This window comes from Strix aluco, chromosome 8, assembly GCF_031877795.1.
Source record: "Strix aluco isolate bStrAlu1 chromosome 8, bStrAlu1.hap1, whole genome shotgun sequence".
NCBI classification, from domain to species: Eukaryota; Metazoa; Chordata; class Aves; order Strigiformes; family Strigidae; genus Strix; species Strix aluco.
Genome location: NC_133938.1, coordinates 25,501,582 through 25,562,529, shown reverse-complemented (window position 1 = coordinate 25,562,529; position 60,948 = coordinate 25,501,582). Strand labels below are relative to the sequence as shown.

Below are 60,948 nucleotides of genomic sequence, written 5' to 3'. Positions count from 1 at the left end.
TATTTTTAGCAGCCTCTCAGTCCTCGCCTTTTTTTAATTTCCTAATATGTTCTTTGCTTTATTAGTTTTATTTACAACCAGCTCCCCATTAACACCTCACCTGATTACTGAGGAGCTGAGACAGCTAATCAAGAAAATCCAGCAAACCAGCCAAAACTGAGAGGTGGGATTTATTTTTGCTTTCATTCATTCTTCTTATTTATTTATTTATTTTGTTTTGGAAAATATTTCGAAACAAACAGAAAATAAAACGCAGGTATAACTGTACGTTGGTGAGAGGTCAGAGGTTAGAAATTCACGTCAATTCTATATTAGAGGCTATGTACGAGGGGGGGGGGGGCGAGAGAGAGGGGGGGAAAAAATCTTTCCACCAAGCAGCTTGTTTATTTTAATTAACATAGGGATCCTCTGCTAGGAACAAGGAACAACCTCCATCTACTGGCTAGATCATTGCGTCTCTTCTCCATCCAAAACCCATCCCTCATCACTCATTAAGGAGGGTACAATTTTGGAAGAAGCTTCTAAGGTCTCAAGGTAAGCTCCTGCATGAGTCTTTGCTAGCAATGCAGCTATTTAGACCTCACGGATGTCATTTGCGGGGTGTTTCTTTTTTTAAACAACACAGAATGGTCGTTTCCCCAGGTGTATTCGCAGACAACATTTGGTGCATCTGTGTTTTAATCTAGAAAAATAGCAGCCTGGGAAGACTGAGCCATTCAGCTCAATAAAAAAAAAAAAAAAAAAAAAAAAAAAAGCCTGTGGGTTTTTTTTCTTTCTTTTTTTAATTATTTTTTTTTTTTTAAATGGAATGGTTTCTTTCACCTGTCTGTGAATCTAGCCTGTAAGGGAGTCCTTTTCAAAAGCAGCAAAATATGATCATTTCCAACGGCTTAATTACAACCGGAGTGCCAAAACGATTAGCGGTTAATATCAGACAAGTAAGAAGCTAACAATGTTGAGGTCCTTGGCGGTGAACAGTTCCGTGTTAGACAATAATCCGCCTCTCCTGCTTTCTTCTGGCTGTGTGATCACTTGTTCGTGGTCATCCCGGCGCTTGGCTATGGAGATGTGTGTCTGGGATTACTATGCAAAGCACCTAATTGCTTATTATTTAAATATCATCTCTTTAAGCGAATGGCTACGTGGTTTAATTTCCATGTTTTCAGATTACCGGGAGGTACAAGCACGTCGGAGGTTTGGGTGTTTCAATTCGGTGATGTTTGCGGTGAAAGACCCCCCGCGCTGGTGTTAGGCGCAGGCTGGCGGGGAGCAGAGGGGCTGGGCTCCGGGCCCCGGCTTTCCCCAGCTCTCTAACGCCATAACCCGAAAGTTGCTCTACGCTACACTCGAGAGGACTCGAGGCAGGAGAAAGATGGGGATGGTAAAATATGTTGTTTCTGACACCGAAGTGGAATTTTAAGCAATGGGCTTTTTCAAAAACGCAACCCATTTAGATGCTGAAACGACATTAGCTACATTTGATGCCACTGCCGAGAGATGTAACTCTATTCAGATTGTCCTCCTTTGTGTCTCGCTTGCTTTTACTAAGCCGCGGACTTCACAAAGAGATGAGGTTGATCGTTAATAGCGCTGTACTCCACCACAAGCTCGTAGAGCAGAAAATAGTGTTAAGATTTAAAAATAGACCTGGCTTTAACCACCCGACTCGCAGGCAACAGGATCGTAATCCTGTTGCTGTTATTACTACGCGCTTTAAATTTCTGGAAATGATTAAACTGGAAGTGTCTTGGGAAGTTCAAGGTACCTGCCGGGGCCGGTGTGAAGTGTCGCTGCCCTTGCGCGGCGGCGGCGGCTGACCCGGCGCCCGCAGCCCGGGACACGCAGTGGCCTCATCTAGGACAGACCAGTTCTGCTCACAGCGCTCCCCCTCCTCCCCACCCCCACCCCCCCGCCTGAATACCCTCCCCTTTCTTCTAATTATTGTTGGTCAATTATTAATTTGCATGTAGAGCTTCTCCTAACGCCTCAGAACTAAACACAAGATCGTTCACGCTGTAATAGGCTTTAGAGCGTAGCCCGTGGCCAGGAAGAAGGAGGGCTCTGTAGCCAAGCGGATCCCAGTGACCGCATGCTGGAATCTGTCCCGGGCACGGGCTGGTTGGGAAGGGGGGACCGGCCGCGGGAGCTCCGGGCAGGGCTGCGGCCGGGGCGCGGGACAGGGTTTCACCGCCGGGACCCCACTAGCGACGTGTGCCCCTCATCCTCCTTAGCCTGGGGAGTCTGGGTGCAGCCTTACAGAAAGGGAAAAACCTGCGAGCGCCTGCCATGTTACTAAAATATCCCGACCAGTGCACATCAGACATCCTTCCCAAAACGCTGCGGCGGGAGATCAGAGCACCCTGCGATGAGAAGCTCCGTTCAGAGGCGAAGTGCTAATGCGGATGGATTCGCGAGGGATAAACTGGTAGATTTGGATTTTAGATTCCCTGTCGTGTTCTCTGTGGGCTTTTCTTTCCCCCACCCCCCACCCCCACCCCAAGCAAACCAGCAAAACTGTAGCGAGCCCCCCGTGTGACGATGGCAACCTCCCGCTCCCAGCCTGCCTTGGAGCAGCGGAGTTGCGGTTTGCAGCGAGGAAGGAGATCGCAGGAACATTGAAATAGATTTACCTTGATCTCCTACAGGCCGCCTGGAAACGGAGAAGTCACGTTTGATGCTAGCAACAAACTTTTAGTGTCCCTTTAGGTAAGAAGTGGTCTGCCAACGTTAGGACGTTAATCAGAAAACGCCTTGGAAAGCCCTGGCCTCCTTTACCGGAGCGGCAGTAGCCAGCAGCGTATCCTTAACCGTACCTGATGGAGCAGAAAGAAAGGACCCTCTAATTAATTAAGTGTGCCCAACCGGAGGATGTTCAGTCATTTCTGAGTTTTGTTATGAGTCTGCCCAATTATTCCTAACGGCGCCGCCGAGCCAAGGTAGAGATGGGAATTTAAGGAGAGGTATTTCTGGTGGCTCTGGCTGGGACACCTGCAGGCAGTGCTCCGCTGAACTCGCGACAGCACGTCTGGGTCAAGCGGGAGGAGAGGGCAGCGGCGCCCGCACCCGGAGCACCCGAAGCGGGGGCCCAGCCCGCTCGGGGGGAGCAGCATCCCCCCTTTAGCCTCCTGGAGGGAGCTGGGCCCAGCGCCCCCCTGGGTGCTCCCTCCAAACCCCTCCTCTCCCCGCTCCCGGCGGGCGCGATGAGTTTGAGCGTCCTCAGCCCGGCCGGGCGGCGGCGGTTCCGAGGGGGCCGGCCCGGCGGGCGGGCGGCTGTCGGCGGGTGGCTCTGCCCGGCACAGGCGGGGGGCTTTGGCAAGGCGGGCGCCGCGGGAAGTGCGGACCATTTCCAAGAGGGCAGATGCAACCCGAAACTGAGTTACCCCTGACAAAACATCCGGACGGGAATAAAGGAACGCTGCATTCAAAGGGAAAAAAAACAAAACAAAACAAACAACAAGCCCTGAACGTGCCGGCAGAGTGGAACGATCACATTGCAACTATTAGCAATAAAGGCGTTTCCAGGTGAGATTTTTTCACCTCCGTCGCCAGCAGCCACCGCACTCACCCACGCCAGGCAGGCGCACGCCGGTGACCCCCGAGAGCGCAGAGCGTGCAGGCAGCACCCCCGCCCCTGCCCCGAGCGCGGCCGCCTGCCCCCCCCAGGCGCTCCGCGAAGCCGCCGGACCCGCCACGGGGGTCGCCCGGGCCGCGCAGCCCCCCCTGGGCTACCGGCTGCGCTCCCGCTGCCCCGCGGGACCGGGTCGAGAGGGACGCAACCTCGCCCCTCTCCCGGCACAGCCGGGGCACGGCGGAGGGACGACGGGGAGGAGGGGGATCCCCAGCAAACAGCTCCCTTATCCCGGATTGAATCACCTTGTTTATTTTTTCCTGATGGCTTGTTGTGCTAATTGACTTGTTTTCTCCAAGGAAAGCCTATGTCTCCCTCCTCCTTCCCCACACACAGATTTTTTTTTTCTTCTTTTTATTTTCTTTCTTTTTTTTTTTTATTCTTTTTTTCTTTTTTTTTCCCCCCAGACCGGGAATGCTCTGCAGGAGACTACGGCTTGTGGAGGGATCTACCCGTTTGAAGGGAGATTCCCTTACCCCTTTGAGTCTCGTCGGTTTTATAGCTATTACTCTCTTATTAAAACACACACACACATACAACACATTGATTTCCATCCAAAAGGGCTAATTACATTACTTACAGTAAATAGCAGCCCTGCTGTCCAGGGTCTAGTGTGCCAACAGTGAAAAAAAATCCCGGCTTATTTCACTTGATTGACTTCATCTTTGTGTGAAATTTTGTTTTATGAGCTGTATTCTGGCACTCGGAGGAATGTAGCAACATTCAATCTGCAAATAACATTAATTTTAGCTACTTAGGGGGAAAGAGAAGGGAGGAAACTGGCTGCCTGAATCTTGGGTTACATGGAAGAGGTGACTCGAGGAGCCCCTGAGGATGTCTCTGGGATGCTTTGGAAAGGAAGTGGGGGCTGGGGTACTTCTTTCACTAGTGGCGCTCGGGTTTGGTGTGGAGCGTCCCCCAGGGAGCGGGGAGCGCAGAACTGCCGCCAGGAAGATCCTTCAGTAGGGATCGAGGTGTCAGGAAACAGCCGGCAGCTGTTCCAGGGAAAGGCGAGGAAGAGTGGTGTGAAAAGTAAGTAAGAAAAAGGGAAAAGGAGGGGAGTGGGAGCAGAGAGAGAGATTAGCCGGGAAGGAATGCATCGCCCCGTCCCCTGCACACCGTGACCCCTCGCAGCCCGCGGCCGGGGAGAGGGCGAGGGGAGAGCCCCGCCAGGGTGTCCCCGCTCCGCGCCGCTCCGCTCCCTCCGCCCCGTCGGCGGCCGGGGCTGGCCCCGCAGGCTGCCCGCGGAGAGTGCCGGGGGTCCTACTGCGGTACGGGCGGGGGTCCCGCGGGGGGATGCTCCCCGGCGGCAGCAGGGCGGGTAGACCCCCGGGAAGCGCTCGATCCGCCCGGCACCCGGACGGGAGACGCCGTCCCCTCCTGCCGCCGCCCGCCGTCCCGCCCAAACACCCGCTCCGCGGCCGGGCGGGCCCGGGGCGCGGGGCCCGGGGCGAGGGGAGCGGTCTGGCCGCTCTGTCCCGCCTCGGCTGCCCCACAAGGGCCGGCGCTCCTCCTCTCCCCCCACCCCCCCTTCCTGCGGCGGAGCCAGCAGCGGTGGTGCCCGCCCGAGGGGCCGCGGAACGGAGCCTCCCCCGGCGCGGAGCGGCGCTGAGCGGCCCCGGGGGAGCGGGGCCCCCGGGCCGCCCTGCCCCTCGCCAGGCGCCGCCGCCGCCAACTCCCGGGACTCCGTGTTTGGGGGAGGTAGTAAACCCCACCCCACCCACAGCCCCGACTGCACTGTTTGTCACTGCTTGCCCATCACTAGGGGTTGAGAGGAGTATGACAGGTCTTTGTTGTCTGAATAAAAATCAGTGGCAGCTCAAGGGAGAGAACTCCTCCTACTAAATTATCAAAAATGGGCTGGCTTTAGTCTCTTAACAAATTGGACAGAGCTCCGGAAAGCAGCAGTCCCAAATCCAACCTACAGGCACTGGGAACTTTAAAGCAACCAGGGACTGCTGAAAATAGCACTTCTTTTTGCTTTCTTTGTAATTCAAAACTATATCCTTTCCCGACCGATTCTACTGCCCCAGGCCCAAGTCTCTCCAGTCAGGAGCCCCAGCTCTCCAGAACAGTAACAGATCCTTTAGCTCGCTTTTATTATTTTATTTTTAAAATTAATTATTATTACATTTTCTCCCCCTTGTTTGTTTTCTGCACATCTTCAGGAAGCCCTCGGTGTTTGTGCAAAGAGAAGCTCCTATTGCAACCTCCCTCCCTGCGCTGTGCGCCTCGGTGTAAACGTTTTGGATGATCTAAAGACTCTGGGGTCTGTATATGGAAATAGTGGGGTGCAGAGCAGAAGAAAATACTTGTCCTTTCCGTCCCCCAGCCATGCTTTTCCACGGGATCTCCGGAGGCCATATCCAAGGAATCATGGAGGAGATGGAGAGGCGATCCAAGACCGAGTCCCGCCTGGCCAAAGGGGGACAGATGAACGGCCGAGAAACGGTAAGAAAGGAGCTGGCACTCTTTGAAAGGGAATCCCTGCAAGCATGGATCCGAACCGGGACAGACCCTGGCTCCGGGGAAGAGAAGGAGGCTGCTTCCCCCCCTGCCCCTTCCCTGCCACCCCTCGCCTGTGGAAGCCCTCCCGGGGCTCCCCTTGAACCCGGCCGTAGCGCTGGCCAGGCGCAGTTGCCCCTTGGTCTCGTCACTGTCGATGCGTGTGCTCTCTGGGGTAACGGGGGAAAAGATTTTAAATACTAGCGGGGACGGGTTTCAGTCCTTCCAGCCAAGCAGCCTTTTGCCCTTGCTCGGCTGGCTGCAGCCGCTCTGCCCCGTCCGAGCAGGGCTGCAGCTGGAGTTTCTGAGGTGTACTTTACCTTTTTTTTTTTTTTTTTCATCCCTGGCACCTCCTAAATTAAACCGCAAACCGCGACCGCTTACTTTTCGTACCCATTTTTGGTCTGAAGCGGGGGACTGATACAAAGAGGCACTGCTCTCTCTGAACATTGTGCCCGCCGACTACTTTGCTTAGCAGTAACATCTCCTCTTTTCTTAGTCAAAGGACCAAAGTCTGAGTAAATGTGCTAAGGGATGGCGGAGAAACCGAGCGTCACGCTGCGTTTCGTGCAAAGCGAGATCTCCCTTTCTCCAACTTGTAGGGCTTCCGCCGATCGCGCACAAGGCTCGGCACACAAAGTAACGGCCTGGAAATCTGCTCTGAGCCATAGGCTCCTTCCCCCCTTCTCTTAAATAAACTCCCGCTTTGTTATATGGGGATTTGCAATGTAAATTCAACTCGCCTTTTCAATTGTTGCAAAAAAAAAAAGGGGGGCGAGGAACACAACTCCAGGTTGGAAAGTGAATGCGGAGGTGCCGCTTTAAAACAGTTGCGACTTTAGAATAAGATGTTCGGGATTTTTTTTCCCGGTTAGTTTATCAGCAAACGCTGTCCCAAGTTTCATGGCAGAGCTTTTGTCTCCGCCGTCCCTCCGTCTCCCTTTGTCCCGAGCGACACTCCTCGTGGGGAGCAGATTAATGGGGACTTGCAGAAGTTTGCTGATGAAAAGATGCTAGTTTTAGCTGAAACCAGACTGTGCCACCTTTCTGTCCATGTCCCTGGCCTGGGTGGCGAGTGTTCGTGCTCACTGCTCTTTACACCTGTCTCCTTTCTCTTACTTCTGTTTTAAAAGGCCTGGTTTTCTTTAGAGACGGGGTTTGGGCTGTTTTGTGCACGGGTGAAAATTTACGAGAAAATCGGTGCAAGCCTGCACCCTCTGCCATAAACTTTTGGTGCGGCAAAACAGTATTTTCCTACTTTAAAATGCCGTTCTTGTGGAGCACTCCAAGATGAAAACCCCAAAGTAAAGGGGAAGCTACAGAGTTCAACTTTGGGACCTGGGAAAATAATGAGCTCTGCTTTTCTTACTGAGGCCTAATCAGTTGCCTTCACATACTGAAATGACATTAGATCGTTAGGAGAGGTTTAATGGGATAAACACGAAAGCTGAATGGCGGTAAATACTTTCCTGGCGGGGACTGTCCCAGGTCCCCCTCGAACTTCCCGCCGGGAGTTTGGTCTCAGAGAGCAGTGTCTTTGTACAAGCCCCGGGCCCTGCGCAGGACCCCGTCCCCAGCCCAGGACCCCGTCCCCAGCCCTGCCTGCCTGCCTGTCAGTCTGTCTGTCTGTCTGTCTCTCCCTGTCTCATCCCCTTGTGGTGTGGTTGTTTTGCAGAACATGCCCCCCATGAGCCCCGAGAAGCCTGCTTTGTGTGCTGGTTGTGGAGGGAAGATCTCAGACAGATATTACCTGCTGGCTGTTGACAAACAATGGCACCTCAGGTGTCTTAAATGCTGTGAATGTAAACTGGCTTTGGAGTCAGAACTCACCTGCTTTGCCAAGGACGGCAGTATTTACTGCAAGGAGGATTACTACAGGTACAGCAATCAGTCCCCACGGGTTCAAAAGCACATCCCCTCACAAAGCGTTATGAACCGAAACGCTCTTTTCTCCACACGGGCTTTCAAAGGTAGCTTTTCGCAGTCAGCGATTCCTTAATCCTGTAAACGTGTCCCCTCCGAAAAGTCTCGCACGTTTAATAACTGAGCGGGTCGGCAGGGGACACGCCGGCGGAGCGTGTGTGTGTGGCGGTACAAAACGGGCCAAGGCGCGAGAGAAGACCCCGGGACTCCCGCTGCCCCGCGGTTTCCCTCCGTAAATGCCAGCGTGAGACCCAACAAAAGTTTCCCGCTGCCCGTAGCTTGCCCGTTGTTGGTCGGGCCGGGCAGCGGGCCCCGGGGCTGGCGCGGCGGGAGGAGCAGCGGCGGAGCCCACCGGCCCCTGCCCAGCCCCGCGGCTGCCCGCGGAGGGGCTGGGCCCCCGGAGCGGCACTGTTTATCCCTGCGTTTCGTCTTTCCCGGGGTTCAGCTCCCCGCGACCCTTCTTGTCTTTACAGGAATGCCAGGAGAGCGGGGATGGATTCCCCCCCCGCCCCGGTCCGCCGCTCTTGGTGCGCACGGGCGGGGGGGCTTTTGCAGGAGTCCTGAGCACGTAGGTCAGCTCGGCAGAAAGCGCAAGGCGGCTGCCCCGGGCCCCGGCGCTGGCTCCGCGGGGCTGTTCGGGACGAGCCAGGGGCCACAGCCGGCAGCGAGGGCCGGGTCAGGCCGGGGTGGGGGGGCGCGACCCCGGCGGGCACAGGCTCCCCGCGGCCGGGGGCACGGTGGGCGGCGCCGGGCCAAGGTCTGCCTTTACCTTTCCAGCTGATGCCCACTTTTGTGTTTCCTTCAGAAGGTTCTCCGTGCAGAGATGTGCCCGCTGCCACCTTGGGATCTCAGCCTCCGAAATGGTCATGAGAGCCAGGGAGTCGGTTTATCACCTGAGCTGCTTCACCTGCACCACCTGCAACAAGACTCTGACCACAGGCGATCACTTTGGCATGAAGGACAACCTGGTTTACTGCAGGGCCCACTTCGAGTCCCTTTTGCAAGGAGAGTATCCCCCTCAGCTGAGCTACACCGAGCTGGCTGCCAAGAGCGGAGGGCTGGCCCTGCCTTACTTCAACGGCACGGGCACGGTCCAGAAGGGGAGGCCCAGGAAACGAAAGAGCCCTGCCTTGGGAGTGGACATCGTCAACTACAACTCAGGTGGGAAACACACGCCGACCCTCCCTCCGCTCCGCTGCAAAGCGCGTTCTCGGGCCTCCCCTCAGCTAGGCACTGCGCGGGCAGCTCGGCCAGGCCACAGCCTGCCTAACCATTGGAAAATCAAACAAACAGCCCTCTGAGGGTTGGAGCGTTTGCAGGAAAGCTAACAGCAGTCCTCCTCAAAGCCTGTCTTTGCCCATTAATGTCAAACACCCAAACTTAGCCACTTCCCAGGGTAAAGACAAAAAAAGAAAACAGGAAAAAAAAAAATTCCCAACCCCAAACCCACAGAGTTCTTTCTTTATAGGAACCTCAGAGATACTGCTGTCATTATTGGTATTTATTAGCAAAAAGCACTTCACCAGTTAGACCTCAAATTAGAAGCAACCGAACAGATCAGAAAAAAAAAAATAGAATAAAAGTTATAGTATATGGCACCTTCAATGCTAATGCAGTATGCACAAAACTCGGTATAGATATTCAATCTATAGTAATTAATTCTTCAGGCTAAATAATTCCGTTTTATGGGCATATAAACAATCAAACTGTACAAGAGGCCAACGAATAAATGTTGTTCCCTGTAACTAAGCCCTAACAAATGTAATTAAGGGGAACGGTTTCTGCTCTCTCAACGGTAGGAAAGGAACAAGTGTTGTCCCGTGTTAAGTATCTTCCCTAAGTGCAGTCCCTTAAGTGCCCAAGCCGTGTCTAAACACACAGTGCTAGGGGCCAGAGGTAAAAAGGAGTTTCAGGTATGATCGAGCAGTTTAAGCGGCGTTGCGTTAGGTGGAAGACGAAAGCAGTAAGGGTAAATGCGAACTGACAAGCTACCGACTCCGAACATTACTTTAGTGGAACTGAGGCTCCTCGCGGTCGGTAACGAGGAGAGAAGGGTGTGGGAAGCGAGAGTGGTGCAAGGTGTTTCCCTGGGAAGCGGGGAGCGGCCGGCCGGGGCAGGGAGCTCCGGGCCGGGCAGCGGCGGAGCGCTGCCACCGCTGGCCCCGCCGGGGAGCCGGGAGGGGGGGTCAGGGCCTCCCCTTCCCACAAACGCAGGTCGATAAAAGTGCACCGCTTTCGGCCCGGGGCCATTGAGATTCAGAAGCAATCCACCGCCCCCCCGCAAGCCCCCGCCGCCCCCCCGGCCCCTCCTCTGGGGCTGCTTGTGAAACGGGTTCAGCTGGGAACTGGGTAGCTGTGCAAGGCTATTTCATCTCCTCTGATGCGTAGACCTTGGAGCCAGGGTAATCACTGCGCTAATTGTTCCTTGTTAATTGAAGATGACATCGGAATCCCTGGCTACGGAGCGGTTTCCAATCAACCCCGAAGGCCGCGGATTGCAGGGAGCCCGCGGCGCGGCCGGGACGCGCTCAGCCCCGGCCTCCGACGGGGACGGCCCCTGCCCCGCTGCCGGCCTGGCTCCCCCCGGCCCGCCCGCATCCCCCATCCCCGCAGGGACGTGTTTCCAGGGAGAATTTATCGTTAGAATTAGGACCAGAAATTAGGGGAAGATGAGAAGTTGCGGGTATGATAAAACACCCCTTAAACTTCGTGGCAGGACTCAAGAGAGACATCATTCGAGAAGACCGTCTCGGTTTCTGTGCTAGTCGTACAACTCTCCTCCTTCACAACAACGGGGCATTTAAGATGTACCGCTGACTCCAAGTGAGATTAAAAAGTACTAATACAGCTCACTGCATTGAGATCCCACAGAATCCTCCGGGCAGCGGAGAGGGAAGAAAACCCGCAACCACCCAACAAACGCTCGAATCTGATGCGTTGGGCTCAGGCTCGATATCTGAGGAACTGATCTGTTAGGGCCGTGATTTATTTTTTTAAGTATTATCTAGCAATGTCCAGGGTTGACACATGATCTCGAGAAAATACAGCTTGCAGCCAAACTGCGCATCCGGTGCAAACGACTCTAGCCCATTGACCCACTGCGCTCCGGGTCCAGGGGGAGCAAAACGAATCTCTGAGTTACGAAATGAGTTGCAGTAGATGAAATCGCTTCTCGAAAGCAAAAAAAAAAAAAATCTCTAAATAATTGGCAGTCACTTTCCTACACGCATTTTTCGTTCCCTGCCCTGTGATTCAGTAACTCCTCTCGCACGTAATCATTCACAAAGGGCAACCAGTCTACAGAAATGCAATGTTGGATACATGACTGCCTCCTTCCGAGGGAGAAGCGGGCCACGGGCGGGATCTGGAGCCCGACCCCCGGCCGCAGCCCGCAGGCGGGCCCTTCCTCCCGGGCACGGCGGGCAGCGCAGCCCCGGCGCCGCCTGCCCCGCACCGCGGTTGGGCCGAGCGGCTGGGGGGGGCCGACGGGGCTGCGCGGAGCCGGCGCGGCTCCCCGCTCCGCTCCCGGCCCGGGCTCCCCGGGGGCTCCCTGCGCTGAGGGCCCTGGCGCAGCCCCCAGCCCCTACGGCCTCTCTGGGGTGAAGCACCCCCGGGCCGGGGGACAGCGCTCCGCCTCTGAGCGGGCAGAGCTCAAGCACATCCAGAGTTGCGAGAACCAGGGATTTGAGTTCCGCCCGACACCGAACCGGTATCCCACCGGAACGGTCATGCCCGGGGTGTCCACGCCGGTATGGCAATCAGACTTTAAAAACCCAAACGCTGCACTAACTCTGATGCAGCGAAAAACTTCAGCTGAGCATGAAAATATCTCATTCACAAGCGATCCGGCGGCACCTGGCTCCGATTTGTGTGCGCGTTTTGTTTCAGGGGAGCTGAGCACAGGGCCAGAACGGAAAATCAGATTCTGCTGCCGGATCTACAACAAGTTTTTCTATTCTGTATTTTGTTTAGTAGCTTAATTTCTGTTTCTCAGCTCCTCGGTTGTAAAGTGGAAACACAACAATAAATAACTCAAAATGTTATGAGGTAAAAACCATTCATACTTGCAAGCTGTCTGGAATTAATGTGAAAAATGGAAGAAACTATTCAAAAGTACTTAAGACATTCAAAGCTTTCTCTATATTACCTCTTATATCATAGAATTAATATGTATTTTGAGGGAAACCGTGTTGACTTACAGCCCACAGGATATAGAAATGAGATGGTGAAGAAGATTTCCCTAGGAAAATATTTTACACAGCTGTTGCTCAAAGAGCTGTTTACTTTATTTCATTATATATATGTGTGTGTGTGTGAAAGACTATGAAGAGTTCACTTGAAGAATTCTTGGCAATAAAACTGTTCTAGCTCTTTCCAAAGCAAAATTAAACCCCCCCCCAATCCCGCTGCAAAGAAATGAGCAATAGTCTTGCCCGATTTTGTGCTTTCCCTTCCTTCTCCAGGCGATAGTGTAAAACTCTGCTCTATGATGTGGCCAAACCACATAATGCTGTTTCACCCACATAAAATAGAGAGCAAGCTAATCATTGTATAAACTAGGATTGTCTGAGGGTGCTTGGAGCCCTCTTCCCATTTTCTCTTGAAAATAAAAGCCAAAATAAAGTAGATCACAGACCAAAAAGTAGATCACAGAAACAAAGGCAGTAAGCAGGACAGAGGAGCCCGAGGAAGTTTGTGTTGCTGCTCTAAACTTGAGCGACCCAAGGAAAAAACCACAAACGAACAGCTTGCAACTCTCTGAAGTAAAACCTGAGGACTGAATTCTGGTACTCTGATTTATGTCAGCTCATAAGTTACGGCCCAAATAGTTTGACTGAAGGTGGTATGATTACTTGTGAAAACAGGTAGTAAATACAATCCAAATCTGGTCTGAAATTGTTTTTAAGGCAACTTTCAACTCCTGGTATTTTCAGAAGTGTCAGCTTACTTTGTTTGAAAGCGCAGCCATACTTCTTACCAAGACTAGAAGCAAATCCGGCTATAATTAAATATTCACCTGATTTTCTGTCAAAGTGTTATCTTACCAGCATCTGTTCATGTTGACTTGTCTTATAATTCAAAAGAGAAAACACCTTCAAGAAGCTTTTTATTTTCTTCTGTTTTCAAGTTGTTTTTAGCACTGCCAACATCAGTCTCTGTATTGTGTGCCTTCCCTCTTTCTCCTTCTCTCTCTCTGTTTTTTTTTTTTTTTTGAGAAATAGGGATCAACTAGGCCTAGTAAATAACCCAATAACCATTGGAAAGCAGATCAGAAATTCAAATGAGCAAGTAATGAAACTTTGTCTAGTTTACAGACATTTTGAAACATTTTTAATTAGCTGTTCTTTAATTAATAATCCCTTCTATGATGATACCATTTTCTCCTGTGTGACTGATCTTTCTAAAATGAGATCCCATAAATTGGTAACCCTTTTTTTTTTTTTTTAAGCTGAAAAGAAAAATATAGATGTGTTTCTTACTTTTTTCTTTGCCAGTACTGTCATTCCTTTCCCTGATATGAAGCAATGATGCCATGGTCACCGAACAGCTGCAACTCTTGTGCACAATTCACACCCATAAAAGTGTAATCTGAAACAAATTAATCTTTCATAGACACTTTGAAAATCCTGAATCAGGGAAAGCAGGGAAAACCTTTTAAAGTTTTGAGCCACTAGTTGGTTGCTTATAGAAACATCCTAAATCAGTTCTGACTAAGAGCTACTGCTGACTAGGATTGAGAGTGAGGGACTGAATCAAGCCTTGATGCAACTGCTTTCTAGACATGTTTTACAGACAAAGGTCTTTGAGCAGTTCATATAAACTTCCAGGCAGAGTCCAAAAGCATTTCAGCAAAAAACTCCAGATTTTATGCTTTCTTGATGAACTGTCATAACAAACTTTCCTGCTGTACATCTCTTTTTATAGGTGCTTGTGATTTGGGGGAAGAGCTCAGGAACATTCAAAATGCTGGTTTGACCTTTTTTCTTCTCTCAAGCTAAGAGTGTTTCAATGAGTGAGATTTCAAAATCTGAATGAGCTTTCAAATGACTCTTTGAATGCACACAGCAAAACCATCACCACAGGGAAAGGACTTGTTTGAAAATAAATGCCAAAGGAGAGAGAACTTTCTAAGTCTGCCCTTAGTAGGTACAGGCCCGGGGGACATAGGATGTTTTAAGAGTAGGAAAAGGTCATCTTCTGGATCTTTTTTGTCTCATTTAATTATCACATCTGTACTTATCCTTGCACCATCTTAGCCCTTCTTTCCTTCCTTGTTTTCTTGTTTCCTTCCTTCCTTGTTTCCTTCCTTCCTTCCTTGTTTCCTTTTCTCCTTCCTTGTTTCCTTGTTTCCTTCCAAAGAGTACATGACTCAAGATTTTTGCCTTGATTCATTTATCCTACATGATGCATGGCTGCTAATTCCCTGTTTCATTTTGTTTATTGAACAGGTTGTAATGAGAATGAGGCAGATCACCTGGACAGAGACCAGCAGCCTTATCCCCCATCCCAGAAGACAAAGCGCATGCGCACCTCCTTTAAACACCACCAGCTTCGTACTATGAAGTCCTACTTTGCTATCAACCACAACCCAGATGCCAAGGACCTCAAGCAGCTTGCCCAGAAAACAGGCCTGACCAAGAGAGTTCTGCAGGTAAGAAGCCACATCACAGGCTTGATAGAATTTTCCCCTACCCCTGCCAGTCAATAGCATTTCCCTTATGTGTAACGCTAACGATATAAGTAGAAATACTTTTGCTAGGCGTGTCCCTAGTGGGTGTGCAGGGGGTATGGCATTACATGGCAGGAGTGCCGAATGTATGCCCTACCACCCCAAGGCAGCCAAATACTAAAAGGTGATTTGCAATTAGTTGCATCCTCAACATGAGGAAACCGTCTCCAGAGTCTACCAACCCAGTAGATATCCTGGGATCTGTAGTCTCTCTGTGGTGACCTTATTAAGGGTAGAGGTAGAAAATCTACTAATTTTATACACACTGGGTGAAGCCTTCGGGCTCCCCTGAAGTAGGTAATGCGGCCCCTCAGTGAGCAGATCCCCCAATATGTAGGAAGCAAGCTTTGACCAATATGATCCTGCAGGACCAGCTGGCTCCCTCTCTCAATGCCTGTTAGAGAACTGTTATCATTAAGGGCCTAAGTAGTAAAAAGTCACTTCCCTGTGAAGGACAGCCTAGCAAATTATGTTAAAAAAAAATCCCTATATGGTGTGTGCTAGCTCAGTGAAGTTAAAATGAGGTGTGTGTTATATGCAGAGTGCCAAAGAAGGGCAGCGATCGAGGCAGAAGGAGAATCTATTAGCGGCAATTCCTTGTCCGTGTTACATGTCGCCTAAAACATTTTCAGTGAACCTTACAGAACAGAAACTCCAGGTGACCCATATCAACAATCTGTACGATAGGGATGGTGTAATTACCCCTCCTTCTTCTTCAGTCATTTAAAACTATGAAGACAAACTTTCAGCCTTGGCAAAAATCTGCTTATTCACCCTTTGCCTCAATCTTTATCATGTGTCTTGACCCCAGACCTACCCAACCCAAGAATATACTACATGGCCACCAAGAAAGTTGCTTTCCTTGGGTGAGTGAGCGAGCAGATTTTTCTGAAGGCTGCTCTATGAGCACACTGGGCTGCAATGTCCCAGTGGGGACCCGTAGCACTGGGCCTTGTACGCAGGGTCCCGCCTGTCAGTACCACCAGTAGCAAGTGAAGCTATAGAGTGACTTAGGTGATTTGCCACACAAAAACAAACATCAAAAAATGACTTAAAAGCAAGAACAAAGACAAAAATAAGCAAAACAAAACAAGCATCGGTAAAGAAATCAATTGGGATTGGTTTGCAGGTTTGGTTTCAAAACGCAAGAGCCAAATTCAGAAGGAACCTTTTGCGGCAGGAGAATGGGGGTGTCGATAAAGCTGATGGCACCTCACTTCCGGCACCGCCCTCAGCAGACAGCGGCGCACTCACTCCACCCGGCACTGCGACCACTTTAACAGACCTGACCAATCCCACTATCACTGTAGTGACATCAGTGACCTCTAACTTGGACAGCCACGAATCCGGGAGCCCCTCACAAACTACCTTAACGAACCTTTTCTAACATTTCAGTTTTTTTTTTTTTTTTAATTCTTACTCTTCTTCTTTATTATTATTATTATAATTATTATTTTTATTATTTTCAAGCCTTTTTTTTTTAAATAACAAACCCACAAAATATTTGGGAAAATAAACAGCTTGATGTGTAGCATCTGCAGCCACTTGGCAAATGAGTTTGAAGTAATATGTTGCTATAATAAACGAACATTTACTGTTGTTAAATTGTACTCAAATTTTTTAAATTCATCAAACAACTGCAAAGAAGGCTATGAATCATTCTAATAAGTGCCTCTTAAAATTGTATGTTACTTATTTCCAGAACCTTGAAAAAAATGAGTACTACTACAAAAAAAAAAAAAAAGAAAAAAGATTCTTTTTCCCTCCTTGATAACCAGATAAAAATCAGTTTAATTACAGCCAAAAGAATGTTGCTTCAGGATTGTATGTTCACTTGCAGCACTTAAGAACCCCAAATTTAATTTTATTTTTATAACGCATCTAAAAGTTCTGTACGATTTATTTTTTAAATGTTGAAAAATAAGTACAAAATGAATTAAACTAATCACTGAAATAGTCAGACTGGAAGTGCCAGTGCTTTTTTCTAATGCATTAGTCCCAAGCCTGATCCTCCCTGAGCACTGGGGAGTCTCACTGGGATAGCTAAATGCTCCTCTGCCAGTTCTTCACTCAGCCGAGACGTCCTTGGCCACCACTGAAAGCTGTGCCTGGATGGAGGGCTTGGAGAGAGGGACCTGGTGATGAGCGTGCATGTGGGGGAGGATGGCGGGATCAGGCTGTTGGTCTCCACATTTGTGTCCTGTACATTAAGGAGGCGAGATCTGGAGGAAAACACCCTCCAGAATGAGCTCAACCCTATAAGGATATTATTAAAGTAATAACAGCAGAATAACAACTCAAGTGAGGAGTCCTACTGATCTGAAATATTGCATAGGGAGGTTTTTAATTTTTGTCTGTCAAGCAGCTCTGATTTGGAATTAAAAAAAAAAATGCAGTTTGCTACATGGCCTTGATGCCATACCATTAAAGTAAACAGGAGGTTGCCCAGCTACTTTAGTGAGCAAGCACAACAGTACTTTGCAAGAAGACGTATGCATGTCTACTGTTAAAATGAGTTTTTGATAAATCATACTTTTTTTCAGGGAAAATGGAAATAAGCAAAATATAATTTATTAAGATGTTTAAAGTAAATGATTTCAGTACAATTTATTCATTACTATTTTGAATTTACTTTAGATGTTTCCTGAGATTGTATCAGACACTTTGTTTAACACATGAACTTAAAATCTTTAGTTCATTGATATCTCTAACATATACTTTAACGCTTTAAACTCTGTGTAAAAGAAAAAAAGTTAGCAAAAATGGGAATTGGCAGTGAATAATTTTAAAACAGATAAACTCAGAAGCCTTGTGGATGCTGATCTGAATACATTTCTTAGTTTACAATAGTGATCTTTCTTTTTTTAATTTTATTTAAGCTAAAAGTCTGAATGGTCTGGGCAGTGGTGAATGTTCATTTGTATCCTTTTATTGTAGTTGAACACCAATTAGATTGTGAAGAGTCTCAGAAACAAAACAGAACAAAAACCAGTCAAGATCTATGTCTTGCTTTTAGTGGATTGTTAAGAATAACTTTGCACATATACCCCACTTATTAGACACCATCAAATCTCTTTTTTGGTGGTCAAAGTGGCTATTTAATATATTTTAAAGGTGTCCTTTTTGGCTGTATAAATGTGTGGTTACATATTGACAGTTCACTGCCCACATTAAAGTGCATTATTGTAATTTTTGCTCAGGGTTTTTAGAAAATTAGCACAGAAAAGTAGCTTATTTTTAAAAAAAGATGATGGAAGAGATGTTAACACTGTAATAGAAGAAAGGTGTGTTTGCCATTATATATTTAGCAAGTATGGTTATCATCTTCTACGGATATTAAATCTTGACTTTTCCTATTTCTATTACCTTATGGGCATTTACCACTAACCAGACCAAACGACCTTGGTAAGGCTGAGATCTTTATTAATACACTTTTACAGGTAAAAATATTGATACTTATAAATTTTGTTCTTTGACAGAACAATATATGGTACTAGAGATCTACTTTATTAAGTAGACTAATTAAAACTCAGTTCTACTATGTGCCTTATGATATACCTTGGGAGTAAGTTTGTGAAAAATCAGGATATATGTGTTGTTTGTTAAATTAACTGTTTTAAGCCCTTTTGACACCTCACTAGTTTTGTACTGTTTTACCTCTTATTTCTGAAACTCTTTTTATGGTGTATCCTGTTAGAGGGGACAAACATGTCATAGAAAGCAGTTGTGCACTCTTTCAGATATAGTTGATAAATCCAATAATCTTATATATTGAGCTTCGTGTTTATAGTACAGTAAGTGGTCTAGCAAAATTGTCCATGTTTCTTTGTTTATTGATAAATGCATTGTATAGAAACTATTTCCCCTAAATATTTATGGACCAAACAATTGTGATATATCCTATTAAATTTGTGTGAATAAACCATTTTGAATCTAAGGAGTTTTATTTCCCATCAGTTTTTTTTTTTTTTTTTCTCTTTAATTTAAAGCTTACATGTACCAGTGCGTCTCTTTGCTTTTACGGTACCTGTGAACAACTGGTATTAAACACGGAAACACGGCCTTTAAAATATTTAAAAATATGGTTCCTTCTTAGGTTTGCAATTTCTTCGTATTCAATGTATATGCTACTGCTGGTGCGATTTAGATTTTAGCCTTTTAGCCTCCTTTTTTGAACATGCAAAGTAATGCCCCACTGATTTGATATTGAAACCCTGTCTTAGACTTCTAAAAAAGCCAGAAAACTATCAGCTAAAGTATAATTGCATGACAAATATAACCTAAATACTATGATGAAATGAATCAAGATTTAATGCTAGGTATATTGAACACAAAATAGAATTGCAGACCCCGAAAAGCCAGGTTGCTCTGTAGTTTAATAAATTGTCACTATGATTTCTTTCAGGGAGAACAAATCATGGGGCATTACAGCCAAACATCCCGACGTTTGAAAATTCCCTAAAGTATTAAAAGAAGGGGAAAAGTTTGATCGGAAATCCACTGCAGTGAAGACAAAGACAATATTAGGTTATGATAATCATACATTTAAAAATCTATTGAGCCAAAAAATAAAAACAAAAGACTCGATGTCATTTCCTGAATGTTAACAAAACATATGTTATTTTATGGTGTCTAATTAACAGAACTGAAGGCTTCAACAAATTGTGTGGTATTAAAAACAAATTTAGAGAAACTATGTATAAAACCAGAGCAACCTGGCAGCAATCTACCCAGCCCATATTCGAAGAAAACTTTTCTTTAAAAAAAATCACATTTGTCAAGCACAAGTACTTGTAAAATAAAATCTGAGTGCATTCATTCCACTTGCTTGCTAATGTGTACTAGTCATATCTGTTAAATGGATTTTTGTAAATTCAAAGAGAACTTTTCACTCATTCGAGATCATAGGAATCAAAACCCAGTAACTTTAGTACTCTTGTTTCTGATTTTTTTTTTTAAAATGAGACAAATCTGCATGCACTTTTCCATCTGTCACATATAGTGTACATTTCTGTATGATGAATTTCTCTTTGATGTTTCTTGTATAATAGCTTTCATTAATAAACATTTTATTTGATGCAAACATAGTTAACTTTATGTAAACACATAGCTAATTGTTCCAACTAATTTAAACTTTTCTTTTTGAAAAGAAGCAGTACAGTGCAGTTCCAATATGTTATATATATCCAAAAGCAAAAAGAATGAGGTAGCAATACTGTTGCACAGTGTAAAACTATTTCTTTTGGTGTTAACTTTTTAATTTTTTAACTTCTTGTATAAAACTGACATGTTTTAAAAAGAATTCCCATCAGCACCAACAATAAAACAATCCCCAGATTCTTCATCAATACAAGAAAACATAAGCAGTACAGAATGTCAAATCCTCAATGACTTTTAGAGTACAAGGATATAATTTGTGGATCCCTGAGCTGTTTACATGGTCACTATGCAATGAGCAAGTATGTTACAAAAAGTTGGTCCTAAGATTCCCAGTCCAAATCACAGATGATTTTTACAAGCCAACAAGCAAGTGTAACAATAACCAATTCTTAGTAATGAGGTTTTGTAACTGTTAAGCAACTATTTGCAGAAAGATTTTTTAAAATATATTCCTATTTAGCTGTATAGCCAAAGCATATGTTAAACAAATTAACATATAAAAGACTTGCCAGAAAATCTTTCATTAAGATGACATTTTTATTATATACTAATGAACCCTATGTAAACAATGTAACTTTTATGAATGATGGACATTAAATATTTCACTTACATGTATCCTCAGCATTTTGCATGTTTTCTTAAACTTTTCCAGTTTCTGAATTCTAAAAAGAAAACCATACAATTATTAACAACATAACACAAAGTTATGTACAGATTACTGCAGCAATCTCTGGAAACCGGTAACCCAGAGTGTTCTAACGGCAATAAAAAGGTATCATTTATTGGTGGCAATTATGGGAAGCATTGGTTAAACAACAGTTTTATAGTATGTTGTAAAGTTCTATTGAAAAAGGTTAGCATGGTGGACTTAATTCAAATCAGCTTGATCAGAAATTTAAGTATATTGTGAAATTCTTAAACTGAGCCTTATGCGTATTTATTACTGCAGAAAGTAAGTAAATGTAGGAAAGCAATTATTCGTGTCACAGCCATAATGTGGTTTCCCCCTGTTGTCCATAGGAAAATATTACAAACATTAGTTACTCAAATCAGTAAAGAACTTGGTGGTGTTTAGGGCCAAGAAAAAAAACTATGTACTATAATTTTTCTTTTGTAAATCGTTGAATTCTTTAATAAGTTGGATTCCTTCTCCCCCTGATTTAATACTTACATATTTCTCATCTAAATTATTGTCTGTGTGCTGCTTTGTTCACCTGATTTATATTAGAAAAATAAATTAAATACTCCTGGTGAAATACCAGCTCCACTGAAGTCAATGGCAAAATCATCCTGATTAAAGTAAAACCAGGACAATTTTATTTCTCTGTGTCTGATTAGAGACATTAAGGTTTGATTTTTCTTAACAAAACTATTCTCTGTTTGGAGATAGTCTTGCACATAGTGCTCTGATTGACCTGACTAGCAGCATTAGCCAATCCAAATTTTTTGAAAGATAAAGAACTGTCTCCTGCATTAAGAGTGTAAACATGTTGAAAGGGTAGCATTATATAAGAAAGAAAGAAACAAAGGAATAATTTCAGACAAGATTTGAGAGAATGCAAGACAAATTCAGGTTCTCAGGATTGTTGCAAGTGAGAAATGTGTTGGGGGTCTTTCTAGTGGATACATATCTGCATCTAGATGCAGCATTTCTTTGCACTCCTGGTCTTGAAAAAGAAGTCAAATTGTGTGGTCCTAGAACATCTTACTCGGAATTACTCACCAGAGACATGGCTTGCAGGACCAAGTCAAATGACAGAAGGCTGACACCGCAGCCCACTGAAATTGGTGAATAGTCTCTCTCCGATTCTGTGGGCTTTGAGCCAGGAGCTGAATGAACATGGATATTAAATTACTCTCTTGTCTCTAAAGAAAGCATAACCTTCAGAATGAGACAGAATATATAGGACAGCCATGCCGCTCTGTGCTTTGGACTTCATTCTTCAGGGCTGCTAATCCAAGCACCTGGCACATGCATTAAATTGACTTCAAAATATTTCTTCCTGCTTCACCCAAATACAGGACACAAATTATACTACTGGAATTTCCAGAAGCTACTATAGTGTCGGAGACTTTATTCAGTTATTCTGCAATGTTGAACAATTCTTCTGCGCTTCTCACTTGACACAGACTTATCTCGACACATACCTATATACATATCCTTGTCTTGCCTTCAGATAACCAGTACTTTCATATTTATTTAAGTCATTCAAACCTATAAGAAGCAACTCTCCATGCTTACACATTCCAGCAAAGGCAGTTGTCATAATTTTTATTTTGATATGTCTCTACAGTAAAACATTTTTTCTGGAGTAGTTTTTAATGTTATGAATTTGTACTTTTGTAGGTTTTTTTCTTTTCATAGCTTTGGACCAAAAAATGTAGTATTTGAAACACCTAAGTGTACAGATTATTTTGCCAGCTTTTCCTGTAATATCTAGAAAAACAAATCAACCGCAATCATTGAATTCATGGCTTGCATGTTACTCTAAGAGTATTCCCTACAAATTGATTTTATCATAACAAATGGTATCAAATACATTCAGTTCTAATTTTAACTAATATGATTAATATTAGAAATCATAGCTTTTTAGATGCACTCATTTCTGGCTCAAGTGTGTTTCTGGTTTTGGAAATGGGATTGCGAGCAAGCATCCTTTGAAATTTCTGGTATTTGCTACTGCTAGGAGCAGGGGGCTAGACTGAAGGTCTGATCTAGCTTGACAGAATTGGTGTTATTTTCCAGTGTGCCTGATTTTCAAATTGGACTTTAACAAAGGATAAAAATAGTGTCAATAATTATTTTAATGCTAGAAAATAAAGGTTAGATATGCTCCCCTTTTGCACTTCAGTTACACACTTCAACAGAGATTTTTGAGTCTGAACAGATGCACCATGTTTTGAATCTGTGAGACTGCTGCATATAGCAAATAATAAGGGAAAGAACAAGATAAGAAATGGTTATCAGACTGCAAATATAAGCAGTCGTGAGGAGAGATGTGGTAGCTTTCTATTCATCATCCTATGAATCCTTATTTCACCATTTCATTGAGCAATTTGGACTTACCTGAGAGTAAACAATCAAGTCGCTTGCTGTTGCCAAATGCATCTTGATCTCACAACTGAGGTGCAATAGAGAATGATCTGTAACAAGAATTTTTCGTGAATAATTATCTAGCAAACCAACAAAATGGTGCCTCAAATCCTAAAATTAGTAAAATAAAATGCAACATCAGGAAAGCTGAGAGTGCCGATTGCTCTTATATCTTAAGACATAAACATATACAGGCTCATGATTTCTGTTTCATGGAGGATAATTAACTTCACTAAACAAATACATATCCCATCACAACAAGGAGCCATGCATCTAGTGTCAATAGGGACAGTAAGACAAGCTTAGAAGTGAATATTTTTAATCTGCAAAGACACTTGCATAATTACTGCTCAGGCTGAAGCCACAAGTGTCAGACAATACCTCTTTTTTTTTTTTTTTTTTTTTCTGTCTGTCCAGCAGAGTAGTTTTTGACTTTATAAGAAAAAGTAGGCTACAGAAAAGCAAGTTAAATGGACATAGTAAAGTACATGAATGGGATTGTGTGCCTTTTATGTGTCTGCTGGCACATTTGATATAAAATGCTGCTGCACTGAGGCTCCAAATATCACTCTTAAAGAAGCTACTGCTTTCTTTCTGCTTTTTTATTTGAAGATGCCTTGCTTCTTGTACACAAGGTTACATAGACAAGCTGTAACTACATTAGCTGAAGTAATTTCCTACCCCATTTTGTCAAAACTGTTCTTGATAATTAAACCCTTGGACAGATACAATTTTGTGAATCTAGCTGGAGCAAATTAAGAAGTTAGAGCTGCTGCTGTTCATTACAAACTATCAGAAATAGTTTATCTGCCCAGGAGTGCTTTTTACATTCAGCAATGTTAGAATTGTCCCGAGTGAATAAATTTTTTCTTCTATTTAACCTGTAACAGAGCACTAACATGACACTAAATACATAGTACTCAGTGGTTCAAAACACTAGTTTAAAACTACTGCTGTTGTGGACAGACCCAAATCAAAAAGCTCTCCAAATCACAATTTACCACTAAAACAGTATCATTAGAAGACTATATGACTTGGAGTGCTCAGATCTTTCATAAATAACATCCAGATCCCGAGATCTTTTTGCCCCATTGTATTGCAACAACAACAGATTAAAACTGGAGAACTCTAAAGTATGGTTGTGACCTTGAACCTATTTAAATTGTCTAAATTCAACATATTTCCAGAATGGACTGTTGAATTCTGGTGAAATCTGGAGCTTTTTTGATTACATTTCCTTGATTTCCTCATTTCGATCTGTCTGAAACAGAAAAACAGTTTTGTAAGGGGCTATTAGACTTTCTGGTCTTTAGCAAAACTGAAAAATGAAGCAATGCATAGCATCAGTTTAAAAACAATTTTATAGAACTCAGATTTGGTTCAGAACAGTTCTAAAAATGTCCAGAGGCCTGGGTTGTTTTGTTTTGTTTTGTTTTTGTTTCTGTTTTTGTTTTTGTTTTTTTTGGGGGGGGCAGAGTTTATTTGTTTGTGTTTAGAAAAGTAACAGGGTAACCCATTTTTTGGAAGCAGACTTTCCAATAACTAGTTTCCAAAGTCTTCTCTCTTCAGCTTCTGAAGAATTTTGCCATTAAATTAAATAACACTTCACTACCAAAACTTCTTACTTCAAGCAAGCTGAATCTTCCAGTTTATTTTACAACTTTCTTTCAGTATCTTTGAACATTTGTGATTCCTCTGTATCATTTTTGCCTGTGTAAAACCAATCCGTGCAGGATCGCACAGGCAGCCTTATTAGCACAACCTGCATTTGTTTATGAGATCTTTCACTGCATATAAATCCTAGAGCTGAACATACCTTACCAGCAACTTTTATTCCTTTTATTAATTCTCAGGCCTACATGGCTTATGTGGCACCAGCCAACAGGCCTGTTGGGCTGAGGACACCAACAGGCCCCGACAGCCCCCCTAGGCTCTCACCGCCCACAGCCCGGGGTGCCATTTAAGCTCAGGCCTGAGGCCCCATTCCCCCCTGGGCTGTGCTGTACCTCAGCCTACTGACGGCCCTGCCTCCAGCAGGGTTGCTGCATGGCCCGGCTCTGTCCCCAGGCTGCCTGTGGACCCATGGGCAAGGTAGGTTTTTGGTAAGAAAAGGAATACTTCATGATTTGCTCAATTTTTTTCCTTCACGGCTCCATTTTGCAGCTGGGGTCCCTCCCACCCTTCCTCCCAGCACAGTTAGGGATGCCTGTTAAAGCTGCTTAGAAAATAAAAGCTGAAACAGGATCCTGGCCCTTGAGGTCCTGGTCACCCTTTGTGCCTCTCCCTGGTATGGTGCTGTGTCAGTCACATGCAGGCTGGGCCTATACCCTGTGGGGCTCTTATGTCAGCCATGCAAGAGGTGACGGCTTCCCCAGGGCCTGCAGACATCTTCCCGCCCATATGCATCCCACCCTCTGACAGCCTGAAGCTACTTTTTGGGAGGGGAAGGTGTAGGCCTGGGAATCTTGGGTGGAGGAAGGGATGAAACCTCTACTCCATCACTTGGGGCAAATGTGCCCCAAACAGCTTCAGAGATGTTAGATGAAAAGAAAAATACTTACATTTATGTGTACTGAGCCTGACTTGTGAGGGTGTGCTGCAAAAATTCTGTAAGGCTGCTAGCCTCCCACCGTCCCATGCAACACACTATAATGCTAATGGGCAGCAGAACCCTGATAAAAAAAACCTAATTTAAGCTCCTCTTTCTACTTCCAACTTGCATCCATATGCTATGATCCTGGTTGTGGAAACATTTATGCATGTCTTTAACTTCCTTATCCTGTGTGATACCACTGAAATGTATTTAAGTCGAATTATTTGCAGTACTGGACTTAACTGGAGGCATAAACCAATAAAATCAGTTTAGTGTATAATTTATAGCAACTCTGTTTCCTTCTGAAAGGCTTTAAAGATTTTCAGGTATGTTAGTAAAGTACTAGCAAAATATCCCTATAGCTGCAGAATTTTGCTTTGTTTGTTGTCAGTTGCTTATATTCGCTTAGGAATTAGCATTAGAATGAATGGAAGCAGTTGGATTAATGGTCAAGAGTCCAAATGGTCAAAGGATGAAACTATAATTTGAATGTTTTGCAAATATGTCACTGCCATATATGAAATACATTCTGCACATGTGTTACTTATTTGCTGACTGGCATGGAATGAAAAGGCCTACTTTTGGTATTTCAGGTTACAACAGATGTTATTTCTTCTGTGCTTCCAAATTATGATACTTAATATTCAGCACAACTTTAAAGTAGCTATATGAGAGACAGAGATAGCAATAAAGCATGCCCAGATTTTGGTTTTTACTGCCAATGTATAAATACAAAACACTGGCATTTTTAGTTTGTGTCTGAGCCACGAAGAGGATAAGCAAGAACCAGCCTGGGCGGCTTTTAGAAAGATGTGGAAAAAAGTTGTTTCAAACTCAAGCCAATATTTCTAGGGGGTTTTTTTGATCCTGATTTCCTTGCTTACAAGTGAAAGTGGTTTCATGCTCCTTCTTTTTAGGTAAAAACATTCAGGCAACCCAAAGCCTGAAGAGGAAAGGGAAGCAGAGTCCCACAGCCATGCTAACAGCATTTAAAACCCAGTTCCACCCTTCACACACAGTTCCACATGGTCACCTCAGTAGGATAATAGTTTGCCCAGAGCATAAATCCCCTTGTGTGGTGACCGTCAATTGACTCCAACTGTAAAATGCAGCGAGAGCAAATGCAGTGGTGGGAACACATGCCGGTATCCGCATCGCTGCTCCCCTGCTCGGTGCTGATGCTGACATGTGTCAGAACAGAGGCTGCCATTTCCTCTCTGGCTAATAGGGGAGTATGTCCTAGGGTGGTTCTTCACCTGTTATGCTAATGGCAGTCCTGTTCAGAGAAGTTTCTTTTCAGCTCCTCCAGGAAGCCGTTGTTATTCTCCCTCCTGAGTAACATTGTTTGGATAACTGACCAGTTACTAATGTCAGAAGGCAGAACACTGCTATGGGCATATACGATATAATTTTGTAATGTTCAGTTTGCACATTGGCATCATGTACAGATGAAATTCAGAATGTGTGGTCTGAATCCTCTGCGGACTTAGTCTGACCCTAATCCAAGGTAACCTTTGATCCTCTATTACTTAATATCACAATGGAGAATAGCAATAGGAGACTGAACAGGTAATACCTATGCCTTCCCCAGAAGGAAGTGCTACATGCTGTTCATTTAAACACAAACAATGGTATGTAATGAACTGAAGAGTTCATGGTCTCAGCTCCTTAGAAGATAATGTTGTCCAGTGTGCAAATTCCTTTGTGGTGAATGTCAGCTAACTGTGACCTTATACATACCAGTGCCACTCCTGCCTTTAATCAAGTTAGGCAATGATTACACTTGAGCAACTTTCAAGACAAGCAGACCTATAGACTCCAAACTGCAGACTCTCTGTGATGCTCATTCATGTGCCCTGATTTTGCACTACATCTTGTTTGAAAGGGAAATAGGATCACAGGTGAGTGTTTACCATTACACACATGGAGCAAATGATTGGAATTAATCAACATTATTTGCAACAACCCTCAAGTTCAGCAGCCTGTCAAAGGGAGTGGAGTAGGCATTAACCAGGTGCATGTGTATTGCCCTTGAGAGCAAGGAGTGGTGGCACTACTCCCACTGATCCTGGGGAACCCTTCCCTGAACGCAGGTATTTCTGTGCTACTGCTGCAGTACCTGTATTATCATTAATGTGGCATTAGTGAAAGTGAAATCCAGTATACAGTACTGGGAAATAGGAATCCAAAGTTTCTTAAAAATGCTTAGTATCATGACAAATGTAACACATACATGAAATTATTATTAGACTATTATATGGTTTGTTCCCTGTGCACTGATATTGCACTTTTGTTTTCTAATGGACTTATTTACATGACTGGAATACTCACTAGGTAGACTGCAGTAAATAAGGGTGGTAGGCTCGTACACAGGTATGACATTTGCACTCTAACCACCTATCTAATAGCATCTTCTTTCCTCAGAGATGTTCTGCTGCTGTTCTGAATCTTGAAGCACTTTTTCTTATTTTACCTTTGCCTGTAATTGTATTACTTCAGTGAAGTTTTGTCCAAATTCACACTGGAATTGTGAACAGGATCAAAGTCTGTGATGTGATTAAACCCATCCCACTCACAAGAACTCAATCTCTTTTCTGAAAGCTACTTCATATATATATAAAACAAGTTTGCTTGTATGTGCTAATGTCATCTGTTTCCTATTATCTATGCTTTGAGACCTACATATGAGGAAACATTAAGTAAACCACTTTTATTAGACACTTAAACTACATAAGAAAATTGAGAAAGTATTCAACAAGTAGGGCAGTAGGTTAAGTGAACTAGCTGTACCCAAGGCAGCATTTGCACTCTAGATCATATGGTGTGACAGCGAGGCTGCACAATTTCAGCTTTATCCAACAATGACTGCATCCAGCTGTGTGGTAATAGGTTAAACTTTGACTTCGTAGCCAAAGAAGACAGATTTACTCCAGAGCCTAAACCTTGGTCCCTGTGACTTTCAGCTATTCTCTCCGAAGGTTTGCTTTCTCCAGAACTCTTTCTGAAGACACTGTTGATCACTATATTTACAAAATGACTGAGCAAACCTATACTGGTATTCTTGCAAAAATGCTACTGTATGCTTGGAATGAAAATAGAAGTGTTGACATTGTATGCTGCATGGTCTGATAAACCCATTTTTCATTCTAATTCTACAATTTGGGATTTCTGGATTTAGTGAATTTTAATGTTGCTCACATTCCTATGTAGTTGCTGATGATGAGGGTGTTTGGGGCAACCATAAAGGCTTCATGCTTCTTATAGATGCTTCCCAGTCCTCTAAATGTGGTTAGATGCATTTTTTTCTGTGCCCTACTAGGGGGATTTCTCATTTAAAATGCCAGTAGGATTTTTAGATGTAGAAAAATACTGTAGCTTTCTGTACCCTAATTTTCAGAAATATTTATCTTGTATTGGCATAGGAAAAAATATCCAACTGGCCAGAGTCTGGCCAAATTGTAAGAGGCCAAAGTGTAAGGAACATCGTAGTGAGGAATGTAGGCAATTAGAACGATGTGCCATAATCTATATTTATCATTAATCAACTGAAAAATCACAGCCTTATGTGACATGGTGGAACTTTATCTATTTACAAGTAAGAACTGTGATTTAAAAAAAAAAAAATTTAAGAACAGTAAAACTGTTTTAACAGATGCGTTAGCACACTGGCAAGTAAGCCACTGCTCCCTTGCATTGTACTTTACACATCCTTCTTTAAAATGTGGCCAAAGGCCTTTTTTCTTAATAAATCAAATTGGGTTTGGAACTAATTTCTAGCTGATTACTATCTCCAGAGTTGTTCAGTCAATGGCTACCTATGAGTAAGTATTGGCAATGCCACGTATTTTCTTTGCAAAGAGTAAAGCCTTCTCTGTTCTGTTTTGGTTCAAATGTACATACCAAATAGCAACAACAAAACTATCACCAACTTAAATGATTCAGGGTTGAATGAATTCTGTTTCTAAGGGTCTAATCCTGTAAAGTATGAGATAAATTTCTGTGGGAGTCAAAGCTACTCAATAATTTTTTTTTTTTTTTAAAGCAGGCTAGGAAATGTATTAAATTTTCATCTAATATCTGGCCAGCATTCTATTTTCATAAAAACTTAGCTTTATGATTTTAAGTCTTTCTTGGGGATCAATATAAGATGGTGTCTGCTGTTTTTAAATGAAAATTTAATAGGGAATTTCAGTTTAGAGCGAAAGAGAGCTTCCATCTCTGTTAGTCTTCAGGCAGTAGCATAATACTGCTACTAATTGTGGTGGCATAGAAAGGCTTTAATAGAAGGCATTTCCCATAACTGAAGGAGTACATCCGAGCACACAACTACCCTTCATTAGCACCTTTTAAATAATTTCAGTGCCTGCAGGTCAGCATATTTTGCATTGCTCCATTAGAAATGATGGACACATATTGAAGACAATGATCTGAAGCTTTATAAAAAACTAAAACAATCTCAGTTCTTTATCAGCTTGCTGTAAATAGGCAACACAGCACAGTTGACTAGAAAGAAAAAAAAAAAAAATCTCCCATTTCTTCATCCATGAGAACTAACGCCTCTCTGCCACTAGAGGGTGAGACAACTACAAACCAAATACTTAAGTCTTAGTTATTCGCGCAGAGGGTACAAATACAAATTAGCATGCAGACAGGACCTTGGTTATTCATATTTAGGAGAGAAAGATGCATACCGCAGACATAGCAAGTACTCATATGCTTAAAGTCCGAGCTGCAAAGAAATATGGGAACAATCTGTGATAATGAACAACAGTGGAACAAAGCTCACTATCTAGACAATAGTTTTTTGGGCCTTGGGAGGCATAGTTACAAAAAATAAGTTCTGATCTTGATTCAAGTACAGAACCAAACTGTTCTGCTTCAAGAAAGAACGACTTTAAAATGTCTTCCTTTTAGTAAAAAATCTGAAAAAAATGTCTAGCTTCCTGCTTGCTTTTGATCTACACCATCTACACTGAAGATTTTCTTATTTGCTTTCTTGTAGTTCTTTGACTTTTCTAGTATTTCCTTCCCTTTACTACAAGATGGTCTGATGCAGTTGCCCTGGTGTGTCTTTCCAAACTGCGAATAAATTGTTTTGTGTAGTTTAGTATGGCTATGCATCTCGTCCTGGCAGAAAGCACTAATTCCTACTAACATGTCCAATGTTTCTTGACTAAACGTTTTACAAATAAGTCATGTTTTGATGCTTGCAGAGTCTTTTAGAAGATCCTTTTCTCTGAAGACTTCCCTAACTCACAAAGAAAATGTGCCATTTACATTTCAATTTATAAAAGCTACTCTTAAATCAGAGATTTAACAAATCAATATGCTGTTTCTTCAGGAACAATATTTCCTGATTTAAAACAAAAATCAAGTCCCACAGGGTACTGTAACATCAAGTAATTTTTTTCTTTTTTGTTCTTACAAAGCTCTCTGAAGATTTCTATCTTTAAATATGTTTTGACAATGCCTTCTGCCTTGTTACTCTATTGTTGCTTCAGCAATCTGAAGGTCCAAATTCAACTTTCCTTTTTTCCTTTGATATTGAGTTTGTAAAAAATATTACAAAGGGCATGTATGGGGTCAGGAGAAACAAAACTATGTGTCACTAAGTGGTAGTAAAGGAAGAGGCAAAAGAGAAGAAAATATTAAATATCATAGACAATTCTAAACTATTGCCCAGGAGATTTTAGTAACTTGTTCAACTTATCTTAAATGAAAGACAATTGTGGCAAGAGTTAGAGTGAAATTTTGAGATTCTAGTCTAGTTGTAATACAGCAGCATAAATCTTTGTTTAGGGAATTACAACTACATGCTATAGAATGATCAGAATTTTGTTGGAAGCTTTTTTGTTTATCAACAGCATTTAAATTTTAGGGAAATTAACTGTTGAGTTTGAAGTTACATGTAGGATTTCAGATTTTCTGGTCTGAAAACTACATGCCCAGGCTTAGCTGCATGTCCAGATTTTGTTGGCTGCATACTTAAAGCATAAAACCAGTCCTTGCTGAACCTTATTGAAATAAATAGGGTTTAAGAACATGTTAAGCTAATGTTAGATAGAAACTCACTCTGCTGTTTATGTTGGTTTACTTACGGTTCTTGTATAATATTTGCATAACTTCGGAGAAGCTATAGAATGATTTTCCCATTTAAAAAAAAGGTGGTGTTAGAGCAATGAATGCCTGCTATTCTTTATTTTTTGAGGATTTTAACTGAAAGGAAACAAACGATGACATTCCCTTGTGCTGACATTAAAATTCCCTGGCCCCTTTCTATGGGCTCTTTTCTTTTAGTGTCCTAAATACCATAGAAGTAATAGAGCGTTTACAGTTGGAGGCAATGATTGCTTTCTTCATTTCAGAAGAAGAGATTTTGAACTCTATCAAATGATTTTAACCCTCAAACATATCCAAAAGCTTTACTGGGAGGTAGAAATGAAATCACACAGAACAAGCAGTTAGAATATTGTTTTGCTACTCTGAATATCACATGGAAAGTACGAAGAGCTAAAAGCATTTTTTATTACAACACTAAGCATACTTAGCACAGTTCTTTATTCTACATAGTCTTGCATCTTTCTGCTTAGTGATTTCTGTAGGATTTGCAGCTATCAAAACACTTTGCAAGAATACATCCCAAACCGTTTTTTTTTCTGGACAATAGAACATAGCTGTTATAGTTAGAAAAACTGGAAATCTGTCCAGCATTTATCTCCTTCTGCTACAGCAACAATGTTAGCTGCCTACCGGTTTCTAAGGCCCAGAGCCAGACTCCATGACAAATTAAATGACTAAACTTACTATTAATTCAATATCACACTCATTATCAATATCAAACCACTGTTAGCAGAAAGGCCCTTTCAGTTGAGATGCAAGAGCCATGATCTGATTTTAAGGAAAAATTTGAGGTAAAGAGCCTGGTCCTTGTTTCAATTTCTAAGGCGTTGCTGCTATCTCTCCCTAGAATCAAAATGCCAGAGGCTGAAAAAACACATCTGTATGACATCCGAAAATGGTGTTAGGGGAGGGTTGGTGCTGTTTTAACTTGATTAATAGAAAAACAACAGTAAAATTCCTAGAAATGTCCTTGTTAGGTGAAGGACCCATGCAGGAGAGAAGTCAGGCATGGCTTGTTCTCTTCCCATGATCTAATCTGGGTATTTGTAGTCCACTGTTGCACAGCTCACACATGGCTACTCATACCCGAACAGACCTGTTACATTGCTGCAACAGAACTCTTCTCATCTGGGGTAAGTGATGGAGGGTCTTTGAGGCTACAGTAGAGGGAATGATCTTCCCAAGCCCAGGCCTGTCTCTGTGAATACTAATTTTTTCACCATGGTATTGTTGGTGGACCTATAAGCTTCTGCATTTTTTCCAGCTTCCTTCAGACTAGTAACTAAATGAAAGCTGTTTATGTGTTTTCTTGCAGCACTTTTGCAGGCTAGCTAAGACAGAAGACAACCATTTAAGTACCACTTTTCTTTCACTCAGTGTCCTTCACTGTGCAGAGCAGTTCCTCAGGCTCTCTTGCAACAGACGTGCTGTTGCTGTGGTGCCACTTCACTGCTCTGGGATTTGGGGAACTTTTCTTACCCTGTCTGAGCTCCTTCTGTTCTCTCTGTATGGTTTGGCCACCAGCTTTAGTTGATCTGACATTCTTTCCCACAGAAACATGAATGGGAATGGCAGGTAGCAGCACAGTGGTTATCTATTGCTTATTTCAAATGTGGCTGTCAGATAAAAGCTGAAAATGTTATTTTGCAAACAGCACCTCCAGACAGGCTACACAGGACTGAGCAAAGAACCAGAAAAAACCCTACCATCCATTTTCTTAGACCTTGAAAATAAGGGTAATTTTATTATACTAGTTGTATATTTTCGAGTTTGACAGCATTTTTAGGCCTGAAGAACTCTGATAAACATTCAAAGTCATCATTCTGTTTTCAACTTTCAAAGTAAATTATTTGTTTTAAAGGTTGAACATATCACATGGTAATAGCATCTAACCAGCAGCTATGAAATGTCTAAGGAATCAGAGGAGATAGAGAAATCTCAGTAAGCAAAAGATAATGACTGCGACAGCAGAACACAAACAGTAGAAACAAACAAGATGAGGGAGGAACACCAAACCCTTAGTTTTTACTTTATCATATAGTTTTTGGTCATTTTATAACATCACAAAGATCATGCCTGTCACATAAACTCAGTCTAAAAATTTTAGTCAGACTTTGGCTTATGGAGATGCCGGAAGGAAATAGGTGGTTAGACAGTGGATTAAATTCTGACCATGGTTGTACATGATGAACTGGTAACTGGAAGCTTAAAATCTATTTTTACTCCTTTGTTTTTGTGGTATGACACTAAAGCCCAATACACAGGTTTTTTTTTGTTCTCATTCTATTTTCTTTTTCCAATGAGATCCAGCTCCAGGCAGAAGAAAGTTTTAAATAAGATTAGTAGCAAGTTTAAATAAGATTAGTAGGAAGAAAGCTTCTAGAGGGAAACCCTCCTACTATGAATCTGACATATTTATCTGCTTTTGTGTGAAAGGCATTATTTTTAAATTTTTTAAAAAATCCAGCAAACTATTGACTGACATTTCTAGGAAAATACACTTAATGCTCAAAATGCAAACCCTTTATATTGTACACTACTAAGACAGGACAATGACTTAGTAAATTTTTTAAAATAGCCATATACAGGTAAGGAGCTCGTTTTATACTGCACAGTACCTTGGAGAACCATCTGCTGTGCATGCTGAACTCAAACTTGAAAAATGTTACCATTGCAGACTGTCAAGTTTCCCACTTCTTGCTCACTTTGGGGAAAACACCCTAAAATTCTTCATTATGTTGTAAGACATTGCAGTGTAAGTAAAACGAGTATTTCTGCAATACAGACTAAAAGAATAAGTCATACTAGCTTTGACACATGATGTATGTTTAATGTCTGAGGCCTGTTGATACAGAATATATGAAATACTAAGGTGTATGCACTGAAGTTCATAACAGCATGCATCATCACAATATTAATACAACTAATTGAAATTATATATTAAATATTGTATACCCTATTATTTTGAATGGAATGGGTTATATAAAGTATAACTGCACTATATGAGTATTTCTGAGTTTTTGGTGGAAACACCCTACACCTAATTAGGATACTATGACTGAAATGTTATTGTTTACTAATGATGTATTGCTGGTGTATTTGGATAAGTCTTGTGCTCTCATTGAATATGAATGAAGATAAGATATAAAACATTTAGGAATATGGATAAGCAGACTGTAAATACCAGATACACAGGCATAGTAGAAACACTGAGCATGCACAAAGGTTAGTGAACCCCCATCTACAGGTGAAGCAGTACTGATCGACTTAACAAAAACAATTTTTGTGCATATATTGAGATGATTCTGTGAAAGTTTCCATATACGCGCTATCTATAGGTGAAATTAGGCTCAGATCTTGCAAAGAAAATTGAATTCTACTGCTAACTATTAATAATGGCTATTTACTTATAAATACCTTCATATTAACCTGAAATCACTTGCTAATAAATTGGAGAAACACGAATCCAGTGGTGGTGTTAGGGGCTTGCAAAAGTTACAGCCTCTGAAGGTGCTTACTGAAGCCTGTTACAGGGAGCTGAATCTTCCCATGTAGACATTCAGTGCATATTTCTTGCCTATACATTTAACTATAGATGTTTTAATGTCGATTGTGGCATAATCCTAAAGAACTATAAAATTTTAGTATTACTTGTACTGCATGATTTTTACTGCATTGGTTAAAAAAAAGTAATAATACCTAAAAGTAATGCATCACTTCCATATTCTAATCTCCCTAAAGGCACTTATTGACAGGCAGCTTGAGCTTGCAATTATTTTAACAAGGAGCAGAACCAGTGAATCCTTTTTTTCCCATGAATTTGTCTTGTGACATGCAATGAAGTATAAATGCTGTTCCAAACTTCTGGAGTGTTTTTCTCCTGTGTGGATTGCACTGGTTTCTCATCACAGCTGATGTGCTATGACTGCCTTTCCCACCAAAGGGGCATCTACTCATCAAGCTATTGTTAAAACATTAACATATTATTAACAAGATTAAAGACTTTACTTCTCTGCAGGGTAATGAATGCAAAAGTTACTAGGAGGGGGCAGGCAGACAACATAAATCTTGCTTTCTTAGGGAACTTATCCCAAGTATGTATATATATATATCAGTATATTCTTTTCCATAACTACTAACAATTGGGAAAACCTAAACAAATTAGGGATAAAATAGTAACTCAGTTGACTTCATTCTTATCTATGATTTATTCCATTTGGTAACACTCTTCTACAAAATAGGGGCATATCAGAGTTCTGTGTTTTGGAGGAAATGTGAACTGAGACAAATATGTCATTTCAGTAACTTTGAATGTTTTGAAGCTGTCAGTGTCTGGCAGTTAAAGGTGGCAAAAATGAAAAGTTTTTTTAGAACAGAATAGTTTCATAATAATGACAATGGAGATAAGATTTTTTGGGGGGGGGAGTGACCTTCAGACCTCTGAATGGTTAGAGAAAGAAAAGTATCATGGAGATGTTGGTAGGCTTCTCTTGTATCAAATCTTTCAAATGAATGAAGAAGCACAATATTAATTTAGAATATAAGAAGTGAAATATCTCCGAATAATAGAGTATTACTGGCAGCTTTCTGCTGTGGCCTACTGATGTCAAAGTGAATGACCGAGGTATCATACCAGATATTAGAAATGAATGAAGGAGAAAATAAACAAGTGGCATTTAGAAATGGTTAATTTAAAAAATAAAGGTAATGGGGAGCAAATTGATATAGCATAAAAATGTATGAAAAACAAGAAAAGAAATCTTCAGGTAGTTTTAGTGGATCTGCTATTTAATAACTAGAAATAATAAGTTTGGTTAGGACTGCTTTCCTGTGTTAGGTGTCCTGGAAACCTTTTTTGGGAGGTGTAGACAGAGGTCATGGAAGTCATAACCGAATAGAACAAAATGGGAAGGAATAGTAGTAGAGCAATCACCACTTTTAACTGCTGCAAAGTGTGCCCTGAATCTGTCAGCAGGATTTCTGTTTTTGTGTTTCAGAAGAAAAAGTATAGCAAAACAGATCAAACCTAACATTTTTTGTCTGGGTCCCCATCATTCACTAAAGGAAATGACAAACTCGTTTTATGTGATTTTTATGGCTATCCCTTCCCCCTTCCCCTCAATTCTGTTTTATTCATTAATTGCAATTCTCAGGTTTTGTTCCAGGCTTCTTAAACAGGATTATCACCTTTTCATTCCAATATTCTCTCCTTGTTACCTATAGTTATCACTACCTTTTTATAAGGGTTGATTTCATAACCTTTTGATCTGGTTTAGTACTTCACTACCCGTACTTTATAACACAACCATAATTATTTTTCCTTATGAAGAAATTCAGTTTTGTTTTCAAGCTCCTGGAAATTTTAATTTAAATGGCCTAAACATTCATTGAACTATTTATGGCCCATCTTACAAACCCTCAGTTAACTGTAGTTAAACCCAAGGTATTTTCAAGCTTCAGAATTAGATTTATAAAGGTTTATACAGGGGGAGTGACTTGTACAAGGTTGAGGATAGAAATTTCAGGGAAGGAGAACATTTAAATGAAGAATCCCAGTTAAAAAAATGCTAAACAATTTTGCAATTTACAGATTTTTTTTTTTTTTTTTTTTACTGCTCTAAAGATATTAGGGCAATAGGAGCAAGAGTGTGAAATGCTTTAAAAAAAAGTTCCTGTCCTATTGTGGGTTCAAATGGCTGACATGTGACCATACATTGTCAGCATGGCTCTGTTACTTGTTTCTTGGCCATACCATGATGTAGAAGTTCAGTATAATTGAGAGGGAATGTGACTTCATTAAAGATGATATTTCTCAGCAACCACAGTACATACTTAGTTCCTTTGTTAAGGTAAACATCCATTTTGACTTACATGATCCAGGCACTGTAGTTCACATTTCACTCTTCCACGGCATTTTAGGCCTTAATAATGTCTTAGGCTAAATGTAAGTCTCCTTTGTCCTTGCCCTTGTCCTTTGCTTTCCCCATGCTGCAGATGGCTGTCTTATGATTTGGCTTTTTTAGTTTGAGAAAAAGAGAGTTTACAGTGGTACTGGATAGATTAAAGATCTTCAATAAATCACATGAATGTGATCATTATACCACCATTGTTCCTACCATATTAACACGGGTTTTAGGGTAAACTAGCAGTAAGGGAATTAATGATCAGAAACTTCTGTGTTTAAGTTTTAAGTATGAATGATTCTTAGTCTTGGGACTAAAATTTGGTTTAGAAGATTGGTGTTCATGTTTCAGTATAATACTGTCATGATTAAGCCATATCATAGGTTGAACACTAAACTTTGAACTTGACATAGCACAACTAAATCCTCACATCAACACTTGTCAATCATATTATACAGTTCAAGAAAAATACAAGTGTAATCCATGGAAGACAGAAATATTTATCCAAAGAGAAAATATACCAGCAACTCCAGGAAATGGCTTTTGAAATGTAATTATACCCAAAGGGAATAGACACATGCATTGGTACCATATGCTTTATAAAGCCATGGGAGTTAACCATCAAATAATAGGTGCATTACCTGTCATGTCTTATTGGTTAATTATTAACTAGAATCATAGAATACCAGGTTGGAAGAGACCTCAAGGGTCATCTGGTCCAACCTTTCTTGGCACAAGCACCATCTAGACAAGATGGCCCAGCACCCTGTCCAGCTGAATCTTAAAAGTGTCCAGTGTTGGTGAATCCAACACTTCCCTGGGGAGATTATTCCAGTGGGTTATCTCATTGTGAAAAATTTCCTCTCGTGTCCAGTTGGAATCTCCCCAGCAGTAACTTTTACCCATTACCCCTTGTCTTTTCCACGTGACTCCTTGTAAAAAGGGAGTCTCCATCTTCTTTGCAGCCACCCTTTACATACTGGAACACGGTGATAAGGTCTCCCCTAAGCCTTCTTCTGTCAAGGCCGAACAAAGCCAAATCTCTCAGCCTTTCCTCATATGACAGACTGCCCAGTCCCCTGATCATCTTTGTGGCCCTTCTCGGGGCCCTCTCCAGCCTGTCCACATCTGTTTTGCGTAGCAGGGACCAAAACTGAACACAGGATGCCAGGTGTGGACAGACAAGTGCTGAGTAGAGTGGGATAATGACTTCTTATCTCTGCTGGTGATGCTCTTGTTGATGCAACCCAGCATCCTGTTGGCTTTCTTTGCTGCCACAGCACACTGTTCACTCATATTGAGCTTGTTGTCCAGCAGGACCCCCAGGTCCTTTTCCACAGAGCTGCTCCCCAGCCAGGTAGATCTCAACCTGTGCAGCACTCCTGGATTATGTTTTCCCAGGTGCAAGACCTTACATTTGTTTTTGTTGAACTTCATAAGGTTCTTGTCTATTTGATATGAATTGGAATTATATGCAGAGAATACTGGAGTCTTAAGTGCTCTTAAACTTGGGAGAAAAATTGTCTCTTTAGATTATAATGTCAAGAACCTAGTTAAATATGATGAATATCTGATACAGGTGAGGAAAGAATTACTTGGAAGAATGAATGTACTGAAATTTCCTGTAATGCACAGGCCTTTAAGAGCTGACAGGCACACACACAAAGCCATGCACAATCCCTCTCATTTTGTTAGGGCTCTGTCTTGGTAGTATGTCATACCAAGGGAGATCATATTGGCATTTGTTTGGTATGGATATACATTTTCCTGCATATCTATATGTTTGAGGCAGTTTGAATTCATGCTCAGGTGTAGCCTAATTTCTTTTCTGATCATTCAGTTTTGTAAAACCAAATGATCTGCTCCAAATCAGATTCAGGAACTTTTGTCTCTGGTAAGAGTCTGGGTTAGACTACCTGGTTACTAGCTGGTGACTAAGTTAGTGTGACATGTCTTTGGTACTAGATATGTTTATATTTGGTTTTCCCTTTGCACTTTTCTTGTGCTGCTGGATTTTGATCATAATGTGTTCTTAGAGTATGTCTTTGTTTCTGATATATTTCCTAAAAATTAGGGTTGCAATACATCATTTACTAGTTGAATTTTTTGCCTTAGTTCATGCAGTGTGTTGTCATTCAGGTTGTGAATTAAAAAAAAGGTAACTTGTTTCCTGGATCTACTTTTCTGTGCAAAATAATAAAATAAAGGCAAACAAATAAGGAAAGGCAAATTGTCCTGAAAGAAACAACATCTGAATACTAATTTTTCAGAACACTGGTACTAACTGCAAGAATAGAAAGGAAAAATATGAGTACTTTCTGAAGTCTTTAAAAAAGAGTTGCCTGGAAGATTTCTGGAAGTGAACATTAAATTTGGCAGAAGATATGTAAGACTCAGCTACCTGCTAAAACTTGTCAACTCTTAATTTTACATCTGTTGTTGATCACACTGCAGGACTTGATAATATGTTTATGATCATGTCACTGCAATGGAAGAGGCAATGTTAAATTGTCATGTCTAGTCAAGTAGGGGGCTTGGTCTTTCATGTATATTTGATGACAACAATCCCACTGAAGCATAGCTGGTGTATTGCAGTAGTACCCTTACAGGAAGGACTTGTGTTTAGGTTTGTTATTCTTTGCTGCCTCAGGCATAAGCATCTATGATCTCTCAAGATATTTTAAGCAAAGTAGAATTACAATTATACACACTTTTAACAAAAAAGTAGTTTCATCTGTAATCCTGGTTTTGTCTTAAGGGTTATGATTTTGCATTTTGTTTAGCAACTGAATAAAAGAAACCCTTCCAATAACTGCCAGATACCGGCAAATAATTACTCAGTGTTCAGGTTAAGTAAAGATTTTGTGCATTATAAGATTATTTAGCCATTAGATTTCAAAGTCCCATATGATCTATGCTGCTATCCTCAAGTTCCTTCCTTCCTCTTGCATGGTAAAACTTACTAAATTTCAATTAAAATGTTCGTTTATGTTTCCTTTGTAACTATTAGTCCCATTGCCATTAATATAGGAGATGCTACCACACTGCAGTATGAAACCTGAAAATATTCCTCAAATCTATATACTTTAAATATGAAAACTCAAGATGAAACTTTAATAAAAGGCTTTGAGTATTTATTTGTTAAATTGGTTTGCACCTTGAAGGAAAACAATTTAAAAAAAAATTTATCTCCATACAATAAGCCATTGTTTGTCATTTGCCCTAACTGAGCTATACATATTCATGCTATACCTCCCCGTGGTTCAATATATGGTCATGCCATTAGCTTCCCAAAGATCTGCCTTGATTCTGTCATGAAGGTTTCACTCCTAGCAGCAAATTTGGATCTAGAAAACTTTATATTATAAAGATTTTTCTGCTATATTACAATTGCAAATGTACTTTTAAAGCATTTTTGGTGGTGAGGAAATATTTGTTATATCTGTAGCTGTATTTTTGAATGACTTGATAAATTATTTCTGAGACCTTTCTATTGTTTAATGAAGGGAGTTTTATCCATTTAAAAACAAGAACCACCTGATTAGGAAAATATATAGCTGAACTGCTGAATTAACACAGTTAAGTATTCTTTTGGAGAGTCACCAGAAATGCTTCAGAGTCATCCAAGATTTTGTTTCTTAGCTTGCTAGCAAATTTTCAATCTCAAGAAGGCATGTGGAGTTGTCATTAATTTTTACTGTGAAAAAGTTTGTATAGAAATTGCTTTTGGAAAGTGAGAGCTGCACAAATAAGAGTGATGGTAGTTCCCTTTGTATCCAAATGATGACAATTCTTGAGTAGAGTTACAACTTTGCTAAAATATTTGAATGATAATTTTCCTGATTTCACTGTCACGGGAATAGCATATAAGTGCAAGTAAAGAAAAGGTCACCTTTGCAAACCACTCAGCACCAATAACACAGCTAAGCAGCAAACTATCAAAGCTTGAGTGTCACCTGCATATTCCTTGTTTGCCATTTTCTTCCCCAGATGAGCTTCCAGGAAAAGCCAGTTAAATATTACTGTGGAAGTGCAGTAAGAAACATGACTTACCTTTCTGATAATGCCATTTATGCAGACTTTCACCTCGTCTGCAGCCTACTCCTGTCCCAGGGCTCCAGGGAAATGTCTTGGATTTGCCGTTCACCAACTGTCACTTGCTTTTGGAAACAGGGTACTTTGTCCTAGTGGCTCCGTGCTCATCTTGGAGCTAAATGCAGTCTTTCTCCCCTTTTATCTTCCCAACTTTTGCCTTGGATCCTCTGACACCTAACTTAAGAGCTCTGATTTCCAAGTCTTCTGGGAAAGCCCTTCCCTTTCTCTCCTTTGTGGAAAAACGATTCAACAGCTGTATCTGAAAGTTCTGAGGATGTGCTCTGGAAGACCTTGGTTTCCTCCCAGGACATTTCCCCTTCACACCAGAAGGCCTGAGGAGGCAATTAGCCAGCTATGCTTCTCTGCCCCTCTCCTGACAGCCTAGAGATGCTCTAACTTCCCACAGATCTGTTTGTGAGGAAGGGAAATATCTATTTCATGTGGTGCAGGCCAGGCTGAGCCAATTGTTGGAGTCTTGAGAGCATGTGTGTTTAAAAGTGAGTGTGAATATTTCACAGAAAAATATGAGAAGTCTACTTTGTGGTCTTTTAAAAATATTTTTGGCACAGCAAAACAAGTAAGATGGGAGACAGGCTTTTTGTATGGGATTACTTGGTGCTAATGCAGCATTTTCTCCTTGCCAAGTTTTTGGTTAAGTTGGAAAGTGTATTTCCTTGATTATGATGAGGCGAGACACTCTTTAAATAGAAAATAAATTTTATCGCCATCTGCAGAGCAATCTGATGAATCAAATGAGTTACGAAAATCTTCTGTTGGCCCTTTTTGAATAAGCAGGTTCATATGGATTTTATAAATCCAGAACTGGATTTTTAAATATGCCTCCCTCAAAATTTATCACAAAATACTTTGCTACACAAATTGACAATCTTGGTCAGATAATATATTCCTTTTTGATGCTTTGTCCTAACTTGATACATATATATACAGACAAAGTATTTAAAATAAGATTTTAAGAATACCAATGTGAACTTAGTTTACAGGACTCCTGATCTGCCAGTTTTCTGTCCCATGTCAGTTATGGTAAATGGCGGTATTACATATCAATGTGTAGTAGTCCATTTTAACCACATAGTCTATACTATGTTAACATCCATAATGAGTATGCAGTGGCAAAGACATTAATCTGAAATCTAAAGTTTACTGGCCTAAATTGTGCTATCAGAAGTGATGGGAAGACTGTAGCAATGTCTCAGAAAACCAGACTGGTCTAGGCTAAGGCCCTGCCAGCACCCTGAAAAGCTGTGTTCAGTCTGCTCAGCTGTGGTCTGCTGCATGGTCATGGGCAAACTATTTAACCTGTCCATGTCTCAGTTACTTGCCTATAAAACGGAAAAAGAGACATCAGTTTTGTCTTCTGTTTAGTCCATTGATGTCGAAGAAAATGGCTTTTCTAATGCACATAGTACCCAACACAATGAAGACCTGATGTCTTTTCTAGATATTATAAAATGAATAAGATAAAATTATTCTGCTTTGTTGCTATGAGATTTAAAACCCATATCTATACTAGTCATTTAGTTTGAACACTTCAGGTGTTGGCATTCATACACCAGCAATCAAACACAGCAAAACCCACACTTTATCACTAGAAACCCCATGTCTTACTCAGGTTTAACAAGTAACTTCATGAATTAAAACAAGAGCTTAGGCATGCCAGCAGCTATAAACATCTGTTTAAACATGTTAGGGATTATTAGGGCAGTACCTCAGCCTTCTTAACTTGAAGTGTGAGCCAGGTTTGCAGTCCAAAGCAAGCATAAAAACTGTGATGTAGCAAAAAGAAGGGAAAAACTTCGTTCTTACAGAGTGAAGATTAATTGGACATATACAATAAGTACACACAAGCTTTTAAACTTTCATTCAAATCTAGTCCAGCCATAAAAACACAGCTGTTCAAGCTAACAAAGCATTATAGGTCTAGACCTGCAAATGAGCACATGAATGGCATTAGAAATTAAAACCTGCAGTAAAAGTCTTAGGGCACAGTTTGTCACATCTGTACAGAGTCAGATGCCATTGAAAATAATGCCAAGTTTAGAGTCAAGACTTTGGTGTTCATTGTAAATGCACTCCAAAATTGTATAATTGAACAACAATCAGCCTTGGGTTCTCAAACTTCCAATATAATGCTGTGGCATTAGGGAAGCTGAGAGACAGCCAGTGAGAATGATTAGTTTCTCCTTCAGGAAGATACTCATAAGTGTTTGTTCTTTTTAGAAAAGATGAGGACAACATATCTATTTCATCCTAGTTCTTCTCCAGTACACTTTTATGCCTTAACCATAATTGAAATACCTTTGCCAAAGCCTCTCCTTCATCCAAGCAAAACCTCATGACTGGTGCTGTTATCCACTGAAAGTGGTAGGTGTCCCTCCTTTAAATCTTGTTCTGCCTGGCCTCCTTGATTTTGTGTTTTTTAAGCTCATTCCATTAACCAAGGAATCTGTCCTTCAAGAATTGCTGCTGTGCAGATGACATGCAGATCCATCTTCTCACTCTTTCATCTTCACACCTGTTTCCCTCCATCCAGACTAAAGCTTTAGCTATTCTGACATGATCTTATTGTTGTTTGGATTTTAGTTCATATGGAAAATGGCTAAAACGAAGCCCTTAGTGTTTTCATCATGTTGTTCCTTTCCTCCTTTTTAATCATTGAGAACAAAGCTAACCTTTGCCTGTCATTTATGCAGTAATCATTTTATCAGCATTTCTTTGTGATCCCCACATCTAGGTGATAGCCAAATCTTGCATAATTTTTCATAACTAATTTCCCTTTTTCTATTCATTCACACAACTGGAACTTACAATTAAATTATTTAGTTGTGTCAATATCTCTTTCAGTTCTGTCTTGTTTATACCTGCTCAATGTCTTGTTAAATGTTTTCATTCTCATTTTGTTCACATGGCTCAATTCTTGAAATCCATCTAAATTTTTTTTCCTCACACCATATGCAAACTGCTTCCATAACGTTCACATTCCATTACTGATCAATCTTTGAGTAGTTCTCAGTTTCAGATGAGATAATGAAATTAATTTCTATAAAAAAGCAGCCTGTCAATTACAGCCTAATATCACATATAAATAAATATATGTACTTCTAGTTTTTAGTAGATTGTTATCTAGAGCCACGTCTTAGGGAACCTGGGTGGTTTGCTGCACTGTAGTCTTCAAACAGGGTGGGTAGAATAATGTGTAGAATAGATGAGACAATCAAAAAAAGGTGTGAGAATGGATTATTAGAATACCTTGCAGCGAAAAACAGTTTGAATTTAAGAAATGGAAGGAAAATTGTCCAGCCAGTTTTTCAGACTTCTTAGTGTGTGTATGTTGTGATGATGAAGGAGCACAACAGCCAGACACTTAAAAATGCTAGAAATCTACCATCCATATCTTGAAGTGCCGGGGAAAGAAAAAAGACAAATCACTGTCATAGCAATATGCTTAAGCATTTTGCCAAGAAGCAAATTTTGCTGCAGAGTTCTTAAATGATTCAGTGTATCCTCTGGTTTGAGAGAATTACAATTTATCTTATTCCTGTGTCAAGTTATCTATTCAATTTCTTAAATACATCCTTTTTCTTATTAGGAAAAACAAACCAAACTTCCTTAAGTGCTGGAAGAATGAACAGCTTACAGAATTGTCTATTTTCTATACACATTGATTGGGAGGATGAGTATTTCAGAGGATCAGGATTGGGAAGACTTTTAGCAGTAATTACCACTTTAAAAATGAAATTAGTGAGTATAGAAAGTGTCCTGGACTCTAATTCTTCATCATATTTATGTCTTTACACTAGACAGTGTATTGGAATAATGTAAGGCAGTTCAGGAAAACTGTACCTATCAACTGTGATTTGGTGGAAAGTATGTGGAAGCTGTCGAAGGATCTAAATCCTATCCAATCTACTTTGCAATCCAGTCTGTGTATTCCTCATTGCACTCACGAATGGGCTAATTTTCCACAAAAGACTACTTTGCCTTTCTTGTTCCCTTTAAAATATTAATATATCCATTTGAATACAAAACAGACTTATTCTGATGTTGCAAGTGGCATTGCTACAATGGGTATTCACGTCTCCTAAAAGAGTGGTTCCAACTTGGTGTCTTTTCTAGTTGGAGTCAGCATGATTAAATACATGACAACTGTAGGAGAATGTAGCCAATTTTCCTCAGAAAGACCCACCAGCACATCTGAACAGTTTCTCAAATATGACAACAATCAAAATCTAGATAAAACTTTGTGCTTTCAATTCTTGAAATGTGCATATTTGGAAAAAAAAAATCATCCAGCCCAACAACAACAAAAGATCCCACCACCTTCTGAGTGTAACCAATAATGTTATAATTAAAAAGGAATGACCCACTAGCAGTGAATGATTAGCTTCCTTAATCTTCAGAAAAAAAAATTAAAACACTAAGCTTGATCAAACGGAAGAACTTCTGAAGAAATTTGTTTGAAAACAGATCTGTTCTCCAGTGCAAATCTCATTTACCTTCAACAACTCAGATACTAAAAATAACAGTGAGTCTTACAAATTGTTAAGTGGTTATTATAACACAACCTTCAGAAAACTGAAAGTGTGGTTACTCTCTACGTAGTAGTAGAATTGGGCCAGAAAATACAGAAACAAGTATCTAAATTGTCTTTCAGCATCAGAAATGTGATGTGTTGTCATTTGCTGAATTTACTAGTGGGATGCTGAGAACCCCTCTCTGCCTATACCATGCCTGAACAATGAGATTTGTTTGATTTGTGCCCATAAATTCAAGATAAAAGATGAGTTTGGTTCTCTTAGAAAAACAAAGCAAAAAATGTAGTTGAACATTATTCAAAGAAGGTATTAAAGGCAAACAGGAAAATAGCAAACGCAGTGCTGCACAGAGTGATGCATTTGACAATTCTGATTCTGACAGATTGAGTTATTTTTTTTTTCCTAGCACTTAATTCAGTTCTTGCTTTGTTTTGAAATTTAATAATCTAAGCATGCTTAAAAATTTAATGAGAGATTTTTTATAGTCAAATTTAAATTCAGGAAAGCAATGACAAGTTCTGTAGTATAAAAATAACACACCTAATTTCAACACCTAAAGTCAATGTAATATCTCATGTACAAATTATAAGGTGTATGGAAGAATAATTCTTCAAAATCGTTTTTGGTCGTAGTGATATAATGTTTTGTAAAATTGTTAAAGTATGGAATTGAAAAAACCCACAATTGATGATAAATTTAAACAGGAATAATGCAAAATTTTTCAATTTTAGGAAAATGTTGAATCCTATCAGTCCTATTAATTACTAAAAGCAGCAAATCCTGCCTTCTGACAACCCCACATGCATGTTCAGACACCAGCTAGCATATTCAAACTACCATCTTTGTGCCCTTAGGCTCCATCTTTCCTCAAACCTCTCATTTACTGTGATATTTACAATAAATTTGCCAGTTATGAGTCTGCTGATACAGTGATATCACATACTATTTTGTGGAACAATAATCTGTATTTTTTCTTCCAAGCATCTTTATCCCCCACTTAGAATTTTTCTGAATTTACAGCGAGGACCATTTCTGTTTTGTACAGTCTCTTGCACAGTGGTCCACAGCAAGTACTTGTAGTTGCTATAGGAACATAATAGCTATCGAAGAATATTGCAGTCTAAAAAGCATGATTTAGAAAACATGTCATAACAACATAATGTAGGTTTCCTTTCTTAGGGAGCACTCTTCTGTTTTTTGCTTCTGGTAGCCACCAACCTGCTTACGTAGCAATCATGAATTCATCCTTGGATTTCAAATAGGACGGCACAGGTTGGTGCTGACTGGGTGAATTAAGAGTGAATTAATGAAAAATAAGGAAAGCAAGACTTTTCTGGAAGCATTATCATGTCACTGAGCCTGTTGAAATGGACAGCAGTGGCTGTTGAGTGAAATGGAGCAATAGGTTGTTAAAGGAATCCTGAATTTCTTAATTCTCATGTGAAGTAAAGGGGGAAAAGGAGAGACTTGCATGGAAGGAACCAGAGCCACGGTGAAGCAAGAAAGGAATAAAACAAGGAAATTCCTCTTTGTATCAACAAGTGTGCCTTTTTTGCTTTGCTTTTATCATGCAAGGGAGTTACTCCTTTCTGCCCCCCTGCAGATCAGTTGCTTATTTCACACTTTGCTGTGGCCTGCTCAGGAAGTCATCTTCAATGTTTGTAGATGAGATTCATATGTTGTTGCCTACCTTCACAATTTCTGCCATGGTATAGTTAAGCTATTAAGAATATTTTCATTGTCAAACTCGGAACAGAGACAGGCTACTGACATATATTCCCACATGTTATGGTGCTGGGAGAAAGATACTTCATAGAGAAGACTTTAAAATGAGTATAATGAGGAAGATGCAGAGGAAAATATGGTGCATATTTACATTGCAACTCCAACAACAACAAAGAAAAATTGAAAACAAAACAGAAAGCATGTTTGCAATATGTCACCCTAAAGGATATCTTTAAGTTGAAATATTAAAAGCATTCTCAGTAACAGCACTTACTGTTACGCCAGTTTAAAACAAAGCCCAAATTTGTCATACCTCAACAGCTCAGAGTGGTGTATTCAAAGCAATTCCAAACTCTTTAAATGTCTTTCAAACCTGTGATCTGCCTTTGTTTTTTCCTTTTTCCTAACCTTTCCCCCTTTTCTCTCTCCTCCCTCTTCCAAATATCTCACATTGTCTGGGTTCCAATATATGATGTTGATCTATCTGAAGTGTACCCAGTCAGTGGATGAGGAAAAAATGCCTATTTTTCATGAATTTCTTTTATGATTAAAAAATTTCTTTACTCTCTATGGAAGATTTGGGATTTAATCAAATATTTGGATAAAGATACCCTCCTAGCTAAGAAAGATTCTATTGCTTTGTTTCAAAACAATAATTTAAAAGATGCTTTACAGCTATAATTTGTTTGCAATATAGCACCTAGAAACTGAAGTAAGGTCCTCACTGTGCTAAACAGTTTATGAACGCATAGAATTAAAACTTGGAATGCTTAGAGCTTGGAGTTTTACTGTTGACTGCAACACATCAAGGATTTTACCTGTGACAAAAAACGTTCCTTGCCCTAGAAAACCTTACACTTTTAATGAGCAAGACAGATTCACAAGGGGAGGAGAGGCAGGCAAAGTGGTTCATGGTTATGAAGCAGATCAGCTACAGAGCGGAGAATGGGTCCTTCTGTCTCCTGTCACAGCACAGTGCCCTGGGCGTACTGCCTCAACACATAATTAACTACTAAATCTTTCCAGCGCCCTTTGAGGAACCGGGTGAATTAACCTGCATTAAATACTTTGCCAATTCTAATACTGATCCAGCTTGCTTAAATCTTACTTGAATATCTCTGTGCTATATTCCAGCCTGCCTGTATTCTGACTTCTGAGAATCTGTGGAGAGTTGTCTCTGTTTTGAAAAATGATTCCTGGAAGGAAGGCTTGATTTGGACCAGGGTGGTATAACGTTCCCTTCCCAAAGAAGGGAATAGGAGAAGAGAAAGGTGACTGTTAACGTAATTTGTGGTGAAGAGTGTGGATAGTGCTGTTGATCACAAAGATCTGGGACAGGATTAACCTTTACTGCAGGGGGACTCTCATGGGCAGTGAGATCTGTTACAAACTTCTGTTGGACCATCCATCCATCCATCCATCCATCCATCCATCCATCCATCCATCCATCCATCACAAAGCAGAAGAAATGCCATGGAAGAAAAGGATACAACATGTAATTTAAAGATGGATCCTAAGTGCTTCCAAGCTGGATTTTACTGCACTGAAACCTATAAAAATTACCATAAGAAACTGCTTCTGGAATTGATATCCTTTTCCTTTTCATTAGAGAATTCTCCAAATTACGGTCTTGGCAACCAAGAAATATAGGAGATTTTTCCCTTTAAATTATTTTCTTGTTAAAAGTGCAAATACAAAAGAACACAAATGAAACTGGAAAAAATGGCCAAATTAATCTTTGGTGTCACTGTGCTAACTTCAGTCTGGGCTAGACTATAATTTAGCCTCTTCAATCACTTTGGGAACAGACAGTCATCATATGAAGTGACTGTTACAGTAGGACTATTACACCAAGGTTTTTTGGGTAGACTGGAGTGCTGACAGGGACGTAAGAGTGGATTTTACAGGAAGTAAAAATCAAAATTATTCAAAAGTTTTAAAAGGTCTTTTAGATATAACATCCCAAAAATAGTTTTGAGGAAGGTAAACTTGGGCACAAATTTCAGGATTTTTTTCCTTGAAAGTTTAAAACTCAGGAACCAATGTTAAGAAAGTTGGTTTCATTTGTTCCTCTCTTTGCTGTGAACCTATTTCCCTAAGTATCTGCTTTATTGCTAATTTTTTTCATATAATTTCAATATATAATTACTTCTAACTTTAGAAACATTTGAGCAATACACTCATGATGTACGCTGTCTATTCCTACTCCTCCCTTCCACCTTTCAGGAGATGGAGTTTAGCAACATTCTCACGAACTACTTGCAGATTTCTGCCAGTGGCAGCTTGAGCTCAGACGGATGGGATATTTCTTCTCGGGACATCAGGGTATCTGAACTTTTCAGAAATCTTGCAAGGTAGTCTATTAACCATGTATGTTTCTGCAGAATTTGGGCTGGGACACTCTGTAAGGCTACTCTGACTTAGAACATTGCTATGTGTTGGCCCTGAAAGTTTCTGTGCCTGCTCTCAGCAAAGGAGTTTGACTTAAGTTTTCACTGTTTCTTTGGGAGAGATGCTACTTGGATTGCCTATTTTCTATAGCCTAAGAGGATGCTTGTGGACAAGTACTGTAGCTCAGCTGACACAATAGTGGCTAAACTGTGCAAATCTGATCCTGGGTCTCTTTTCAGCACTCCTTAAAATACATTTTCTTGATCTAGTCTCATTAACACCTAATCTTTGCATGCTTTCAGATGAACTTTTGCACTAACTTAAATATTTTTAATTTATTAAAAAAACCCACACCTTGTCTGGTTAAAGTATCTCCAGTCCTGCGTAGAACTGCAAATCTGCTGCTGTAGACTATGGAATGTAATTTTATATTTGAACCCATGTAAGTGCTCAAAGTATCTAGGATATGGTAAAACTCAATAAAAGAAGTAAAATATAGTGGGATATTAGAGCCATATAAATATCATATCTGAGGAATATGGCAGAGAAATACTCTGACATAAAATACATTATTTGGAGGCAAAATTTAATTTACTCAAAATGAAAACTCAATAGCTTGATTGACTATCACTGCTGACTGCTCTTAGGAACTAGAGATGTGGTGTGGTACTTTGCTAATTTAAGCGACTCTCCAGTTTCACTCAATGAAATCAAATTGCTTCCATAAAAATTTAACTCTTATTTCTTTGAATACTATATTTTTGTTTTTACTATGGTGCTTATAACACCGTATGGATAAATGATAGCCAGAAACAATATGCCGGATTAGCTGCTAGCAAGATAACTTTCAATTTAAAATTTAGAACCATTTAACATATGTGAAGATCAGTACAATATTATATTACAATTATTTTAAACAGTGACATTAATTTCAGCATTCAATTGCAGTTGAATTGTAAATGTCCAAATAAAAACATATGTTCAGATCCCTTTCTATGTGATACAAATGTAATATTTTAAATAAGTAAAATCCTAAATTGTTTCCTAACACAGAATAATGTGTCTCTATACTTGAGTTATCCATCATGGATTAATCCACTATAGGTAGTCTGGAATAACATCCTATAGACAAGCCCTTAGCTCTAAGAAAGCATAAGTATACAATTTTTCTAAAATCTAGCTTGAGCTATGTAATGTTTGGTATGCAAAATGAGAAGAGGAAACAAAGACTAAATGGAGTGAAATTTAGTCCTTCTCAGATTCAGTAAGATATGACTTGCATACCACCTATCTCCTGCATAAATCCTCAAAAAGTGATAAACTGAAATGTCAGATATAATTACACTTTTATATAAACTTTCATGCAAGATTTAATTACCATATTTTGTGCATGCTCATGTACTGTGCTGGAAATCTGTAGGCTATTTTATCTGTTGGCTTGATGGAGAGGAATAATATAAACAAGTTTATTTTTTTAAAAGTCTTACTGGTAGTGTTACAATTTGCTCCGTATTTCTTAACTCTTCTACGTGCCTGAAAAAACCCCCAAACCTCTTTGATTTAACAATGACATTAGAAACCGAAGCATGTGAAACATACTGGTGTTTTGCAAAAATAATTCTCCTGAAAGTTATTCCATGGTTATGCTGTCGTCAGTGCTAAGAAATTATAGTTTCTTCTTTGTCTATGCAAATTCTACAGTGAGGTTTTATTTTCTTTCTTCTGTTCATTTTGCACTCATTTTCATATATCTGTCATTGGAGCATTAAAAAATCATAAAAAAGCCTGGTGTTATAAAAGTCCTGACAGCACGTTTTCAGCTTGCTTTATTTTTTTCTTGTTCAATTCACAATCAATGTTTGGAGACATCAAAGTCTGCAGAAGAAGGTTTTTTTTTTTTAGCTAGACCTTTTATTTAGCATGTTTCTAACAACTGTTTGATTGACTATCACTGCTGACTGTCTCTCACACCTCCTTCTCCCACCACAAACCCAAAAGATACATCAAGTTCCTTTTTAGAGTCTGTAAAGAACAACAAATGATTGGGCTTTTGTCTCCAAGGTTCCTACCAATCGTACAAACTCTAGGTTTGGAAGGCACCTCCCAGGTCACCATTCAGGCACTACAGCATATTATGATGTTCATCTAAAGAGTGAGCTCCACATTAAAAGTAATTAGATTTTTTTGCCTTGTCGTTTCATTGGAAGCTATTGCAGGCCTTCATGTCTCTAGTTCAGCAAAGAGGCCACATGGTTAACTCCGCATTAGCCTTTCCTCTGTCTTACAATTAGAGCACAGCTGAAATGTTTATATGGAGTAGCTGCAGTGCTTCTGAAAGCATCTGTGCATGGATGTGTGCATAGATTAGTTTCTGTTCTAGAAGATGAGCGAGAAGCTTATTTAGAGGGCAAATAGAATTTGCATCAAGTATCTGATTTGATAAGGATAGAATGAAATCAAGAATTTAAACCCTATTGTTTTACCTAATCTTAGGCTACTCAGGCAACACCATCCCATTAATCAGGTGGTTAAAGACATGAACCTTGCTCCTGCCTCTCCTGCTGTCCCTTCTGCCATTTCATATGCATTACCAGATGTACCGACCTGTCTTCTGTATGGCTGATCAATTACTGTTCTTGTTGGGAAAATGTACAGAAAGGAAATGAGTCCCTGAAAGTCCTGTATTTATGTGTGTAACCTTTTACTATTAGCAATGGCAGAATACAATGAGGACTTCTGTCACAGAGAAGAAACCTAGCATGGCCTTGGGTACGTTATCAGGGCTCACTTTTAACACCTGGACAAGATGCTTTCCAGGATGCTGTTCTCTAGCTCAATAAGTCTTTCTAATTTGATGTTATTTGATGTGAATTGTGTGTAAGTAATGTTAATTATGCAATAGGTTTTGAAGAATATGTTTTGATTGTACAGTGGAAATGTCAGTCCCATTAACAACCATTATTACCTGTCAGAAAGCAGAATAAGCTTTGAATGAATGCTATTTTTTTCCTCATATCTGTGCAGATGCATACCAATGTTTCACACACATTTTGTTTATTTGTATCCTGATCACTAAAACAATCTTTTTCTCTCTCCAAGTTTTCTCTGCTTGGACTGAGTCCAGGAAGGCCTTCTGCGAGTCAGCTTGTCTTGAATGTGTTTTTGAAACAAAGGTTTCAATTTTCAGAAAGTGGTTCATCTGCTGAAGTGTTTTCAAACTGTACTCCCAGTGGTCTCAAATATATCAAGGCAGTGGCAAGGGTTCAAGAGGCTTGGAGTGGGGGTTTGGAGGTAGCAGTCCAAAAAGAAGAAACTTGTTCTGTTTTGCTTCGTTATATAGGTTAAGGTAGCTGATTTAATAACTAATTCTGATCATAGACCCTCTCAATATTTTTTTGTCTTTAGTATCATCCTCTCAATTCAGTGAATCTTTTCGATGAATTCTGCCATATGTTATGAGGAAAGCGTACAATTATGAAGGGTCATTTTTATTGACTCTAAGGTGACTGGTATAAGGTTTAAATAGACTGCTTTTCATTCCAGTTCTGTTGCTGGCCTGCTAACCTAAATGGGGAGTCTTCCCCCATTTCCCCGTCTCTTTTTAAATTTTTTTTTTTTTAACTGAAGACAAAAATTATGGTACTCTGATAAAATAACACTCATTCAATAACGTTAGTAGCTTCTCTCTTAATCTGGTTCAATGTGAATGACTCTTCCTTGAAAACAGATATCAAGGAATTGTTTGAAATAGTCCACCTGAGATTGTATTAGCTTTGTAAAATATTATTGTTAAAATCTCTGAATATTCAGCTGCTAATGTATCCTATCATTGCCTTAAATGTCTTTGCATTACATCACATTTTATTGGGTCATTGTCATGTACTCAAGAAGCAGATGCATGTCCTCCTCAGATTTTTCCAAGAACAAAGTTCCAGCTCATAGCAGAAGACTTTGTTACTCCTGAGGTTTATCACCTTCCATTCAGCGCTACTGAGGTTTATCCCCTTTTTATTGAGCATGTGTAAAATTTCAACAGAACAAAAAGTTATAATGTATGTTCTTGTGAGGAATATAAGCAGCAAACATAAGTTTGCATGAAAAGGAAACATTAAGAGCATCAGAGGGACCAAGCAATATATTTGGTATCCCACACCTCTATAAAACTGTGTTAATTTATTAAGGCTCAGTACCCTGTCCTTTTCACTGACAATCAGGACCTACTTAGGATTATCAGATTTTCAGTCAAAAGCCGTGTCCTCTTTTCATTCTATTCTTGCAGAAGACCTAAAGCTGAACATGAGGATGGTTCCTCCGTGCTTTTCATGTTGCTACTGAACTACCTGCACACCTTAACTTTTGCAAAATGTAGTACTAGGAAACTGGATGTCTTCTGTTTAGTTTATTGGTTAAATAAAAAATCCTACCTATATGTTTCCTTACATACTGCCTGTTTTCAGCAGATTTTTATAATGCAGTCTGGCCACAGTTAGAAATGAATGATATGGAAATGAACAGGTATAGAAAAGATTAGAACAACAGTAATGCTAATTCCAAGTCATGTTTTCATAAGAAAAAACAACTGAACAAGTACAACTTTTTTTTCTGAATTTATGACTGCTTGTTCTCACTTGTGTGAAACATTGACGACACAGAAGTATTTTCTGGGCAAATTGGCGTACTTTGATTTCTTTGGAATTCTGTTCTTTGATATTTGTTTAATTAAGGATCGGTCCCTATATTTAAAGTCATACTTTGGTAATTTAATAGGCTACAGTAATTAACTCTGGCAATCTAACTTTTTTTGAATATTTAATTGTCAGCCTTTACAAAATCAGATGGAATAAGAAGTTAAAGAACAACAACATCATTTGAACATTAGTGAACAGCCGGGGATAGTCCATGTACCTGTATAGATTTTATTCATCAGCTTGTGTGTAATTGAAATTACCTTTTACTAGGAAAAAAGCAGAAAGTGAGTGGTAACAGGAGTAGGAAAATCATTGTTGGTTTTCTCTGATTTAATGTGAATTGGATATTCGCGAGTAAAGTTTTCATTCATACATATTTTCTTATATATTTTTTTAAGGAGAGTAGTCCAGGAAGCTTCCAAATTCAATTTCAGCTGTAGCGTCATGCCAGAGGAAGCAGAAGTTCGTGGAAGTATCAGTAACAAAACTATATATTCCACTTTTCACTCACAATGGAAATCCCTCCAGAGATTCCTGTTTTCTATTGCATAAGACATGATTAAATGAACAAATAAGAGCGATGGGGGAGATTGGTCAGATAAAAGAAACATAAGGCACTAGGGATGGGTCTTGAATATGTTTGTCCATCCACAGGGGTGAAGTTTACAGAACAAAGAATGGTGCATTTCTAGATACTTAATTAGAATACTTAATAATAGTATATATGTTCATATTTTTGCATGCATGATCTAAAAATAAGTATTTGATTTTTAATAAGTTTGTATGTGTAGGTTTATCTAATAACACTGCAGATATAGCAGCAGCATGCTACACTAAACCTATCATAAGTAAGTAATAGGAGCCACTTAACTTGCAGGTTCAGCTTGCAGATAGCAAACTAGCACCCAGTTTCAAACTTATTAAATTCCACTGTATCAGATTGCCAAAACTGTGTATGAACTGTATGTATGAATTATTTGTACCTGACTGCTGTTTCCACAACACATTTGGTTACACTGTCACTTTGCTGCAGGTATATATGGTACAATGTTCAGGTTTAAAACGGTGCACTGGGTCGCTTTCAGATGTTGTAGTAACCATAATATATCTGTGCTTAACAGAAATCCTTGTATGAGCATTTGATATGTGAACCCTGAAAATTAAGTATATAGTATGTAACAGTATGTAACCATATAATAAGCTATATAGGAAGTTACAAAAATAATATAGATGTACACTCTAAAAAAATATAAGGCATTAATCTTAAAATATCTCAAAGTTTACAGATTATGAGAGTGAAATAGCTCACAAGAAGCCTTGAGCTAATCAAGAGTATTTTTGAGTACGCTGGGTACAAGATACTTACAGAAGAGTGATTAATACCATTCCTCGGTGAGACTACACAGAAAAGGTGAAATTACTCCCACTTATTAGCCTTGAGAGGCTCTGAATTTTAGAGCAGATGAGGAGATATTATAAAGATTTCAGTGTTTAAGATGTGAAATAGAGAACAACAATTTGTTTAAAAGTCTAAAAGATTTGTTTTCTAAACAATAAAGCACTGCCTTATGCAGTTGATTCTACGTTTTTTCAAGAGTCCAGAATTACAGTAGAATTGCATAAGCTTCAGATCTGAAACATGATAGACGTAAGATGTCTGCTAAACGTCAAGTAAACAGTATTTGTTCCACTGCTAGAATATTATTTCAGGTGACTGCAGAAGAATAAGTAATTAGAACAGAAAGCATGATGTTAGGTGGAGATTAAATCTTTGAAGGGAAATCCTAGTCATAGAGAAAAAAATGAAAATTTCCATTAGCTTTAATGAGCCAAGATTTCACTTTCGAAATTTAAAGTTTTGTTTTCAGTATTCCTTGACCTGATACAACACTTTTACTGTTTTTATTTCTGATACACTAATTACACACACAAATATACGTATATACACACAGATGCATACATATAATGAACCAGAAACCTGTATTGCTCTGGAAGGTACATACATAAATCATGTGCCCAAATTAAATATGTGAATAGAGTAGTCCCATATAAATCAGATCCCTGATGCTAGGTACGGTCTTATGTACCCATACATTGGAGCTCCTGTGTGGACAGAATCAGGTATGTGTAATCAATATTGTTCTCTTGAAAGTAAATCTAGATTTACTTTAGCAGTGATTCTGCAACAGAGATGCTAAGAACTCTACTGTAATTCTAAGACTGCAGTACTTTTCACTATGTTCATTCAAGAATGTAAGTATATTCACAAAAAAGGTCAAAAAAAGGTTTACTGTTGAAGCTGAGTCTGTCACTGCTTTTTTAGTAACTCTTATCAAAAAGTTATGCACAGCATAACTGTGCAGCTTGCCTTTTGATGTTTTGTCTGATAAAAACTGTTGTGAACACATCTTGAAAGAGATCATAAAATAATGCCCTTACATTGGCCTTTTAATTAACTATTAATAATAAGACTCCACTGTTTTACAGTTCAATAACATAGTTTGTCAGTGGATGGAGTACTAGGCTGATTGCCAGCTATTACAGTGTATTCAGACAAGCATCCTCCACCCAAAAGTTTGGCACAGGGAATAGGAGAAATCTTTTAAAGTTCCCATTCAATATTATATGCGCTATGAGAAAAAGATGAAAAAGTAGGCAGAGAAGGAAGATACACAAATTTTAAGGCAGGCATTCCTGTTAAACACAAATTATTTTTGTGGTATTTGTGTACATTCGGTGAAGAACCAGAACCTGTTGAATACAGGCGCTCCATTGTTTCCTTAATGCTACATCCTTGAATAAGATCCTGGATTTCCTTAATCAGAATGACTGAGAATGCAACATTTTTGCTGGAGCTACTCTGTGGCATGGTACAGTGGGGTTAATTTACATTTCACAAAATAAAAGGAGTTATGACAACTGCAGAAATGAAAAGGAAATCTTCTTGCCAGTCTGTGTGTCTCAGTGGCTGTACAGAACTCTCCTTCACGCTCTGCATTATACTGACATCCAAGCAAGTAGCCACAAGAATCAACTAAAAAACGAAAAAAAATTGAAATTTTTCCTCAGAAAAAAAGGAGTTAAGTAGTTTCCCCATGCTGTAGGAACTCCAAAAGAGAGGGGTGAATTCCGTTCTCCAAGATTGGTGTTAATACAGAACTTTGCAAGAAGTTACATAAATTAGAGCTCTGTAACACAAAAGTTAGTATCAGATTAACTGCAAATGAATAATTTTAAATATTTCCTTGTCTTTTCTAGAGTGCTTGAATATTCCCAAACAAATAATGAGCTTTGGAAGGTATTCATTTCCCCAAGAGAAACAAAAGTTTCTGTAAACTTGACTTTAAGAAGTATTGCTGCAGGCAATGAAATCTATACAAGCAAACAAAGCCCAGGAGATAGGTTGCCTTCTGGCAGACTATTAGAAAATATTTTTTTAGCAACTTGCTACATTCTTCAAAATAATAACAACTATTATTTTTAAATGGAAATATTTTCTGTTTGAAGTAGTATTTTAAAAAGCCTTGGGATCAGAGCACACCAGAGTAGGTCTTATCGCTAGTCCTATTGAATGTGAATGCACTATGACTCAAATCTACAATAACATAACCAGCCATAGCTTGGGTTTTACGCTGTCTGGGCTTGAAAGGGTGGGGTTTTGTTTTTGGTTTTTTGTTATTTTTTGTGGAGGGAGGCGATTGATTCCATGAACTCTCAGACCAACGTTGGTTTTGAAGGTCTGGGAGACTGCAGAGCTTTTCGCTGCTTCAGACCAGTTCATTTGATGGTCCTTTAGTAAAGGCTCTGCAAGTGGATATGGAGACAAGTCCTCCAAACTCTGTGGAAGGCAAATGATGCACCATTTTTCTACAAAGTTAACTTGAAAAGACAACTGAATGCAACTTTGCTGCTAGGAGAATAGAATTAGAATGGTACAATGCCCTCCTCTAAGAAAGGGAGCTCTAAATATTTTATATGAAAGCTCCTATTTTGTGAGTGGAGCTACCTAATTCCACCATACAGCTGAGAGAAAATCTGGACATCAGAAAGGGGCAGGCTGTGGTAGAGCAAGAGATGTTAGGCTATACATGCTGTCCTGCTAGCTGACAGTCCACTGACAACTTGCATTAGTCTACGTGAATTTGTCATTTTCAGATTATGAGAAGGAATTTATAGATTTAGTTTCTTTAAAAAATGCTAAAATAAGCTTGGAACAGTAATTTGAAATGTTGTATTCTGGACACTGTGACTTGTAGATTTTTAACAACTATTTTAATAGACCATCTAAATTCGGGAACTGGACATCTTATCTCTACAAATATATTTTCCCCCATCCTACAAAACCAATTATGCACTTGCCACTAAACAGCTGCCTACTTCCAACCTTCAACAGAGTACAGAGTGAGGAATGTGCATCTGACATGTAACATAGAAGATCTACAGGCAAAATTAAGGTTTTCTCATGTAAATTAAAAAAATAGATTATGGCATGAAATCTAACAGTACCTATTTACAATCGCATTAAATTACTTGGCAGACTGTTAACTTCAGCCATTAAAATAATTATTCAATGTGAGAGAAACATGTAACAGTAATATTTAACATTGGTTTATCAGAACTTTCTCATTTACTCATTTTAATGACAATGCCTGTAAGAATAATATGACAGAAGAGTATCTTACCATGAAATATAGCAATTGACAGCTTTACTTTAACCAGAGATTTCTGTTTTCTTTAGATGAATTACTGCAAATATTTTGCTATACCTGTTTCTAATTGTAGTGATTTAAAAAGTCTTATACACTTTGATCCTGTGCTCTTGGGATAGGGAATACAGTACCTTCAGGACTGAGTTATAGACACCTCCTTTTGTAAATCTATTTTGAAATGAGTTATATGGGGAAACCTTCAGAAATTCAATAGAAGTTTTTGATGTGAAGTCCTGAAATCTTGTTTTGGGGAAAGTTTGTATTGTAGGGCCAAAACAATGACATTGCTCAGCTATGGGGATGGAAGAACTGTGTCCTGCAGATTAGATATCTCTACAAAGTAATAGTAAAAGAATGCGCTGCAATTATAAATAACATCTTAGACATGACACAAGCGCCATGCATTTTAGATGCAGCAAAGAATACAAATGAGTTTCTGCTAACAATTGGTATTCTAAAGTATTAAGTTTTCTATTTAAATGAAGTTTTCCCATTATGTCTCATTATTTCACTCAGCATTAATGCTTTTATGCCTTTTTCTTTTTTATGAGATATTATACCAAAAATAAATAATTAAATCACAGATGAACTGTCAAAAGGGAACATTCATATTTTAACGCAACATTAACATTTTGGTAATTAACATGGCAGTTAATGCTTTTAGCAGATGTAACAACATTAGACTTGTAAATTTTAATTAAAGTTAATGGTTCACGATAGCTGTAGGGATCAGGCATCCTCTCTGGATACTGAAAACATGTCTAATGTGATTAGAAATACTAATTGAAGAAAAAAGGACTGCAATAGTAATGACTGTACTTCTTTATCCTACTAAATTATTACAAACCTGAAGCAACTTTTAAAAATATATTTGCAGGAGGAAGATTGAAGAGTCAAATGCTCCCCTTGAAGAAATTAAAAGGGGTCAAAAGAACACTGCAGATATTTTCTGTATGTTAGAACAGGGAAAATCATTAATTGAAAGCCACTGCTCCTTCCTTATCCTCCGGAGACCATATTCCCAAGCAATACTATAAAGTTATTTGGTTACATTTCACATCCCTTTTGGATTTAATTAGGAACTAATGTGTTAGTTTTAATTCCCTCAGAGGCTTTGAATTCCAATAGCAG

At 40.0% G+C, this 60,948-nt stretch overlaps 1 protein-coding gene across 4 annotated transcripts; it reads left to right on the top strand.

The window, feature by feature from the left end:
• Positions 1 to 429: 429 nt before the first annotated feature.
• On the top strand, positions 430 to 20,528 carry LHX9 (LIM homeobox 9). Of its 4 annotated transcripts, none has more exons than XM_074831657.1 (6): positions 430 to 534; positions 5,961 to 6,079; positions 7,809 to 8,011; positions 8,862 to 9,217; positions 14,506 to 14,708; positions 15,916 to 17,026. In XM_074831657.1, the coding sequence occupies exons 2-6, from the start codon at positions 5,963 to 5,965 to the stop codon at positions 16,171 to 16,173; spliced, it is 1,137 nt and encodes a 378-aa protein (XP_074687758.1). In that variant the 5' UTR covers positions 430 to 534; positions 5,961 to 5,962; the 3' UTR covers positions 16,174 to 17,026. The 4 variants fall into 4 exon arrangements, with proteins under 4 accessions (XP_074687758.1, XP_074687757.1, XP_074687756.1 ...); XM_074831656.1 differs by having other exon boundaries at positions 443 to 534; positions 5,797 to 6,079; XM_074831655.1 differs by lacking the exon at positions 430 to 534 and adding an exon at positions 4,432 to 4,660.
• The last annotated feature ends 40,420 nt before the right edge of the window (positions 20,529 to 60,948 follow it).

What these genes read in the sequence shown, in the direction of transcription:
- LHX9 (XM_074831655.1), top strand. Translation starts at nt 4,432, where the DNA reads ATGGAAGAGGTGACTCGAGGAGCCCCTGAGGATGTCTCTGGGATGCTT. An exon ending in CATCGTCAACTACAACTCAG is followed by an intron (nt 9,218 to 14,505) that starts GTGGGAAACACA and finishes TTTATTGAACAG; the next exon opens with GTTGTAATGAGAATGAGGCA. An exon ending in TGACCAAGAGAGTTCTGCAG is followed by an intron (nt 14,709 to 15,915) that starts GTAAGAAGCCAC and finishes ATTGGTTTGCAG; the next exon opens with GTTTGGTTTCAAAACGCAAG.